Source organism: Equus quagga, chromosome 9 (assembly GCF_021613505.1).
Source record: "Equus quagga isolate Etosha38 chromosome 9, UCLA_HA_Equagga_1.0, whole genome shotgun sequence".
In the NCBI taxonomy this organism is placed as follows: domain Eukaryota; kingdom Metazoa; phylum Chordata; class Mammalia; order Perissodactyla; family Equidae; genus Equus; species Equus quagga.
In genome coordinates, this window is record NC_060275.1 from 19,968,210 (window position 1) to 20,040,298 (window position 72,089).

A 72,089-nucleotide genomic window follows, 5' to 3' on the forward strand; every position below is an offset into this window, starting at 1 on the left:
CCCTTCTCTTTTCGCGCTTCTTGGGTTTCATTTATCACACAAACTAATGACTTTCAAGTCGATAACTTTAGCCTTCTCCTTCTTCTTTAGCTCCAGATGCATCCTTCCTACTATTTACTGTGCACCTCACCTGGATGTCCTGTAGGCATCTTAACTAAGTAAACAGTCACAAGATTGAAACATCTGCATTAGCCTAGACTCCTTCCTCTGTCATTTCAAAAAATTGATCCAATTGGTCACTAAAGCCTGTGCTTTTTATCTTATAATTGTTTCTCAAATATATCATTTCCTCTTCATTTCCACTGCAGCTGCTTCCATAACTCAGTTCCCGGATCACCACAGTAACCTTCTAAACTGGTCTCAGTGCCTTCCAGCCTCCTCACTGCTACTGCAGGGGTTTTTCTAAAGACATGTGTAATAAAAAAATTGCCCTGCTTTCAGGTTAAAATACAAATTTCTTAGCTGGCTCTGATCTGACCTCCACCTTCCTCTTCAATTTCATCTCCCCAGCTAAATCTAAAAGCAAGTCATTTGATGTCATCTAGCCTAACATTTCAAAGACCACGCAGGTGTTAAGACTGCCTTAACTTGAATGCTGGCTTCACTTCCTACTAGGTGTATAAACTTGGGAAAATTGAACATATTTCATAGGGTTGTTGTAAGGATTACATGAGCTAATACACACATAAAGAACTTGTATCTTGTCTGGTACATAATTTGTTAAATATTAGCTATTATTACCAGCTCTTTCAACCCATGCATTTGCACTGCTGGTTCCTCTGCTTGGACTACCCGTCACCTCTCGCCATCTGGCAATCCCCTTTACCAAGATTCAGCTCAGGGGTCACATCTCCTAGCAAGATTACCCCGCCCCTCCTCCTATCTCATTGCAAATTTCTTTGTTCCTGTAGCTATTGCTTGCTCACTAGACTGTGAGCTTCCTAAAGGTAGGATAGTTTTTCATGTTTTCTGGTACAACTTAAAGACAGGTGCATAATATTTTCTAGACGACTGCACACAGAGCGCCCATGCGGAATGAAACCCGTAAATAAATGTTCCTAAAGTCTGTTTTGTCTAGCCCGACGACTTGCCCCGAATATGAGACAGGACTACCCTCAAACCACTTCCGGGAGGCCCTAAGACTTTAGGAAGTACCTATCCACCCCTGAGAAAACCAGGTTCGCTTTCCACTTTCCCACCCTTAGGCAACTCCTCGCTAAAAGCCTCGGGTCTTGGAATCGCGGAGGAATACACAAACTTCCGAGTCTCAGTCTGCGCCTGCGCGGGTGACCGCTACCCGGCTGCGCCTACGCCGCTTAGCCGGGGTGGGGGGGCTCCTCAGCTGAGGGTGGGGCCACGGTTCGCGTTTTAGGATTGGACGGTGGAAGCCAGAGCGGACGGAGCGGAAATGACGCAAAGGTGCGCAAGCGCCTGAGGCTCTGCCGCGCGGGGGCTGCTGGGTACCGCAGGGCTTTCCTTCCTCCGCCTGTCCCCTCCCCCGCGCCCCCGCCCCCTCGGCCGCTGTGCTCTCTGGCGTGACTCGGCACTGCGATCCCCGGGAGAAACGCCGCGGCCGCCGTCTCCTCGGTACAGGCCTCGGCTTTCCTCAGCCTCCCCGCTGCCTCTTCTGGGTCGTCTTCTCCTTCAGTTTCGAAGCCGGTGGCGTCGCGGCCGCCCTGCCGGGCTCTGTAAGAATGGTGGGGGTGAAGCCGGTCGGGAGCGACCCGGATTTCCAGCCGGAGCTGAGCGGCGCGGGCTCCAGACTCGCCGTGGTCAAGTTCACCATGCGAGGGTGAGCGGGCCCCGCTGTCCGCCCGTGCTTTCCCTTCACTCTTTCCCGGTCCCGCTGCCTTGCCGTCTCCTCCTGCTCCGGAATGTCCGGCGCTGGCCGCAGCCCCAGGCCGCTGCCCAGTTAGGCCTCAGCTCTTGGGTGTGCCCCCCCCCCCCCCATTTGTGCATCGGGGCGTCTCTGGCGGGCACGGAGGCCTGGCCAGTGGTGTTCCCCAGCCAGGGAGATCCCCGCCCGCCCCTTTTGAATCGTGAGACCGGCTCTGCTCTTGGGGGTGATACGCCTCTATTCCTCCTAGTCTGCGGGAGTGACCCTTCTTCCCGGGGAGCCAGCTGTCACTTGCATTTTAGAAACCCCGCAGTCTTAATTTACCGAACAGTTTGATTCTCTTCACCACCTGCATTTCTGTAAAGCCTCTGGGTGATTCAGATGGGGCTATCCGACTAATCCGCATAGTGCTTAGTCCTAAGGCTCAGCTAGTGCATTTTAAATTAAGTTAACCTTGGGGCAGGATGCTTTTTAATTTTTTTTTTTAACATTTTTGTTAGTTCTTTGGTTAGTAACTTTGTAACTTGGCTCCCCTATGTATGCGATTGCATCCGATTGCAGAAATTATAGTAGGTGTGTATACGATACAGGTGGACAGGTGTCCAGACGTCTGGGTTTGACCAAATAAACTCCATTTTTGACTTGGTGATTTATAAGGACAGGGATCTTGGAAGATATTAACTGTCTTTGGTTAATCTCAACATAATTTATAGGTCGTAGAGCAGGTGAATCTTCCATATTGGGTGTGCAGTGTTCCTGTGTGAGAGTGACGTATTGGACCTAGGCTTTCAGAACCGAGATTACAGCGAGTGCGTGTATTTACTGAGCTCCCTTGTGTATGTCAGCGCCTAGTCAGAAGGATTAGCGGTCTCCACCTGCTTTATCTTGACTCCCTGGCGTTGTTTACACTTAGACTAACTTGGAGAAATCTACAGGTATCGCTGTTCATGTAACATATTTTATTGTCCAAGTAACTTTATAAACGTAAGGCAATATTTTGAATTTCAAAGCAAAAAGTGTAGTTCCGGGTACATGATCAGTAAATGTTGAGTACATAAGTGGTGGCATTAGGATTAGGTAGTTTTAGGGGATGGAGGGATGCAGATAGCGATGAAGAAAAGCTAGGACTTTTTTTGCACCAGTTCTCTCTAGTACGGAATTGAAAAGGGGCAGTACATTGGATTTTATAGGGTGGAATAGAGTACTCATTTGACATAAACTTTCACATTTACTGAACTGAAGAGGATAAAGACTTCATGTATAAAGACGTGTCTAAAAGAAATGTCAAAATTCTAGTGCGTCTTCCCAGCTTTGCAATTTTGTAGTGTCTGTCTTATTATGGGAGAATATCTACGCATTTGTTAAGTGCTTATGCCAAAGTTGGAAAAGGGAAGAGATAATTTTAACAGTGAATCTCATTTTTAGTTCACTTTTCTAATTCTAGTCAGTGGGAGCATTTATACTTTTGTCTCCCAATGATAGATTCTTTTTTTCCCTTACCATAGTAGAGGGACAGATGACAAAGTAGTAAATAATTTATTAATCGAAGTGAGAAGAGTGGGGAAACATTGCTACTAAGGAAACACTTCCAGTAGTAATATGGTATCATTTAACCATAAACATAGCTACAGGCATTGATTGATAAGGCACTGTGTTATTTACTTTTAAAAAGGTATTTTGGTGGATGAAAATTTTTATTTTCTTTGTAAAAACTGAAAGCAAACAAAATGTTTGAATTTAGAAACTTTGAAGTTCAAAAGTATATTTAGGTAACATTCATAAGTCTCATAGGATTGTATTTGCCTTTAAAATTACCTTAACGTTTTGGACATTAAATACATTCCTGCAGGAACTTTATGCCGGTGTGACCCCAGATTTACATATATGGGCATCGGTATTAGACTCTCAAACAACTGTATCTGGTAAACTCATGTAAGAAACCTCTTAGATCAAAGTTAATGTCCCATTTTAGGCCAAGAACATAGTTTTCTCCAGCAACTATTTCTTCCTAACCCTACTTTAAGCTTTATTGTTTATTCTGTACTTCCATGCTTTATCCATTCTATTAATTTCACTAAAACACTATGCAGATTTTTGCTCTTCTGTTTTAAGAACCTTCAGTGGCTCTCCAGTATACTTTTTTCAATTTTTCAAATTGCTGTAAAATATATGTAACATGAAATTTACCATTTTAACCATTTTTAAATGTACAAGTCAGTGACGTTAAGTACATTCACCGTGTTGTACCACTATCACCACTATCTTTTTCCTGTACTTTTTCGTCATCTTGGACAGAGACTCTGTACCCATTAACAATAGCTCCTGAATCTCCCCTGACCCCACCAGTCCCTGGTTACCCCTCTCCACTGTCTGTCTCTATGGATTTGCTTATTCTTGATACCTCATATAAGTGGAATCATACAATATTTCTCCTTTTGTTTCTGGCTTATTTGATTTCCTTCCTTTTTAAAACTGAATAATACTCCCAATGTATGTGTATACCACATACTGTTTATTGATCTGTTGATAGACCTTTGGGTTATTTCTGCCTTTTGGCTATTGTGAATAATAGTGCTATGATCATTGGTGTGCAAGGATCTATTTGAATCCCTGCTTTCACTTCTTTTGGGTATATACCTAGGAGTGGAATTGGTGGATTATATGGTAATTCTATGCTTAACTTTTTGAGAAACCATCTAACTGTTTTCCACAGTGGCTGCACCATTTTGCATTCCAACTGGCAGTGAATGAGAGTTCCAATTTCTCTACATACTTACTACTCACCAACAATTTTTATATTTTAATAGCCAGCCTAACTGAGTGTGAAGTAGTATCTGGTGGTTTTGATTTGCATTTCCTTAATGACTAATGATGTTGAGCATCTTTTCATGTGCTTCTTGGCCATGGTTTATCTTTGGAGAAATGTCTGTTCAAGTCCTTTGCCCATTTTGAATTGGATTGTTTGTTTTTTTTGTTGTTGAGTTGTAAGAGTTTTTTATATATTTTGCGTATTAATCCCTTACTAGATAACATTTGCACATGTTTTCTCCCATTGGTTGCCTTTTCACTTTCTTTTTTTTTTAAAAAGATTTTATTTTTCCTTTTTCTCCCAAAGCCCCCCTGTACATAATTGTGTATTTTTAGTTGTGGGTTCTTCTAGTTGTGGCATGTAGGATGCCACCTCAGCGTGGCCTGATGAGCGGTGCCATGTCCGTGTCTAGAATTCGAACTAGCGAAACCCTGGGCCTCCAAAGCAGAGTGTGTGAACTTAACTACTGGGCCATGGGGCAGGCCCCTACCTTTTCACTTTCTTTCTTTTTTTTTGAGGGAGATTAGCCCTGAGCCAGCTACTACCAATCCTCCTCTTTTTTTGCTGAGGAAGACTGGCCCTGAGCTAACATCCATGCCCATCTTCCTCTACTTTATGCGTGGAACACCTACCACAGCATGGCTTTTGCCAAGCGGTACCATGTCCGCACCTGGGATCCGAACCAGCAAACCCTGGGCCACCAAGAAGTGGAACGTGCGAACTTAACCGCTGCGCCACTGGACCAGCCCCTCACTTTCTTGATAGTGTCCTTTGATGCACAAAGTTTGTAAATTTTGTTGTAGTCCAGTTTATATATGTTTTGTTTTGTCGTTTGTGCTTTTGGTGTTGTATCCCAGAAATCATTGCCAAATTGAATGTCATGAAGATTTTCCCCTATGTTTTCATCAAAGAATTTTATGGCTTTAGCTCTTAATTAGGTCTTTGATCCATTTTGAGTTAATTTTTGTATAAGGTGTAAAGTAGAGCTCCAACTTCTTTGTTTTGCATGTGGATATCCAGTTTTCCCAGCACCATTTGTTGAAAAAGCTGTCTTTTCCCCAGTGAATGGTCTTGGCACCCTTCTCCAGTATTTTTTTAAGCAATTAAAATAGTCAACATTTACATATTATTTAATCTGTGTAAGGGAGCTGTTTAAGCACTTATATTGACTCATTCAATCCTCAAAATAATCTTTGAAGTTATCCCCATTTTACAAATGAGAAAGTTGAGTCACAGAGAGGTTAAATAACTTGTTTAAGGGTCCCATTGCTGAATGCACTATTTGGATTGTTAGGTGCTATCCTTGCTCTCCCAGCCTAAGCAGAAAGGAAATGCAGGTTCATCTCTGTGTATTGCCTAGAGCCTGACATTTTTCAGTAACTGTTGCCTTGAATGATTTAGCTACAGCTCTGCCTGCAAATTAGTCTTATGACTGAGGATAATTCAGTCCGCTCTCTGATATTCTCTTCTCTACCTGTAAAATGGGAATGATAGCATGTAACCTAACCATGTAATTTAAAGAATGAAATAATATATGTGAATTATATGCTGTGGTAATGTATTTTTGTAACTGTTCTCTACAAACTGTTACTTCCTAAATATACCCAGATATGTTTTAGTGGTTAGAAGCAGTGTGTTTTGTCATCATCATTGGTGAGTAAGCTCCAAGGTTAAAAGAATATACATTTTCTCCTCCATAAAACTCAATATGAATGATTTTTGTCTTGAATTCATGAATGTATCACTTTTGTAGATATGTTTAGCGTATATCCAATTTTCTTAAAGGAGGTCTTTGTAGTTGGTGAGGTGTTATTGTTACTATCCAAGAAGAATGTCAGTGTATGTTAGGATGTTGACTTCTAAAGGTTATGGTAGCTTGTCCAAATAATATATTATATGTATATTGTATTCATTATATATTGCAAAATTGCTGCAGACTGAAGGTAGTTTACCATATTACAGAGTTAGCAGGCCCAGCAGTCTGTGAGGACCAGGCAGATAACAGTGAGTGAGGTAGGTAACTCTAAGTTAACTAGGGCACAATGAGGCCCTAGAGAAGATGTAGAGAATTTTTTTTAAGTACACTATTTTATTGAAATATAGCATGCATGTAAAAATGTACACAAGTCATTTAAGTGTATAATTTGATAAATTTTCAAAGTGGTTACACCTGTTTAAGCAATGCCAGCACTCCCGAATCACCTTCTCTCCCCCAACCTCCCGAAGGCTCCTTGTTGTCTCTCTTGAATTCTAACAGTACAGATTAATTTTGCCTGGATTTAAACTTTATAAAAATGGTATCCTGCAGTATGTAATCTGTCTGGATTCTTTTCAAGAGCATATAAATAGTTTTATTCTTGGCAGTTAATTTAGAAATAACAAAAAGGACTGTGTAGGCAGTGTTTTGGGGTTTGGGGAATAGCAGTTAAGAGTTGGGTTTTTTGATCAAATTCCAGCACTGTACTTCATTGTTCTTGTCTTTAAAATGAGGAATTGTAAAGCTTGAATGAATTTAAGGGTTTCGTAAATTGCATAACATATCCTAAGTGCTCAATGAATGCCAGTTATTTTGTGTTATTAATAGGACCAATTATGATTATGCCTGCCCATTAATAAGTATAATACATCTAGAAATTACCCATTTTAAAGTTATGCCCTGCAGAAAAATAAACTTTTGAAATATATCTTCAGAAAGCACATACATTTTCCTTACCCAGTTACCAGCTGAATGTGTTTGCACATTATTGCTCATTGGCTATTTCAGCAAATAGGAAAAAACATCAAGTTCATAAAATAGAATTTATTTATATTATGACTAAACAAAAACCTTACTTAAGAAGAAGAACCTAATGTGGTACATTCGAAGAAAGCTGATCTTGACTGGTTTTAGTAGTTAACTGTTCTAGCTGGAGCCCTGACATTAACTAGAATGTCTGATCTTGGGCAAGTCGTTTAACTTTTCTGGTTTTTTAGTTCTCACTTATGAATAATTGTTTAGGTTAGGTCAGTTTTACAGTTTTAGTTTTGTGGGTTTGGTTCTTTGTGTATTTATTGCAGAAAGGTAGAGGGTTGTCTCCTGTGTTCTCTTTCTCTCAAAAACCGTAACTCAGAATCCTTACGTATTCATTTTACATGTTGGACTTAACAGATAAGCTTTCTGTCAAAAAGAGGTTCAGAGGTAGAAAAAGAACTTTTTTTTTTTCTCTTTTGGAACTCTGGACTAGATGGGCTCTGGTCTCTTTTACAGCAAGTTCAAAGGTCCTGTGATTGTGTACTATCTAAGGGCTATGAATCAAGGTCTGTGCAAAAGAAAAAAAGAACAATCCCGAAATTTAGGCATACTTGGGGCCATAATATTTTAGAGATGAGAAAGGTCCTTGGAGAATCTAGTTTTTCTCATTTTATAGAGAAATCAGATAACTCGTTCATAAGCTCAGATAATAGTGGAAATTTGTTTGCTCTTAAGTGCTAATGTTAAGCCAGGCAAGCATTTTGCTTAAAATAACCAGTCAATTCATTTAAATGAGTATAGTGTGAAAGTATGCTGCTGTATATATTTGTGCTTCTGTGTTCTGTGACTTATTTTGACTTTTGACTGAAGTTCCAGCCTTTGATAGCTAACTGAAATTAAAGACTCTAGATAAGGTTAGATTTTCAAAGGGAACAGTTACTTGTGATGTAGCCATTATTTTTGTACTGTCTGTTTAGCTACAAAAAGTGTTTAACACCAGTTAGTGGACACCTGATTGGTGAATAGGGCCATGATGTCAGTATAATGTGGAAGTTGAGTTGGATCATATTCTATTTTTCCTAGGTATTGAAGAGCAGAATAGAAATAGAACCTTTAGCAGGAAGGAGAAAAGTCCTCAGCCGCACAGGCAGGCTCCCTTTCAGGTTTATTTTAAGAAAGTTAAAGTTGATAAAATTAAACATGTGTGTCTGCACCCAGTGCTTGTTCCCCAGAGGGGTTCATTCTCAGTGTTGCACTTCCTTCTAGCCTCATCTTAATGGCAGCCCCATGCCTCAGAGCTCCACTTCCATATGGATTGTCACAGCACCGCTAAGTGGGCACTTCTACTTGATTGTTCTTGTTCATTTTGAATATCCTCTGAGGTAACCTCTGGGTCTGAGCTACCTGCCTGGCTCTTCAGGTATTTCCTGAGTACTAGTTGTTGTTTTTCTTAGGGATATTTTTACAAAGTTGCGTAGGTTTAAATGGTTTGCCTCAATCTTGTTTTTCTTATAAGCCTTCTGTTTTTGAGTGCACGCTTTTGCAGAAGGAAGACTTTTCAGTAGTGATTATGCTGAGGTATAGCATTATAGCATTATGTTATAGTATAGCATAAATACCTGTGCTTCATTTGTGGCATCTGTTTAAATGCAGTTAATGTTAAATTTTCTATTCTCAATGTATTTAATATTTTAAAAGATAAACTCTTCATTATAAAAAAGTAAAGGATGCAGACGCATGAATAGTTTAAAAAGTCTCTCCTAGACTTTCTCTCTTCCTTTTCCAATCCTGCTTTGCAGAAATAATTAACTATTTATTGTGTGACCCACCTAACTTGTTAGTATGTATTTATATATATAAATACATCCTTTTAATGTGATCATACAGAACATTTTATCATGAGACTTAGTTTTCTTTTAAACAGTACAAATTATCCTTATCCCCTGGTGTGAATGTGTCATAACTTTTAAAACTTTTTCTCTCTTGATTGCCGTTTAGATTGCCATTCTAATTTTTTACTATTACAAACATTGCATTGAACTTCCATATTATTTTGAAATTGAGTGTTATGATAGAGTTGACATTTAGAAATTAGATTGCTTAATCTTGGTTGTATTCGTTTAAAATTGATAGATAGTGACCAAATGGCCCTTTCAAAAGGATCTACCAATTTGTATTCCTATTTACAATGTTTGACTTATTAATAGCTTGAAGTATTTTGCTAAACTAAACCTAGTTTTACTCAACTATAAATGTTTATTTCTTTATAATTTAGTCTCAGAGCCTATTTGAGGATTGTTAAATCCAAAAATCTGATTTCCGAAGCACCAAGTTTAATATTTAGGAACTTAATAGTTATTTTCTTAGCTTTTCGGTGAGAGGCTTAAGGATGGCATAGGATGAAAATGCTGATTAAATGTTAAGAATGAAGAGGGAGTCACATCTTGAGATTGAACATTTGTGAGTTTGAACATTTTGTGCTTTAAAATTTACTTTTCCTGTCTACTAAAGCCAAGATTTTTCTCATGTTTTTTGAGCTTTTATTAGCATATAATGTATGTAGTGCATAATTATAAATGTATAGCTTAATCAGTTTTCACAAACTGAACACATATTCCTGTCTAATCAGCTTCTGGACAAAGAGAACATTACTAGCCTCTTGAAATCTTTCTTATTCCTCTATTCTGTCACTAACTCTCACAAAGCTAACCATTGCTTTGATTTATAATACCATTGATTTGTTTTGCCTGTATTTGAACGGTGTATAAATGGAATCTTATAGTGTACTTCTTTCCTCAGTATTATTTGTGAGGTTAATTCATGTTTTTGCACGAGGATATACATCAGTCATTTCATTGTTGTATAGTATCTCTCTGTTTGAATAACTACAGTTAATTTTACTCATTCTCTTATTGATAGGAATTTGGGTAATCTCCAGTTTTTGGCTATTAGAAATATTACTACTATCAATATTTTTTCAAATACCATAAGGTAAACATATGGAGACATCTCTGTTGTTGGTATACCCCAGAAATGAGCATAAATCTTGCTTTAGCAGATATTGCCAGTTTCTTTTCTGCCCCTCTTAATGGTTATACCTGTTCGCACTTTCACTAACAGTTAAGTTGCTCCACATTCTTGACAATATTTCATTCTTTCTTATTTTAGCCATTTTGGTGGGAGTAGTTTTAATTTGCATTTCCCTGGTTTCCCTAGTGACTAATGAAGTAGGACACCTTTTCATATTTGACAGTTTGGATAAACTCATTTGTCAAGTATCATCAGTTCAAGGGTTACCCTTCTTTTTCTTTTGGGTGTCAGTATTGTTCTTATTGATTTGTAGAAGTTCTTTACATATTAGAGGTATAAGTCCTCTGTTTGATATGTTCACAGATAATTTTTACCAGTCTGTGGGTTGTCTTTTCACCCTCTAAGTGGTATCTTGATAAACAAAAGGTCTTAATCTTTTCCAGTTTATCAAGTATATTCCAATATGTCAATTCATTCCTCTTTTTTTTTTTTTAAGATTGGCACCTGAGCTAACAACTGTTGCCAAACTTTTTTTTTTCCCTACTTTTTCTCCCCAAATCCCCCCAGTCATAGTTGTATATTTTAGTTGTGGGTCCTTCTAGTTGTGACATGTGGGACGCTGCCTCAGCGTGGCCTGATGAGCAGTGCCATGTCCGCACCTAGGATCTGAACTGGTGAAACCCTGGGCTGCCAAAGCAGAGCGCTCAAACTTAACCACTTGGCCATGGGGCCGGCCTCCATTCCTTTTTTCTTTAGTGCTTTTTCTGTTTTAAGAAATCTTTGCTTGCTCTGAGGTTTTGAAAGTATCTGTATTTTTTCCTAAAACCTTATTGTTTTACCTTTCACATTTAGATCTGTAATCCACCTGGAATCAGTTTTTAGGTATGGTGTCAGGTATGGGTGGTTCATTTTTTTCCCCATGTGAATATCCAGTTGACTCAGCACTGTTTATTGAAAAGACTGTCCTTTCCCCACTGTACTGCTGTGGCAACTTTTTCATAAATCAGGTTACTGTTATGGATTGGGTCTGTTTCTGGACTCGGTTCTTTTTATATAGGTCAGTTTGTTTATCCTTGTATCAATACTGTACGCTCTTAATTTATAAAGCTTTGTGATAGTTCTCAATATCTGGTAATGTAATCTCTTTAGTTTTAACCCTCAAAATAACTTGAGCTATTCTTGGTATTTCCCTATAAATTTTAGAATTTAAATTTGTTAATTTCTCCAAGAAAACCTGCTGGGATTTTACATTGATTCTAAAGATCAAATTGAGGAGAATTTACTCCTTGACAATATTGAGTTTTGCAGTTCATAGGCATGGTATACTCCTCCATTTATTTAGATACTTAATTTCTTTCAGTGAGAACAAAGCTGGAAGACTTTAACACTATTGGACTTAAAATAAATCTGTAGTCATTAAGACAATGTGGTATTGATGCAAGTGTATCTAAATAGTCCAGTGGAACAGACTAGAAAGTATAAAGCCAGGTATCAGAGTTTGCTTTGTGTTTTAATTGGCAGGTTCTTTAGAGTATAAATTGATACAATCTTTGGTGTTATTTTAGCAAGCATCTCTTTTACCTTTCTCACAGGTGTGGACCATGTTTGAGGATTGCCCCAGCATTCAGTTCTATGAGTAATAAGTATCCACAGGCAGTTTTCTTGGAAGTAGATGTACATCAGTGTCAGGTAAGGGAAAAGAGTCTCCTTTCATTAAAAATTTATTTGCAAATTGATTTCAATTTCAACATTAATATCATCCTTCATTTATTTATGTTTTTATACACTTATTACTTATTCTTTTGAAGATAGGAAAATGTTATATTGACATGATTATTGCAAATGTCTTTATGGCTGCATTAGTTAAGAAGGGTAGTCCAACATTAATTGCTTCTGGGTTTGTTTATATTAATATCCTTCTGATATAAAACTAATGTTGTTAAACTAATAGGTCACCCAGCAGTTCTGTGTTTTACATCTTTGTTTATTTTTTGCAAGTCTAGAATTATATCTTTTGCTAATGAGGTATTGGCTGAGCAGAAAGCCATGGCAGAGAATTCTTGGTTATAGTTTGCTTTGAACTGATCAGTTTGTAATCTTAGCTCCAAAGATACCTACTCAGCAAAAACTTTAAAATGTTATTTACTGTTGATTGAGCCACAGTGTTGTGGGTAGATTGCCCTGATCACTTAGTTGGAATGGCTATGTGACAGTTCTACATTTGCATATGTAGAAATATGGGGGAGTCGTTTTGGAAAAAAATATTGAGGAAGGCTCTTTTGAACACTAAAAATACAGTCTTCAGCTCTGACTAAGGTACAGCTCTTTAGCAGTTTTGTCTTTGTTACCTTTCTGAGTGTGAGAAAACTTCAGAATGTTTATATAGTTTGCAGTTAGTAGTTTGGGGATTTGGTGTAAACCCTATATTGCGTGTTTATTGTCCAGCACTACTATGTCACATACTACTGAACTGTAGCACTGGCCCTTATTTTAAGTATTCATTACCTCTAATCTGGAAGTGCTGTCTTTTGGAGTGTGCTGTCCTGTATGGTAGCCATGGCTACCTGTGGTTATCGAGCACTTGAAATGTGGCAAGTTCAAATTGAGATGTGCTGTAAGTGTAAAATACACATAGGATTTTGAAGGCTTAGAATGAAATATAAAATATGTCATTAACTCTTTATGTTGATTATGTGTTGAAAATGCATATATTAGATTCACTGGAATGTGTTATTAAAATTTATTTCACTTGTTTCTCTTTACTTTTTTATTATGGATACTAGAAAATTTAAAATTACATATATAGCTCACATTGTGTCTTACATTATAGTTCTTTTGGACAGCACTATTCTAAAAGCTCAATCATATTTTTTTGGGTTTTTTTTGTTAGGGTTAGAGAAGATATCTCCATATAAACTATGCTTTTTTCCCCTAAACAATATAGTGTACCTCTTCCATAGTATTTGAATTGTAAGATGACATATTTGCTTTACTATTTACTGTATAATTCTCATGAAAAGTTTAAACCATGAATCAGTGGTTATTAGCTAATTTCTGTTCAGTAGTTAGTCTTATAATAGTGTGGAGTTGGAGCAGAATTTAAAAAGATAGCTGTTGCAGTGTGTTTGATGGGAGACCAGAAATCATTTCTATAAGAGTTGAATTGGGTGATTTCAGTGCAACGGATGTTACCTCCTTTTCACAGACAGATGGTCTACTGGTTTTCACGTGTGTGCTTTTTCCTACTACCAGTGGTTTGTGTTAACCTATCAATACCCTTCTTGATTACTTCATTTGGGAAACAGCATGTACTTACGAGAGAGCTATTTGGTGTTGTAAAGCACCATTTCTGTATTGGGAGCTAATTGTTCTACTGGATGAAATATTTAACACAAACTGACAAAAACGCAGGGTAGTTCTTCTTTGTGGATATAAAGCTAATATAATATAGTTGTGCCTCTTAGGAATAGATCTGCTTTTTCTTAAATAACAATTAGGAATAAATGATTTTATATGTTTTTAGTTTATGTTTGTGATATTTAACTTCCATAGAGATGTAGAATGAATATTCAAGTGCTTTAAAATTAGTTTTAATTTATAACGCTGTCTAACTTGCCAATTCTAGGGAACAGCTGCTACCAACAATATATCAGCAACACCAACATTTTTGTTTTTTCGAAACAAAGTGAGAATTGATCAGTATCAAGGAGCAGATGCTGTGGGATTAGAAGAAAAAATCAAGCAGCACTTAGAAAATGACCCTGGAAGCAATGAGGACACAGATATTCCAAAAGGCTATGTATGTAGACTCAGAAGTGAAATCATGATGTATCTTGCATTTGTCATTGTTTGGTTAAAATTAAATTGACTATATTTTATCTTCTACTAGTTCAGAATACTTTCAAATAACTTTAAAAGTAAATTCATTAGCTGACTATTGGGTTTTGGCTATTTGTGTATATTTTAACCTTAAGCCCCCATGATAAACTATTTTTCCTAAATTTCTGCTGCTAATTTTCTTTGCCACTTTTTAAAAAATCTGTTTTCTGAACTATTTAATAGCCTTTGTGTGTGTGTGTGTGAAGATTATTGGCCCTGAGCTAACGTCTGTTGCCAGTCTTCCTCTTTTTGCTTGAGAAAGATTGTTGCTGAGCTAATATCTGTCCCAGTCTTCCTCTGTTTTTCGTATGTCGGACACTGCCACAGCATGGCCTGATGAGTAGTGTGCAGGTCCGTGCTTGGGATCTGAACCCGTGAACCCCGGGCCATGGAAGAGGAGTGCACAAAACCAACCACCGTGCCACTGGGCCAGCCCCCCTTAATAACCATTTTTAAACATTTGTTTTATCCTTTTTTCCCCCCAAAAAAGTGAAGAAATGTGCGTTGGAAACATTTTCCAGTTTTTGACCATTGTGTAAAATGACTTGTAGATTTTAATGTATGACCAGTATATACGGAACTACATTTCCTGCCGTTTACTATAGTTTTCTCTCTTTAAATGTATCCCCTATTTTCTGACACTATTAAAAAAATCTAGTTACTGATTTTGTTTTAGAAGCAGATGTGACTTTGGTATTGCATATGTTTTTCTGAGTTTTGAGAGTAAGTTATTATTCTAAATAATAACTCAAAGACTTAAGAACTTAAAAGTTCTGAAAACTACGTAATATGAATAGTTATAATGTAATATCTTTATATTTGAGAGCTATTCAGGAAGGAAGTAAAATTCAGAAGTAGCACTTTGTGGTAGCCAATTTGTTTATGCAAATTGGAAAAGTGTGCATACCAAAATAAAAAAATATATATATTTCTTAATTTTTCTTGTTATTAAATTATTGTATTGGCAGATCAAAAAATGATTTTTTAGAGGCTGGCCCTGTGGCCTAGTGGTTAAGTTTGGTGCTCTCTGCTTCAGTGGCCCGAGTTCAATTCCCAGCCATGGACCTGCACCACTCGTTGGTGGCCATGTTGTGGTGGTGACCCACATACAAAATAGAGGAAGACTGGCACAGATGTTGGCTTAAGTGTTACTTCAAGTTAAAGCTAATATATGAAAAAGGATGTATCAAGTACATTAAAGCAGATCTGTGTTATGGGGCTACAAGTCATTTCTCTAAGCCCTTTAAATTCATGCTGAATAAGGAGAATCTATATTCAGGTAAGTATGAGAGATTCTTTTTGTGTGTGTTGGGGGTGACTTATGTCTTTAAAAAGTGTCTTTAACATGTGGTACTAATGTTAATTACTTTTAGTTAGGGAAGTGCAATTAGTATTTATTTAAAAAGGACTGTTAAATAGTAATTTGAAATTGTAATCTGTTAGAAAGTATGAACATGTAAGTCAGGGTTGTAACACCCTTTGGAAAATTTTGGAAATCGTTTGACTTGTATAACTGTTGTGTTTACGTCTTTGTATTTTTTTTTATTACTAAGAGTGTTTGCGTGAAAAAGTCTTATAAGTGCAACAGTCCCACCACTTATTATACATCAGTTAAGTGTGATATCAGTATTTTGGCCTCAGGTAGGAAATAAGCAGGAATAAATGAAATTTTAAGAAGTAAAAAAAATTTAATTTTCATGCAAATATTATGAATACAATGTGAAAAGCTATTTAAAACATTTTCATTTTTTTCATTAGGTGTCAATCAAGACATTAAAGTTTTGAACTATTAAGGTCTTAACAGGGTTATTAAATATTTAAAACTGGTCATGTGTTCCCAAGAAATGTCATTGTTCTCACACGAAAATAGAAACTTAGTGAGAGTCACTGTATGAAAACGTGTATCTTAAGTTGTAAGTATAAGCATTGCAAAAGTGTATTGACAGTTTTTAAATAAAACTTGACATTTCTTGAAATAAATACTTTTAGTCGTTATGTTTTAACATTAAGAGGCTATGCAATTATTTTTATACATCTGTAGTTTTGAAACTCCTAATTTGACTAGAGCCAGAGTAAGAGAGAGCGTGTATTCTCTTTTAGGGAGATTTGAGATATTACAAAAGATGTAAACATGATACTCAAAAGGCTAAGAATCATAATAGATTCTTATTCAGAAGTAAGAGAGTGTTTTTGTGAACTTGAAATGTTTATTGAAGTTGGGAAAGTTTAAAACATTATATCTCTCGTCTCCCATATTTGCTAAGAAAAGAACAGTATGGCTTCAAATAGCCCCTTATGCCCTCTAAATCCAGTCGTCCTCTCCAGAAGTTTGAATGCTAAACACTCTGAAATTGAACTTGCATTTGCATGTGTTCTGAATTTTGAGGCTTGTTGGTGTATTTTGGTATTCTGACCTCTGAACTCTAAGCTTTGGTCTATGAATTTATCGTCATTCATCAAAATGAAATCAACTGTTAAATGACCCTAATTTATGTAGTCAGTAGACAGATCTTTCTTTAACCCAAAGCTTGAAGTATGGAAAGGTTTTTCTAACTTCCTATGTGTCTCTTATTGGAGTTTTCCTCCCCCTCTACAAAAAAAAAGGTGAAACCTACTTTTTTAAAAAAAGCAGTTGGCAGAGTAGTACAGTAAAGACATATTCCTTTCATCTGTATTTGTCAGTTCTGAATATTTTGCTATTTTTGCTCTATCTAGATATCTGTCTGCTTTTATCCTCTGAGAATCATTTAAAAGTGAATTATAGACGTCATGATGGTTCATCTCTAAATATTTCAGCATGTGGCTCTTAAGAACAGGAACATTCTCCTATATAGCCATGATACCATTATCACTGCTAAGAAATTTAACATTCATACAGTATTTCTAATATGCAGCCTACATTCAGATTTCCTTAATTATCTCCAAAATATACTTTATAGCTATTTTCCCCCATCTCAGATGAAATCAAGGATCATGCATCGCATTAAATTGTCAGTTTTCTTTAGTGTTCTTTAGTCTAGACGCTTCTCTCTGCCTTTTTTTTCGTTCATGACTATCTTTTTTGAAACTTTTAACCAGCAACAGTCTAATACAGTAGCCCCTAGGCATATGTGGCTGTTGAGGATTTGTTATGTGACTAGTGCTACTGAGGAATTGAATTTTTAGTTTTATCTACTTTTAATTAAATTTTAAATTGCCACATGTGGCTAATGGCTATCTTGTTGTACAGCACAGGTCTATATAGAATGTCTTATAGAATGTCCGACAATCTGGATTTGTCTGATTGTTTTCTCCTGAGTTTTTCCTCATTTTTGGCAAGTTAATTACATAGGTAGTGATATTTATTTCCCATTGCATATTGTTGGAATATATCAGTTTGCAATTATGTCAAATATACAATATAATGCCACTTTGTTCCAGACAATATTGTATAACAAAGCACTTTAATGCAACTGTTTGAATCTGATACTTGTTTAGTGTGCCCCATGATAAATAAATCTAAAAACTATTTTTATTTTCATCATTAAGGTATTGGAAGTATGACTCCAGTGCTCATGCCTGGGGTCTTAATCTTAGATATAGTGTTGAAGAGGTATCTTGGTAGAATGGTAGACATAAACATTGAAAAGGTTTTGTCAAAACTACCTCTTCAAGGCAGATGTTCTTGAAGTTCAGATTAATTCTGCAACAGTGGAGCTTTGCTCTGTAGTGCTCCTTTTTTCCCCTCCTCCTTTCTCTGAATTGGCTGCTGTATGTTATTCTGAGTAATAGATTTGACATTTAATGTTATGCAGCATTTAAGATAACACAGTATCATTTTGGCTTTGGAAACATTTAGGCTACTCCATGAATAATTAGGAGTCTATTCTAATGGATTATTACCACATTGATAATTATTTGACATGTAAAAGCGTTTCCTTTAGTCTTTCAGAACTAGATACACATGCATTAGTATTCTGTGGATTGGATAAAAAATATAATAAGGGCACTTTGTGATAGAAAGGTGAACATGCAACTGATGATACTTTTAAACTTTGAAAGTTGTCCTTGTTTAGTAGATAAAACGGATACTTTTCTAGAAAAACACAGTTTATCAAAATCAACTCTACTAGAAGCACCTAAATAGAACAATCATCATAGAGGAAATAGAGAAAATAGTAAAAGTGGTCTTCCTCAACGGCCAAGATGACTTCACAGGGGAATTCTACCAAATCTTCAAGATCAATAGTTAGTGTTACTACAGCTACTTAAGACCATATTTTGTTTCTGCCATCTAGTCAATTCCGACTCCTAGTGACCCCAGGTACAGCAGAGAGAACCCTGCCCAGTCTTTTTGCGCCATCTTCTCGCCTTCTGACGCTGTATCAGACAATGCTCCGCTGCTATTCATAGGATTTTTGTGGCCAATTTTTTCAGAAGTAGGCGGCCAGGCCCATAAGACTATATAAAAAGAAAACTTCCAGATTTCTTTTTGAAGTAAGTATGACATGGATTCCAGAATCGGACCGCACCAAAAAAGAAAGCTACTAACCAGTTCCAATTAGGAATATTGGTATAAAAATCTTTGAATAAAATATTAGTAAACAAAATCCAGCAATCCAGAGGAGAAAAATCATAATCTCCTAATATGCAGAAAAGGCATTTGATGAAATTCAATTCCCATTTATTACTAAAGCATTCAATAAAATCTTAATGGGGAAGCACTAGAGGCATTCCCCCTAAAGTCAGAAACTAGACAAGGATAACCACTGTCCCCACAAATCTTTGGTGTTTTGTTGGAAGTGTGGAAGTATTAGCCAACACATATACAGGAGACAGGAATATGTTAAACGACACCACAGGGAAGCAGTCAGCAAAATTCAGAATGTAAGAAATCTACAGCCAAAATGACTAGATTAAAAGAGATTTAAGAGACAGATTTGTTTGTACTGTTTTGGATCCTTATTCTGATTCTAAAAATTCAACTGTAAAACATTTATGAGACAATTGATGAAATTTGAACACTGATGTTAGGTGATATTAAAGTGTTATTCATTGTTTTAGTTGTGATGATAATATTGAGGATTCTTTTTAAAGAGTCCTTATCTCTTAGAAATACACGCTGAAATGTTTGTTAGTGAAATAAAAGAATGTCTAAGATTTACTTGAAAATAATCGGGAATGGTTAGGGACTGGTTGTGGGATAAAGATAAAACAAGAGTGGCCATGAGTTAATGATTATTGTAGTTGGAAGTTGGGTTCATGGAGTTCACTGTAGTCTATTTATGTATGTTTGAAATTTTCCATAATAAAAAGTGTTTTAAGTCCTTATTTGCTATTAATCTTAAATCTAAGCTCTTCATGTATGTAGGTTTAAAGAGTCCATGGCTTCCAGAAGAAAGAAGTAAGCTTTTTTTTGATCTTGCAAACATTTTAATTTGTGTATTTTCCATTGCAAAACACTGTTAGTAAAAAAGTATAAGTCAACACTTGCTAGTCTTAGTATTAAAGACTTGGCTTCTGATATTTTATTGAGTGGGCTAAGCCTAGATTTGGCTTTAATAGTTAGTGGTAGATCTCAGTCAGAAATTCAAGTGAAAGGATTATTCTAAAAGTTTTAGTGACTATTTTAAGAGAGAAAAGTTTTCTTTAAAATTGCCTAATCTAGAGAGAATCACATATGTAAATTTCTTAAGATTTTTTTATACCAAATGGTTTGCCTAAAGTCTTGATTTAATTTGTTTCAGATGGATTTGATGCCTTTTATTAACAAAGCTGGCTGTGAGTGTCTTAATGAAAGCGATGAGCATGGATTTGACAATTGTTTACGAAAAGACCTGACCTTCTTAGAATCTGATTGTGATGAACAGGTAATTGAATGCTTAAGTTAAGGCTTGTAGAGATTGTCAATATTTATGCCCGCTCTTGTTTCTTTATCCTGTTTCCATCTTACGGTTTTATGTCTCTCCTTCCCGGATGACAACTTCTTCCTTCCTTTTTATAACTTTCAGTTTCTTTGACCCCTGTCCTTGGATGGTGCAGACCCACCTCCTTTCTCTGTTCTGTGCCAGCTGCACAAGGGAGAGCCGCAGAACTCTTGGATTGGCTCCTCTGCTGAGTGAGCCTTCACTGCTCTTAAGTCCTTTTGTTCATTCTTGACCCACTTTCAATACTTTTTACCCACCCAGATGAGTTTGTCTCTGAGAAGCAGAGACTAATTAAATGAGCACTCCTTACATGTCTAGTCCTCACTCCCAGATGTGAACCTGTATTGTACTTCTCTGTACTTCCCTGCATTGTTGTCACATTGGAAGTAGTGTGTTACTGCCTTGATCAAGCCATCGTTATCTTCATCTTGACTATTATTTTCCTTAATTTACTTTCTGTTTCACTGTCTCTGCTTTGTCCCCATTCCAGATCATCTTCTACATGTTCACAAAAATTATATTTCTAAAATATAAATCTGAGCATGCTTCTCTTTTTGAAAAAGTTCACTGGCTTCAGGAAGAGGGTGTCTGATTCTTGCTGACTTGATTTGTTTCTAGCCTTCCAGTCTCATCTCCTCTACACCTGTGGTTCAAATCCCTAAATATACCTTGCTTGATATTTTTTGACACACCATTGCAGGTCAAGTATAAAAAGCACTTATGTAACCAGGGGAAATAGTCTAGGTATTTTCTTAGGCAACCAGACCACAAAGAGTATGAAATTATAACTCCAAACTCCATATTTCTTTGCTCCAACCAGAGCTACCTTACTATGTAGGTTTGAGGGTATCCTTCACACTGTGTTCCTTGTAAATGGAGCCCTGAATGTAACCTGATGACACTTGTCAGCTGGACTGGCTACCCCTTCCCTGAAATCTTCCTCCTGGGGTGGAAGCATGGGTAGCTACATCAGACACGGTTTCAGCTAGAAAGAAGATTGAGCAAAGGAATCAGAGTTTCTGAGAAGTAGGCCTTCTGACAGTGTTTTGTATCCCAGTTCCCTTACGTCGCCTTCCAAATTTAGTTAGTTAGATAAGTGTAGGATAGAGGTTTAGAGGTTACCGTGGAGCTGTGAGAGTCCTGTTCTCTTGAGTTTTGGATCAGAGTTCATTTGAGGGCTAGTCTCTCCACGTAACCTGTGCATTGTTTCCAAGTTGTCCAGTGATGTGGGTAGGTGCTAACAAATAAACTATTCTGGAAAAAAAGCAGCTCATAGGCTAAGATATATAGCTTAAATAATTTGGGGATTTTATGGAAAGCAGATTACTTGTCAGTTTATAGGTCAGAAGACCTTAGGTTTTTATGTATAATTTTAATTTATTGTGTTAAATTTTGTTATCACTTCTGTATATGAATAATAGATGATTGTATTTCTCCAATGTCAATGTGGTCAAGTTACTTGCAACTTACTGATTTTCCTTATTACATTGGTTTGATTTTGTTAGATGAAATAAATTTTTTTTGCATCTGTTGTTTTACTTAGCTTTGTATGTATTCAAGGTGTTCAAGTGTCCTTCTAAAATGAAACTCTTTTCTTCACAGCTACTTATTACTGTAGCATTCAATCAACCTGTTAAGCTTTATTCAATGAAATTTCAAGGGCCAGATAATGGTGAGTAAGGAACAGCTTTTCTTTAAACTAACTTTCTGCTCTGTAGACCTGTTAGCACATGTTTAAAACTTTTTATTAAATAAAGGTAGATATTCCTTGTTTTGGGAAAGAGTAAAATTATTTTTGGAGCAAAGCAAGGATATGAATGAATGGACAAATAATATGAGATTATTAGGGACTGAAGGCAAAAAAATGGAAACTTTTATCTTAATTCTAAAGTTTTTTATTTTAGGATTTAAGTTCCCTCTTAATCTGAAAACTACTGAACCCTTTCCTGCAACTATTACTCTAAAACTCTAAGTTCAAAGCAGCCATTTTTTAGGATCAGAACTGGGAGACATTTATTTCAAACTCCTCTTTTAGATGATAAAACTGAGGCTCTAGATCTTCCTATTTATGCTCAATTAATAATTTCATCTTCTTTCTACATATTAGGATGCTGAAAACATGATTGTGCAGACCTGGCATTTCTTTTTTTTTTTTTTTACTAAATAAGAATATTTTTTATTCACCCCTCCCTTTTTTTAATGTGTCTGTTGAGGTTTTTTTGTTGAGGGGATGGGTGGGGGCGGACTAGAGTGTTTTTTTGTTTTTGTTTTTTTTTTAATTGATTGGGAGAAACAGCCAGCACCCTATTTATCAGATCCTTTCTCATTTGTTATTCTAAGTTTTCATGTATTCGTGATTTTTCATTTATAAAATTGTACCTTTATTCTGAAAATACAAAGTATTTGAAAAGAAAATGCTGTAGAGTGAGTATTTAAGCAATGTGATAATTTAAGATTCCTTAATCAGCCATAGAATAGGGACCTTAGACTATGCCATGAAGTTAAAGGACCTAAGACATTCTATAAAAGTGCTCTTACCACTGAGCACATCCTAATCCCTAAGATGAAATTTGGTAGTTTGTATAATTCATTTCCTTTTGGCTAAATGTTGTCACAGATAACGCTTTCCTCCTAACTAACAAACTGTACCAGTTGTTGGCACTTGCAAGACCCAGCTCAAATGTTACTTCATTTATGAAACTTTTGTTAACATCCATATACTGTCAGACTCCATTGCCTCCCTCCCTGTACCTCTTCACTAGTAGCGTTGCATTTATCATAGTATGTTTTTTGTAGTTGAAGCTGAGAACTCTGTATGTGTATGTACATGTATATGTATGTATGTGTTTTAGTCTAGTATTCCTAGTACTTAGTATAATGCTTTCAGGCCAAGGGGTATACCAGTAAATGTCTATTGAAAAAACCAAAACGGCTATAAAAATACTGACTTTCTTACAATTTCTAAAGATAGAGGTCTACAAAGGTGTATATATGCAGGTATGTGTGTATGTGTGTCTGTATAGTGTGAATGTAATGATAAAGGGAAGAAGTATTGTATGTTTGTAGTTTTTAGCATTTAATTTTATTCTACCGTTTTATAGGTCAGGGTCCTAAATACGTAAAAATTTTTATCAATCTACCTCGATCTATGGATTTTGAAGAGGCAGAAAGAAGTGAACCAACTCAAGCTCTGGAACTAACAGAGGATGATATTAAAGAAGATGGCATTGTCCCACTTCGTTATGTTAAGTTTCAGAATGTTAACAGTGTAACTGTAAGTAGCATTTTATCCAGATGTATTTCATGAGTTTGTGGGTTATAATTCATGGTGTAGGTGATTCTAAATGATCCTTTAAAGTAGTTATTTGTCCACTTGGTTTGAAATGAATAATAAGCTAATTAAATTTTCTTCTTTTTAATTATCTATATGCCCGAAAGAGACAGGACAAGTTAATTTTTAAAAATTTGTGGACTTAGCAGTTTATTTATTTTATATGTATTTGGCAACTTTTGTTAAAAGTTTATTCTAGAACTTTTATACTTACACTGAAGATATTCCTGCTTTATCCTTCATACCTGGTGATGAGTGATGATACATTGTAAAAATCCAATTAACTTTTCTAGAACATAGAGTTTTTAATAGTGCAATGGTCATGATCTCAGTAAAAATGACTTTTTAAAAAGATAATTTTACATCGTCTTAATTTATATTGTCAGCTTCTTCCTAGCAGTTATTAATTGCTTTTGTGAATTTTAGTATTGAAACCCAGCACATGCTCCCTGCCCCCGCCCCCCCCCCCAGCCCAGTCCTTCAGAGGGGGAGGCAGGAAGGTTAGAAGAGAATCATAGAACACCTAGAAAAAGAGTTAGGAGCCAGCACATTCACTGAGAAGAAGTCTTGCCAAACTAATGTGATTTCTTTGTTTTAATGGAATGATTCTGTTTTTGTAAATTAGAAGAATGCTGTAGCACGTGTCCTTAGGGGGTTTTCAGTGGAGTTTCACGGACTGTCGTTAGTAGTAAGATGAAGGGTTATAATTAAATTGAGTTTTCAGTATTTGAAATGTTCTACCCAAATGAAATTGAAGAAAATGGTTATATTAAACTAGAAGACTGGTTATAAAATATTTTCCTGACCATACTTGTATTTGTAACGTATCCTCACCTGTTTCTTAAGTGATGGGAGGAAGGCATTTATTTGTTGGAAAAAGCCCTTTCAACCCAGACATCCTGATGTAATCTCCTCTGTCATTGAGAATCTCTGAGTGCAGTTATCTTGTAATAGACTCAAGTCTCTACATCCTGTGTCCTGTCTCAATCAGAATTTTAGTCAATGACTTAAGACACAGAAAACATGGCTGTCACTTTTTTGTTGATAACGTTAAAATCGAAATGACAGTTTTGATCAGAAAGTCTAATCAAACTAAGTAGATGAATTTTTTTTTATTGAGGTCATAATAGTTTATAACATTGTGAAATTTCAGTTGTACATTATCATTTGTCAGTTACCATATAAATGTTCGCCTTCACCCTTTGTGTCCACCCCCCAATGCTGTTCCCTTTGGTAACCACTAAACTGTTCTCCTTGTCCGTGTCTTAGTTTATCTTCCACATGTGAGTGAAATCATATGGTATTTGTCTTTCTCTGGCTTATTTCACTTGACATTAATACTCTCAAGGTTCATCCATATTGTAACCAATAGGACAATTGTGTCTTTTTTATGGTTGAGTAGTATTCCATTGGATGTATATAACACATCTTCTTTATCCAGTGATCAGTTGACGGGCACTTGGGTTGCTTCCACTTCTTGGCTATAGTGAATAATGCTGCAGTGAACATAGGGGTGCTTAAGTCTCTTTGAATTGTTGATTTCAAGTTCTTTGGATAAATACCCAGTAGTAGGATAGCTGGGTTGTATGGTATTTCTATTTTTAATTTTTTGAGAACTCTCCATACTGTTTTCCATAGTGGCTGCACCAGTTTGCATTCCAGCTAGCAGTGTGTGAGGGTTCCCTTTTCTCCGCATCATCTCCAATATTTGTAATTTTTTTCTTGGTGATTATAGCCATTCTAATGGGTATAAGGTGATATCTTCATATAGTTTTGATTTGCATTTCCCTGATGATTAGTGGTGTCAAACATCTTTTCATGTACCTCTTGGCCATCTGTGTATCTTCTTTGGAAAAACGTCTGTTCGTATCCTCTGCCCATTTTTTAATTGGGTTGTTTTTATTGTTCAGTTGTGTGAGTTCTTTATATATTTTGGAGATTGATCCCTTGTTGGATATGTGATTTGCAAATGTTTTCTCCCAGTTGGTGGGTTGTCTTTTTGTTTTGATTCTGGTTTCCTTTGCCTTGCAGAAGCTCTTTAGTCTGATGAAGTCCCACTTGTTTATTTTTTCTTTTGTTTCCCTTGTCCGAGTAGACATGGTATTTGAAAAGATCCTGCTAAGACCAATGTCAAAAGAGTGTACTGCCTATATTTTCTTCTAGGACTTTTATGGTTTCGGGTCTTATCTTCAAGTCTTTGATCCATTTTGAGTTAAGTTTTGTGTATGGTGAAAGATAATGGTCTACTTTCATTCTTTTGCATGTGGCTGTCCAGTTTTCCCAACACCATTTTTTGTGTGTGTGTGCGTGTGTTTTCAGATTCTTTTAAATTGCGTTATTAGTTTACAACATTGTGAAATTTCTGTTGTACGTTATTACTTGTGTGCCACTATATATGTGCTCACCTTCATGCCCAGTGCCCTCCCCCCAGCTTCTTCCCCTGGTAACCACTGAACTGTTCCCTTTGTCCAAGTGTTTGTTTATCTTCCACATATGAGTGAAATCATCTGATGTTTGTCTTTGTCTATCTGGCTTACTTTGCTTAACATAATACCCTCCAGGTCCATCCATGTTCTTGCAAATGGGATGATTTTGTCTTCTTTTTTTTTTTTTTAGGGCTGAGTAGTGTTCTATTGTATATATATACACCACATCTTTATCCAGTCATCAGTCAGTGCGCACTTGGGTTGCTTCCATGTCTTGGCTATTGTGAATAATGCTGCAATGAATATGGGGTGCATAAGTCATTTTGAATTGTTGGTTTCAAGTTCTTTGGATACATACCCAGTAGTGGGATAGCTGGGTCATATGGTATTTCTGTTTCTAGTTCTTTTGAGAAATCTCCATACTGTTTTCCATAGTGGCTGCACCAGTTTGCATTGCCACAAGCAGTGAATGAGGGTTCCTTCTCTACAACCTCTCCAACATTTGTTATTTTCTGTCTTAGTGATTATAGCCATTTTATTGGGTGTAAGATGGTATCTTAGGGTAGTTTTGATTTGCATTTCCCAGATGATTAGTGATGTCGAACATCTTTTCATGTACTTATTGGCCATCTGCCTATCTTCTTTGGAGAAATGTCTGTTCATATTCTCTGCCCATTTTTTGATTGGGTGGTTTGTTGTTTTGTTGTTCAGTTGTGTGAGCTCTTTATGTATAATGGAGATTAACCCCTTGTCAGATATATGACTTGCAATTGTTTTCTACCAGTTGGTGGGTTGTCTTTTTGTTTTGATCTTGGTTTCCTTTGCCTTGCAGAAACTTCTTAGTCTGATGAAGTCCCACTTGTTTTTTTCTTTTATTTCCCTTGTCTGAGAAGACATGGTATTCAATAAGATCCTTTTAAGATCGATGTCAAAGAGTGTACTACCTATATTTTCTTCCAGAAGTTTTGTGGTTTCAGGTCTTACCTTCAGGTGTTTGATCCATTTTGAGTTAATTTTTGTGGTTGGCATAAGATAGTGGTGTACTTTCATTCTTTTGCATGTGGCTTCCCAGTTTTCTCAACACCATTTATTAAAGAGACTGTCTTTTCTCCATTGTATGTTCTTAGCCCCTTTGTTGAAGATTAGCTGTCCATAGACTTGTGGTTTTATTTCTGGGTTTTCACCTCTGTTCCATTGATCTGTGTGCTTGTTTCTGTACCAGTACTGTGCTGTTTTGATAACAATAGCTTTGTAGTATATTTTGAAGTCCGGAATTGTGATGCCTCCAGCTTTGTTCTTTTTTCTCAGGATTGCTTTAGCTATTCAGGGTCTTTTATTGTCCCATATGAATTTTGGGATGCTTTGTTCTATTTCTGTGAAGAATGTCATTGAGATTCTGAATGGGATTGCATTGAATCTATAGACTGCTTTAGGTAGTATGGACATTTTAACTCTGTTTATTCTTCCAATCCATGTGTGTGGAATATCCTTCCATTTCTTTATGTCATCATTGATTTCTTTCAATAGTGTCTTATAGTTTTCATTGTATAGGTTTTTAACCTCCTTGGTGAAATTTATTCCTAGATATTTTCTTTTTGTTGCCATTCTAAATGGGATTGTATTCTTGAGTTCTCTTTCTGTTAGTTCGTTATTAGAGTATAGAAATGCAACTGACTTTTTAAGTTATTTTGTACCCTGCAGTTTTGCTGTCGTTGTTGATTATTTCTAATAGTTTTCCTATGGATTCTTTAGGGTTTTCTATATATAAAATCATGTGGTCTGCAAACAGTGAGAGTTTCACTTCTTCATTGCCTCTTTGGACTCCTTTTATTTCTTTTTCTTGCCTAATTGCTCTGGCCAAAACCTCCAGTACTATGTTGAATAAGAGTGGCAAGAGTGGACACCCTTCTCTTGTTCCTGTTCCCAGAGGGATGGCTTTCAGTTTTTCCCCATTGAGTATGGTATTGGCTGTGGGTTGTCATATATGGCCTTTACTACATTGAGGTATTTTCCTTCTATACCCATTTTATTGAGCGTTTTTATCATAAATGGATGTTGGATCTTGTCAAATGCTTTTTCTGCATCTGTTGAGATGACCATATGGTTTTTATCTCTCATTTTGTCAATGTGGTGTATCACGTTGATTGATTTTGGATGTTGAACCATCCTTGTGTCCCTGATATAAATCCCACTTGGTCATGGTGTATGATCTTTTTAATGTATTATTGTATTTGGTTTGCCAATATTTTGTTGAAGATTTTTGCATCTGTGTTCACCAGCAATATTGACCTATAATTTTCCTTCTCTGTATTGTCCTTGTCTGGCTTTGGTATCAGGGTGATATTTGCCTCGTAGAATGTGTTAGGAAGTGTTCCTCTTCCTCAATTTTCTGGAATAGTTTGAGAAGGATAGGGATTAAATCTTTGAATGTTTGGTAGAATTCTCCAGAGAAGCCATCTGGTCCTGGGCTTTTTTGGGGGAGGTTTTTGATTACTATTTCGATCTCTTTACTTGTGATTGGTCTATTCAGATTCTCTATTTTTTCTTGGTTCAGTTTTGGGACATCGTATGAGGCTAAGAATTTATCCCCTTCTTCTAGATTGTCCAATTTGTTGGCATATAGGTTTTCATAGTATCCTCTTATAACCCTTTGTATTTCCATGGTATCATTGTAATTTCTCCTGTTTAATTTCTAATTTTATTTATTTGAGCCGTCTCTCTTTTTTTCCTTAGTGAGTCTTGCTAAACGTTTGTCAATTTTTATCTTCTCAAAGAACAGCTCTTTGTTTCATTGATCCTTTTTTGTTTGCTTCAGTTTTATTTATTTCTGCTCTTTCATTATTTCCCTCCTTCTGTGTATTTTTGGACTTTGTTTATTCTTCTTCTAATTCTGTTAGCTGTGGTTTAAGATTGCTTGTTTGAGATTTTTCTTGTTTGTTAAGGTGGGCCTGTATTGCTATGAATTTCCCTCTTAGGTCTGCTTTTGCTGCGTCCCATTTGAGTTGGTATGGTCTATTTTAATTCTTATTTGTCTCCAGATACTTTTTGATTTCTCCATGATCCATTGGTTGTTCATTAGCATGTTGTTTAGTCTCCACATGTTTGTCACTTTCCCAGCTTTTTTCTTGTAGTTGATTTCTTGTTTCATAGCATTATGGTCCAAAAAGCTGCTTGATATGATTTTAATCTTCTTAAATTTATTGAGGCTTGCCTTGTTTCTCAACGTATGGTCTGTCCTTGAGAATATTCCATGTGCACTTGAGAAGAATGTGTATTCTGTTGTTTTTGAGTGGAGTGTTCTATATATGTGTGTCTATTAAGTCCATGTGGTCTAGTTTTTCATTTAAATCCACTATTTCCTTGTTGACTTTCTATCTGGATGATCTATCCATTGATGTAAGTCTGGTATTAATGTCTCCTGATCTTACTGTGTTGTTGTTAATATCTCCTTTTAGGTTTGTTAGTAGTTGCTTTATGTACTTCAGTGCCCATATGTTGGGTGCATTGCATATATATTTATAAGTGTATGTCATCTTGGTGGAGTGTCCCTTTTATCGTTATATACTGTCCCCCTTTGTCTCTCACTACCTTTTTTGTTTTGAAGTTTACTTTGTCTGATAAAAGTTTGGCAACACCTGCTTTCTTTGTTTTCCATTACTTTGGAGTATTGTGTTCCCATCCCTTCACTCTGAGCCTGTATTTGTCTTTAGAGCTGAGATCTGTTTCCTGCAGACAGCACATTGTTGAGTCTTGTTTTCTAATTCATCCTGCCTCTCTGTCTTTTGATTGGAGAATTCAATCCATTTACATTTAGAGTGCTTATTGATATATGAGGGCTGAATGCTGCCATTTTTATTGCTTGTTTTCTGGTTCTTCTGCATTTTCTCTTTTTTCTCGTCTCATGTATTTCAGACTACCACTTCAGTTTGGTAGTTCTCTGTGATGGTTTTCTTAGTTTTGTCTTTATTTATCATTTGTGTCTCTGCTCTGGTTACTTGTTTAGTGGTTACCATGAGGTTTGTATAAAAAAATCTCCTAGATGAGATAGTCCATTTTCTCTTATCCTCTTATTTCCTTAGACTAAGCTGATTCTGTCCCTTTCTAAGTTATTATTGTCACAGCTTATTCAATTTTGTCTTGTGAGTTTGTGCTTAAAATGATAAAATTAGATTTATTTTTGGTGTTTTCTTTCCCTCTATCTTTAACGTTATAAAACTGTTTGCTATCCTGTTCTGATAGAGATCTGCAATTTTCTGATTTTTGTCTACCTATTTCTGTCCTTGCTCAAGGCTTCATAAACTGTTTCCTGTTTTTTTCAGGTATGAGGCCCATCTTGAGCATTTCTTGTAGGTGGTGGGGTTCTTGTTGTGATGAACTTCCTTAGCTTTTGTTTATCTGTGAAAGTTTTATTTCTCCATCATATCTGAAGGGTATTTTCACTGGATAGGGTATTCTTCACTGAAAGTTTTTGTCTTTCAGAAGTTTGTATATATCATTCCTCTCTCTCCTAGCCTGTAAGGTTTCTGCTGAGAAATCTGCTGAAAGCCTGATAGGGGTTCCTTTGTAAGTTTTTTTTTATGTCTTGCTGCCCTTCATATTTTTCCTTTGTTATTGACTTTTGCTAGCTTTACTACTATATGCTTTGGAGAAGGTCTTTTTACATTGATATAATTAGGAAATCTGTTAGCTTCCTTCACTTGTATTTGCAGGTCTTTCCCCATGTTTGGCAAGTTTTCAGCTGTTATTTCTTTCAACAAGCTTTCTGCTCCATTCTCCTCTTCTTCCCCTGGATTACCTATAATCCTTATGTTGCGTTTTCTAATTGAGTCAGATATTTCATGGAGAATTTTCTTCTTTTTACTCTTAGTTCTCTTTCCTCCTCCACCTGAAGCAGTTCTATATTTCTGTCTTCCCTACTGCTGAATCTCTCCTCCATAATAGTAGCTGTGTTATTCAGGGAGTCCAGATTTTTCTTTATCTCATCCTTTGTTTTTCATCTCCAACATTTCTGATTGATTTTTCCTTATAGTTTCAATCTATTTTGTGAAGTTCCTGATTTCATTGAACCGTCTATCTGTATTTTCTTGTAACTCATTAGTTTTTTTATCATAGCTATTTTGAATTCTCTGTCATTTAGATTATAAATTTCTGTGCCTTCAGGATTGATTTCTAGCTGTTTGTCATTTTCCTGCTAGTCTGGAGTGTTAATATATTTTTTCATACTGTTTGATGATGTGGATTTGTCCCTCTGCATTGTGATAGTATTTGGTTGCAGATTCCACCTGTTCCCACAGGGTAGGGGTCAAAAGCTATATATTCTGAGCCTGCCGCGACCCTAGCTCGCTCGATCACAGCTGCTGCTGCTTTTCTATCCTACATGCTGGCACTGTGGCCCACCGGCTGAGCTTGAGTGCCAGGTGGTGAGAGGGGCACTTTCTTTTGCCTGCATGATCCCAGGGCTCTTCTCGCTCTGCTCTCACTCTCTGCTGTCCTGGGGTACTGGCTTGATGAAGACACCCCTGCAATACATTAGCCACCTCTGTGTGGGACTTTCCCATGGGCTGTGAGGGAACTTGGAGAGTGAAGGTGTTCCTGCAGAGGGCCACCCCACCCCCAGTACATGAATTTCAAAAGTGTAAATATAACCTTTTGCTTAGATTTAGAGAGCATTACAAATAAATGAATGGAGAGCTTATTTAGTAGTCTACGTAAAGATTTGGAGTTTCTAATTGATAATCTCAGTTTGAGATGAATGTGTGGTTGCCTATAATAACAATAAAAATTCATGAATGCCATTTGAGAATGAAAGAAGTATGTTGTCCAAATCCAGAGAAGCAATGTTCTTAAGCAGACAGCATCTAAAGTATTGTGTTTTAAAAAATGGAGCAAATAAAATTAATTTCTATATATCGAAAAAGGATCTGTGAGTAAAACTTCTGTCTCCTAACATACCCAGGCTAGTTCTTAAATAGAAATAAAGAATCAAGCTTAGAAAAATATGCAGGCTGTAGTATCTTTTTAGCAGATGATTTCCAATACTTTTTCCCTCTTAATATCCTTGGAAATACAGTGAATGAGTGAGTATCAGAAAGAATATAACTACAGAAATTTTCCTCAGTGAAAAACTACAATCTTAATAAAATTTCAACACTGATCTGCGCATTGTAATCATGAATTTCATACTCTCTTAACATTCATTCTCTGTAAAGAATTTAATTATGACCCCTCCCACGACTACACTAAATTGTCAGGAACTTCTTGTATGTCTGGGTGTCTTGCCATGACATCCCTGGAGAGGGTGAGAATAGCAGAGCAAATAGTGGAATCAGTAGTTCTGTAGGAGTACCAAGTCTAAATGTAATTTGGATTCATCCTTAAAAAGATGGGAGGGCAGGGGCCGGTCCCATGGCTGAGTGAAGTTTGTGTGCTCTGCTTCGGCAGCCCAGAGTTTCGCTGGTTTGGATCCTGGGTGTGGACATGGCATCGCTCATCAGGTCATGCTGAGGTGGGGTCCCACATAGCACAAGCAGAAGGACCTACACCTAGAATATACAACTGTGTACTGGGGGGCTTTGGGGAGAAGAAAGGCAAAAAAAAGAAGATTGGCAACAGATGTCAGCTCAGGTGCCAATCTTTAAGGAAAAAAAAAGAATGGAGGGCATTTTTATTAATAATATAAGGAAATCAATCTTAAAACATGTTTGTGAAAAAAGAATTGTAATTGTTAATGTAAATTTTTTTTTTTTTGGTAGATATTTGTTCAGTCCAATCAAGGTGAAGAAGAAACAACAAGAATTTCATATTTTACTTTTATTGGTACTCCAGTCCAGGCAACAAATATGAATGACTTCAAACGAGTAAGTTTGTTTGAATGATGCTTAGAAGTAAAAATACAGTTTTAAAGAAATAATTTCGTAAAGACCAAAATGATATCGTGTCATGAAATTTTGAAAGTTAAACTAGGACAGTAAGTTCTCCTAATCACATTTTTAAATATCCAACTAAAAGAAATCTGTAATAAAAAATGGTAAGTCCTGCTGATAATAGTGTCTGTTAATGAATGGCATCCAAATAAGAGGGTAAGAATAATTGTTTGGTTACAGAAAGTAGTTAGGAATAATGGAAAAATAGAAGTAAGTTAAATCATTATTATTAGTCAGTTTTTAAGAACTTTGCTACATTAAGGTTATGATTATTCTGATGAAAGCATACTTAAAATGACTTGAATAATTTTGGTCAAAAAGAGTGGACTCAGTTTTACTACTCTGAAATGCTTTCAAACCATGTCTGTGTGCTGAAAGAACATTTCAGCAAACAAATTTTCAGTGAACAGTCAGGTTTTATTTTTATATATTTAATTTTTTTTTTTTTGAGGACACAGTCCTAAGGTTTGCAAAGAATTTGTAAGGTACATGGGAACTTTAGGAATGAGAACATTTTGTACATTCGTGGAACTACTTCTAATTGGTAACACTTTCTTAGGGTGACTCTTAAAATATACAACCACAGGTCATAGAAGTACCACTGAGAGCTTTATCAGCACAGAACCCAGTTGCTATACACAGATGAAACGTGCCGCAGCACAGGAGATGTAGGTATCACTGTGTTTCTGATAGCTGCCTGTAGCAGAATCTAGGACTTGAGGTTATTATGAGAGAGGAAGAGTTTCCCTAGGGCTGCTGGCACATGGAGGAAGAGGCACCCAGCTTAACAATTTAGACCCCAGTTTGGGGAGTTAGAGCAGTGGAACATCCTGAAAACTTACTTCTTTTAGTGGTATCTATAGATCTAATTTTAATTCAATTACAGAAGAATTCATAAAATTGCGTAATGGTGGATGAGCTTGTAAAATTGTATGCTGTTTTGACAAAATTGATAACCTGACAATAGATAGTTTAACTGGTCATTTTTCAACTACTGTCTTACTGTCTCATGGTATAATTCACTTTTGGGAGCTGTAGGAACAATTAGGTACTTAGATCAGTCATGTCAAGTGTTTGACATATGTATAATGACAGGTCAGAAGAAGCAGAGATTAAACATCTACGTTTTTATGATATGAAATATGCTGTGCTGGGAAAATGTGTGAGCAGCAGAGATGTTTTTGGCTGCCTGCTTTGTTAGTTTGCTCGTTTGAATTAAATGCCATTGGATTTTACTTTTCTTGTGCCTTGCATAGTTTGTTAGCTTAATCTTTTCATAAAATCTATTGCTCTAAATCCCATTATTTCCTCATAGATTAATTTGTCTCTAGTTTCTGTGTCTCATCTCAACTTATGCTATGTGATTTCTGTTTTCTTCTCTAAGTAATCACTACTCTCTCTTGTTCATCTTCTTACCAACCTGCCATTCGGTTATAGTTTTTCTAATGTGCATTAATATTGTCCATCTGAGAATCTGTCTTCACCTCTTTGTTTTTAACATCCTGCCTCCCACCCCGTTTTTCTCTTTTTTGACTACCAGACTACCTTTTTTGGACTGTCTTTGGTATAGCACAAGTGTTAGACCTTTCTTGCTTGAGAGTATTTGTGTTTGTTTTATATTTTGGCTATTTGTTCATTTAACTAAATAGTTTTTTACCTGATTTAAAATTACTGTAAAGCAATAGTTCTCAACTTTTTGGTCTCAGGACCCCTTTACAGTATTAAATATTATTAAAGGCCAAAAAAGAACTTTTATTTATGTGGGGTATATTTATCTAATGTTTTAACATTTAAGAAATTAAAAATAAATTTAAAAATATTTAAATTTATATTTACAAATAATAAGCTCATATGTTAACACAAATAATATTTTTAAATTAAAATACATATTTTCCAAGACAAAACCAATTTAGTGAGAAAAGGAGCATTGTTTTATACTTTTATCAATTTCTTTACTGTCTAGTTAATAGAATCATCTCATTCTCATATCTGCTTCTGCATTCACTCACTTTTGCTGTCACAGGTCATGTAGCCTGTGGAAAACTTTATTGTACACTTGTGAGACAATGAAAGTTAGAAAGGCAAATAACAATTGAGCATTATTATGAAAATAGTTTTGACCTTGAAGACTTCGTGAAAGAGTCTTAGGGACCCCCAGCCTGGACCACACTGAGAACTGCTGCGAGAATAATTTAATACTATAATGGACTCCCTTTTTGGTGTTCTGGATTTCTTAGTCGCTTGCTTTAGTGTTTGATAAATTTTAATTGGTTGAATTATTTTATTATGTACGTTAATATTACATTTCCTTTTAATAGTTTCTGAATGAGATTTGTTCTGCTTGTGTCATTCATTGCCCTGTAGGGTTATTCCTCAAAAGTAAGCTAATATTTCAGTGTTTTTTTTGTATTATGCTAAATCAGCAATTTCAATGTAGGAAAATTGCAAAAAAAAATTAGTTTATGTTTAACTGCAATTAGCTGGTTTGGTCCTTGTATGGATAGAGTCACTGGTTAGAAGTTATAAATGAGTTTGGTTTCTAGTGAAGGAAATAACAAATACATGTATGGGACTTGTCTCTATATTACTATTCTAGGTACAGTCATGATCCTTGTCTATATCGAGTTTATATTCTTGAAGTATAATGCAAAACATTTGGAAAGTTAATCAAAATTAATCAAAGCTTAGTTCAAGGTTCTCTTCCTCCACAGAGTATTCTCTCTCTTCTAGCTTCCCAGCCCAGTGATATTTCCTTCTTCCCCAAAATGGGTGAGAAAGCATGAGAATATTTTGTGGAGAAAGAGGGCCTTGAACTAAATTTTGAGAGTAGAAATGGATAGAGGAAAAGATAGCAGTGGGCACTCCAGGTGGAATGGAGAAATGGAATTTGGGTATGAAAGTGGGAAGGTGCCCGACTCATTCAAGGACAGGTCAAGTACAGCACTTCTTTCCCTTTATTTAGTCTGAATTTTAAAGGGAACCCATAGTAATTAGAATTTAAAATTTCAAAATAGATTTGGTATGTACTTTATCACGACAGGAAAGTTTTGATACCTTTTTGTGTAGTGAAGAGAGCCATATAAAATAGGTTAATGAATGATAAAATACAATTAGCATTTTCAGTTTACGTTTTTATGTTGTATGAGTTGTTTTTAGATAATTTTAGCTTTGAGAATGTCATTGACCTTCTCCTTATGTCGCTAAGATGGCAGAAGCTAAGGTAAAGCTGATGAATCTTGGATGTGGATAGAAATCTTAGACCACCTTGCATGCTATTACCATTTTATTAGGTTATACTTTTAAGATTTGATAGACTAGTACACACCTTCCACTTGTCTGGTTTTGGCTCGTATGGGCATTGTGCACAGATTATAATATACACTTAGGCTGTTTGTAGTTGTAAATGGATTCTTTGTGTTTCAGCATGAGAAGCTTGCCATCTGAATTGGAAGTAGATGTTTTCTTTGCTAAAATAGGCTCTTTACATGGGTTGCTTTATTTTAATACAAAAGTAATAAAATGTAAGTGTACAAAAATGAGCAAAATTGAAGGGACTTCTGCTTTTTAAGGAATGAGGTGCATGTGAAAAGCAGAGCAGATTTTCTATCACTGTAATAAAAATAGACTTCTAAACTGGCCGTTCACCGTATCAGCTATTTTTGTAACATTTCTGTCTGTTTATTTTTCAGCTTTTTTAATCCAACTCAAATGAACTAAAAACAGAAGATTTTTTAAAATGAAGTAATATAAAGATTGGCCTTATCTCACTCTACTCCCCTCCTTGCTTCTCTGCTCATCTAGCACCTGTCTGCTCTCACCCTTCCCATGTTCTCGCCATTGCTGGTGCAAGATTTCTACAGCTTCTGTCATCTGGATCAGCCTTGTTACCTAGATTTCCTCAACCATCTCTCTCTTCACATCACATTCTAGTCATGTTTCTCAATTGGCCTTTTGTTTTGTTTTGGTTTTGTTTTGGGCTTGCAACTAGGTGTGCTTTAATTTCATTACCATACCATGTTGCTCCCCCGACTTGTTATTTTTTTAACTTTCTCCGTCTCATATTAAATTTTGTACTACATTTTGAGAAATAATACTGCTACAAAACTTACGTTGTTGTAAATGCTTTCAGATTTAACTATTTGTTGGATAATGTTTTAATCCAATCTAAAGTTTAAATTTTGTTTTTTAGGAACTATAGAATCATTTTGGAAATCAATATGAACAGTTTCCTCAAGTTCTTTTTTACCAGTACTAGTATGATATATTGATTAGGCTGTAGTTGAGAGATGTGAGTTTTCTTTTCTCATTAGAACTGTTGGCCAGAAGCTTTTTTGCTGATTAATTGTGGGCGTGTCCTCTGCTTTGCCTACCCAAGTGAGCTAAAGGCCAGTTGAAAGTCTTATGGACTGAATGTTAGGCTGGGTTAAAATATTAACATAGAAGATCACTGGACTCTTTTTGGCATCTAATTTTGATGTACCTAGACTTTTGCTTGTCTGAGGTGTAATATAAAGCCTTAAAAATGAATAAAAGTGCTTTACCATTGGGGTGAGAAAAATCCATATTGGAATGCTGAATTTCTTCTTTTTTACAGAGAGTACACATTGGCAAGTTGAGAGTTATCAACCTGTGAAACAGTATGCAGATTTGTGTCTTCTGTATCACATCTGCTAAAATTTTAATTTTTAATATTAGTTGTTTTTGTTTTCTTTTGCTTAATCTAATAGCTCTGTGTTTTGCGTGTTCCCAAGTGATATAATGATGAATAATGCTTTCAGTGTTTATCTGCTTAAATTTATTTGTGATACAAATAATGCCACCTCCCCTTCTTTCTTAAGAAGGCTCCCCTTGGCTCTGAAAACCTAAATTTCTTATTTTCATCCACATACTCTTTTATGAAACTATCTCTTTCATCTTTCTGGCTTTTTGGACTTTCTAACACATGATTTCTTTCGATCAGAGAGGAGTTCTTTCAAAGTAATAAAAGTGGTTTTCCTCAAGGTGGGGAAAATAGTATTTCTAGCATCATGTAATTGGGAATTCAGTGGAAAAGGTTTCTATAATCTTCCCTCATGAATGACATTGACCCAGGCATGTTCTGATTTAGACCAGACATGTACTGAAGACCTTTATGAGTCTTGCTTTAGTCAGGCACACTGCTATTTAGAACAGAATCAATATAAAGTATGAAAATTACGTTTACAAATATACGTAGAAATCTTTTTGTATACAAATATATATTCAATAGCTTGTGAGTAGATTTCTTTAGAGGCATTTCTGCTATGAGAATACAGTATCTATTGATAACCTTTAGATTTGAAGTAAAGTATTCAATCAGAACATAGTTATAGAACACTCCTGCAGAAGCTTTATTTTCTAAATCTGTTGGTAGAAACCAAGTTTACTCTTTACATTTTTTTTGCCACATTTATAGCAAGTAGGATGTTTTTTAAGCCACTGCAGTAGAGAAATTTTCTAATCATTGACAGAAACAAGATTTATTCTTTATATTTTTTAATAGTACGTTTGTAGCAACCAGGGTGTTTTAAAAATAGAAACTAAGCAAAATTAATCATTTTTAATCTGTTTTCATTGCATGTCTACATACTGAGAGAAAAGTGTAGAAACCTGTCATCTTGGGCATGAAGACATAAGTTTAGCATAATCTTAATTCTAGATTATTTTGTGATTGACATTTGATTTCTAATTGCCTAAAAATAGGTATGCCCAATATGTTTTACTTATATAGCATCATTTTTTTATTAACTTCTCTAAACTGTTAACCTTGTTTTGAAAAATTGTATTACTTTTTCTTAAAACAGTGTGGGAAACCAGAAATAGCTTGCATGTGTTTTATTTTTAATTTCTTGAGGCTGGGAGGGGAGGGAGGGACACAGTTTGCTTCAACAATGAAAATACACTGCATGCCAAAGAAATGCAGAGATGAAAATTAATACCAGGTTTTAAAGATGATTACCAATTAGTAATATTATTTTGAAAATATCCCATATTTCTACATCAATAAGATTATATAAAAGTTATTTTTGTTTTTCTAGGTAGTTGGCAAAAAAGGTGAAAGCCACTAAGGTACAAAAGACACTGGAAGACCATGTTGCAATCAGATCTACAGCTCCTGGATAATTGCTTGATTCTCGCCAGAGACTGTCAATATTCCATTCATTGCCATTACCAATAAATCATTGCTTTTGTTCAGATGATATCACTAGTGTTTCTATTGTAATCTTGATACATGCAATTGTAAATAAAAGTCACTACTTTTGCCAAGCTCAATTTTTGTCATTCTAAATAAGTGTGTTCTCTTTCCATTTATTTGAAAATTGGCCAACTTTTGACCTTAGAAGAGACTTAAGTGTCTGGTAGCATATTGATCAAAAGCCAGTTTCTCTCCTTAGAGGAGCAAAACTCTTTTAGGGAATTAAGGAGTGTGTGTGTGTTCATATGCACACACACACACACACACAGAGCAAGTGATTTTGATAAATGGGCTTGGAACAGGTAACTGTGTTCAAATGAGTACTAACTCATATGTTTATTAAACAGCATTTGGGTATCTGGGCAATAGAAATTACTCAAATTATAAACTACCAGAAATAAACACAAGTTAAATGAAATTTAACTGTTTTCACCTAAACTGTTAGTTAATGGGACCACAGATTTTAATCTTTCTGGAAAGACCTTAAAAATTCAAGTCAGCCATTTTCTGTACTAGTGGAGGTATGTTGAAATCTGACGGTAGGGGAAAATATGGTACTATGAATTCATGAAGCAACAGGAATTAGTATCTTTTAATCAAGTATGTATTATCTTAACTTCAAAAATAATCAATGTAAATACACAGAATATGATTTAAGGTTGACAATGAATTGACCAAATGTATATGTTTAAAAGGTCTTTCACAAAAGGCTGGCAAAGCAAAAGATCTGTTTCTTACTACTTTTTCTTTGATCTCAAAACTGTAATCTGGAAAGTATTGGTAAAATTTTAATTATTTAATTTCTCTTTTTAAAATTAAAATTTAATTTTTAAATTTCTGAGTATTTTAAAAATTGTGTTTGAAAAGAGTACATAAGACTATTAATTTTGATTCAGTTATTTAAATAATACATTTGAGGGCATTTTTGTCTAAGAACATGGTTGAGATACTGTTTACCTTTGGGAGACCAATGTATTTATACACATTTATGGAAAAATTGTGGAGAAGTTTTTGTGTTAAAAATAGTCGCTTTCTGAAACCCTAGAGTCATTAGATAATATTTAGTTCCTTTGTATGTAAGCACATAACTGCCTGTGGTGATGTCTATATCATGTATTTCAGTTATGTTGCCTTGGGTCAACTGGAGGCAGAAGGGCAAGAAATAAAAGTTTGTAACTCTCCTTAATATAGACCATCTCAGATTAACCATGTCTGAAATTAAGGATAAAATTAATATCTTCTGTTTTTTGTTTGTTTTGCTCAGGAAGATTGGCCCTGAGCTAACATCTGTTGCCAATCTTCCTCTTTTTGCTTGAGGAAGATTGTCACTAAGCTAACATCTGTGTGAATCTTCTTTTACTTTGTACGTGGGACGCTGCCACAGCATGGCCTGGTGAGCAGTGTGTAGGTCTGTGCCCGGGATCCGAACCCGTGAACCCCAGGCCGATGAAGTGGAACCGCTGAACCCAACCACTACACCACCTGGCTGGCCCCAAGATTAATATCTTAAGAGTTTTGTTTTACGTTTTTGTAAACTAACAGCCTTTTTGTTTTACATTTTGTAAACTAAAATTGTTAAAGTGCCTCATCTTAAGTATTGCTGACCTCATCCTATTTATACTTGACAGTTTGAAAACCAAGTGAAAGTAAGTTCATATTTGTAAAGGATAAGGCATCAGATTTATATTGTTTGTGTGACTTTTCTATAACCCAGTTGGTTCCAGCATTATACAACCATTCCATAATTATTCAAATTGTAAATAGTGAAAAATGAATGTTTATAGGTAACTGTAACATGTTTCACTATGGGAAGTTTTACAAATAAACATGTATAGTTGACATTATTTAAAATACCAAGCTGAAATTCTAGTGTTTTCTCCTAAAACTGTGTGTATATATGTACACACACATATATATACATATATATATAACATATTTATATATAACCCTGAATTTTCCAGATGAGTAAGAAGAGCATTTGAAAAATGTAACCCTGGTTATTTTAACCAAAGCCATCCATTAGATAGTGTTTTCTAGAAAACTCATATTAGGTTTATTGTTTGTTTTGTCAGACATAGCAAAAACAAAAAAGTTTCCCTTGATTTTGCATATTTTGTTATATTTCACGTCAGGATGCATTTTCTGATGTGAAACAACCATGAAAAATACCTTGTCCGTAATGGAAACAGAAGTATTTCAGTACAAAATCCTTGTCAGCATAAGGCCAAGGGCAAGAGTAGTGCACACAGGCTCCCACACTCTTGTGCCCATGGCAGGCCTTCCTGATCCATTTTGGCCAAATTGTCTCCCAATCTTGTGTTAGAGGTGGCCACTTAATCTTTTGGATTTGACATATGAGTTGGAACCTGTCTGCCATCTTTGTCTCAAGGCTTGAGGATGTATAGTGTATTTCTTGTAGTGTTTGCAGCTGTGTTGTTACTGTACATTTGGCCTCTGCATTTTATTTATGGCTGCCATTAATACGCTTGATATGAGGGGGCTTTTTTTGCCTAAAGCAGTTAAGATCTTCCTGAGTTCTTAATGTCTCAAATAAATCTGTAATACTATAATAAGAATAAAGCATTGGAGTTGTAAATTAGTCAACTTAAACCCTCTCCTTTGTAAGCTTTAAAGAATGAAAGAAATAATAGGGCTCACCTATGTTGCTTTTAAGTAGTATTTATAAAGTTCAATTTGGTCAGTTAAGTTTTGTGTTAGGTATATGTCTTCTCTGGAATTGATCATTTCAAACCTTAGTTTTTTGGGGTTTTTTTAGAAAAGTAACTTAGAATAAGAAATCCATTCACTGAATGCTAAAGGAAAACTTTGGAGGAATATTGTGTTCACTTAGCTTTAACACCTCATTACTAGAGGTGTTACTCTGAATTTTACAAAGTTTTCCAAACATGTTTTATAATATACATATAGCATGTTTCTTAGAGAAATGAATTTAAAAATAGTGAATATTTTATTCCCTAATTAAATCTGTATTGCTTAAGGAAGACTATTGATGTCATCTTAAGCATATTTTCACTTCAAGTTGTTTTTAGGTCAATACATTTTTTAATATGTTCAGCACTGTAAGAGTAAGTAGGCAGAGTGAAGATTTTACAGGCTAATAAGATTACCTTTAAACTTTGTGCCCCATGCAAGATTATTAATTGGAGAATGTGTAACTAAATTATTCCCATAAGATAACTTTAGAATTTGAATATGCTAGTAAAATTGTACACAGCTTGGAATAATATTAAAATCTTACGATGTGAAACCCAAAACCTGCTGGAGTATTTCTCCTTTCTCTACACTTACTATGCTTCTCTATGGAAGAGGAAGTTTATTTAGGACTTAATTCTGGTAAGTCGAGCAGGCCAGAATTAGTTATGAAAACATGGTTTGTTGATTTATACCTGGACATGCATTTGAGATATTGACACATTTATGCTACTTAGGAGCAAGTTTGAAGTTTGAATCTCCTGCTACTTGTAAGCTGTGTGGTCTTGAGCAAGTAACATCCTTAGGAGCTTGAATTTTCTCTTGTGAGAAAATAGGAACGTTACCTCTTAGGCTTGTTATGAAGGTTAAATGCATGTTACTTTGTATCTGGAACAAGGATAAGTAGTAATCTTCTGCACCCTGCTCTCCCATCTGGCTACTGCTGCTTTTCTGCTTTTTAAAGGCCATCATTTCTTGCTAGGCATAATGCAGTAGCCTCGTAATTGTTTCCTTGCCTCTGATCTGGCCTCTGTAATGTGTCCTCCACATGGCTGCTAGTGATGTTTCTTTTTCGAGGTCTTTATAATGTGATCCCTCCCTCTGCAGCCTTATCCCCCTACCCCATTCCCCTGTGTGCTGCACCCTACTAGCAGTTACCAGAGTGTACCCTGATAGCTAATACCTTCCTCTGGCCTAACTTGTCCACTTGACAAATTCCTCCTTGTCCAGAAGGTTCAGCCGAAGCAAAACTGATAGAGGTAACACATGATGATTGCATATGCTTCCTCTGCTGCCATAGCACCCTGTGGTCATTTCATCCTTGTCCTTACCAAACTACATTGTAATTATTTGTAGTCTTATTTGTTCTACTAGCTTACAAGCAGTAATGTGAGGATTCGTCCCCAGTACCAAACCAAAGTTACTTTGAGCTCTATTATCAATAAACATAATATTGAACAAATTTTGAGGTTCCAGAGGAGACCCTTGAGGTAAAGCTGAGAGATTGTAGGAGTTTGTAATTCAGCAAGGTAAGAAAGAGAATTAGCAGAAGTAAAGCAAGTGCATGGTGTATACATAGAATGAGGTTCAAATAAAAGATGTTTTAGGGAAATGAGGAAGGAGATGAAGCTGGAAGAGCAAGTAGAAACCATAACATGGAACTCCTTGCCATGTGAAGAGATAAGGCTACCCTTAGTTTATGGGAGGAGGGAGATAGAGGAGTCCACGATGACGCATAAGTCTCACTTTTACAATTGGATGCAGAAATGTTGGCTCTTAGGAAAAGCAAGTTTGGAGGGGAAGGTGAATATCGTTTTGGATTCATTGCCTAGATTAATGTGTCTGAAATGCCTTTTTGGCTTTCAGGTCTAATAGGTACACAGGAATGGGATTTTACAGCTTAGGGCTAGAAATAGGAATCTAGGAGTCACTCAGGTGATGGGAGTTGAACTAGGTTCATTAATGGGATCATCTAGACAATATAAAGGGAGAGGAGGAAACTAAAGAATAAATACTAGGGAATACTAATAAATATTAAGGAATTTGCAGAGGAACCTAGAAAGCAGAAGTATTCAGGAATGTAGAAGGAAAAACGAGGAGTTGGTAAAGTGTTAGACGAATTCAAGAGTCATTATCAAATGTAGACAAATTGAAATTAGTAGGGATATCCAACTGTCAATTCCATTAAGTTGTAGAAAAAAATTTTTTTTCTTTTTTTTTGAGGAAGATCAGCCCTGAGCTAACATCTGCTGCCAATCCTCTTTTTGCTGAGAAAAACTGGCCCTGAGCTAACATCTGTGCCCATCTTCCTCTACTTTATACGTAGGACGCCTACCACAGCATGGCTTGCCAAGCGGTGCCATGTCCGCACCCGGGATCCGAGCCAGAGAACCCCGAGCTGCCAAAGCGGAACATGCGCATTTAACCGCTGCACCACCAGGCCAGCCCCAGAAAAAAATTGTTTGTAGTGCTTAATTATAAGAATCATTGATTATATTAATAATCTTTTGGTTGAAGGGGACATCAGCAGACAGAACTATTCTGAAACCCTTCTTGCAAAGAAATTTAGGTTTCATAGTCTACCATTGAATAGTTTTACGAGACAATTAGCAAGGTGTGGAGATTCATGGCAACATCCCATAAGGGAGAATATGAAACTCTTTGAAGTTGTCATTAAGGGCTTTAGTCTTTTCTTATAATCAAGTGCTTTTCCTCTGGTATTTTTTGTAATCATAAATTTTGTCCTGTCATTCTAGAACATTCTTTCACAACTGCTTTTATTCTCCTAAAAGTTTCTAATTTCACAAAAATAATTCCTCTGAGCCCTGGATGGGTCATTTAGGTTGCTCAGTAATAAAATTTCTAATTTTATAGGGTAGTAGTAAACAGGTAAGTTATTAAAACCTGCTCTCCTGGGGTTTGGAGTAATAGGGACCTCCTTTATCAGAGCCCTGTAATCTCCCTGTGACCAAGGATAGTAAAAATAGTGGCGCAGTTCATTTCCCTGGACACGTAGTTCTCTCAAAGGCGTGAGCACATTGACAGCTTTAGGATGGCTTCTGCATGGGTTTAGTCTTGGCTGCAGGTGACTTTTAAGTTTAAAAATGTGTATTTAACTCCAAAAGGACAACGGCAGGGAGTCTGGGTGTAAGTGCATAGGCCAACTCAAACCACGGGGATAGGCTTGTACAGAAGCAAATAGGTGTCACTTCATCTGAGTTTTCATTTGACTCTAGCAACTGCAAGGGGAAGCTATTTGGGTGTTCACATTTTGGTTTGAGTTTAAAAAAATTTTTTTTTCTGGCAATTTGAAAATTCTTAACCCACAAAGCTTCCTCTTACCAATCAAAATATGGAATCCATTGAATTTGGGAAAAGCTAAAAACTTTGGTCCAGCATACTTGCTTTTCAGAGTGCCCTAATGCGGTTGGTATCAGGACTCTAATGTAGGTATGCCATTTCAGGAATTAGCTGTATTTGTGAATACATAACTTTATCACCTTTGCCGAAAATAATGACCTGTATAAGCCTAATTCTGGGCTCTCTATTCTGTTCCATAGATCTGTCTACTTTTATGTGAATAGCATGCTGTCTTGATTAGTTGAGCTTCATAGGTATGCCTTGAAGTCAGGTAGTGTAATTCCTCCAATTTTCTTAGATTTTTTTTCAGTATTCTAGGTCTTTTGCATTTTTCCTTTAGAATCAGCTCATCAATTTCTAAAGAAAGCTTTATGGATGGATTGCCTTGAATATGACATCTTAACAATACTGTCTTCCAGTCTCTGAACATGGTTGATATATACAATCTCTACTTACTCAGATCGTCTTTAGTTTCTCAAGGCAATGTTTTATAGTTTTCAACATGGAGGCCCTTCTTTCATTAGACTTTCTCCTAGCTATTTGATGTTTGTTGGCATTATTGCAAACGGAATTTTAAACATTTCATTTTCCGATTGTTTGCTGCTAGTATATAGTAATACAGTTATTTTTATTTTTTATTTTTTTGTGAGAACATTGGCCCTGAACTTGTTGCCAATCCTCTTCTTTTTGCTTGTGGATGATAGTCACTGAGGTAACATCTGTACCAATCTTCCTCTATTTTATGCGGGATGCCACCATAGAGTGGCTTAACAAGCAGTGCTAGGTCCATGCCTGGGATCTGACCTGTAAACCCCCAGCTGCCTAAGCAGAGTGCGTGAACTTCACCACTATACCACCAGGCTGGCCTCACAGTTAATTTTTTAATGTTGACCTTGTCGTCTATCAGCTTCATGAACTCCTTTATTAGTTCTAGTGATTTTTTTATAGACTCGTTATTATTTTCGATGTAAATAACCATATGCAAATACAGTCACTTTTAATTATTCCTTTCTAGAACTTTGTAGCTTTTATTTCGTTTTCTTGTCTTGTTGCAGTGCCTAGGAATTCCAGAACAATATTGAATAGAAGTAGTGAGAGTAAACATCCTTGCTGTGTTCTTGATCTTAGGAGGATAGCTCAAGTGATGTTAGTTGCAGGTTTTTGAAAGCTGTCCTTTATCAAATTGACAAAGTTTGTTTCTATTTCTAATTTGCTAGAATTTAAAAAATTGTGAGTTGGGGATAAATTTTACCAAGTGCTTTTTCTGCATCTTTTGAGATGATTATGTGTATTTCCTTCTTTATTCTGTTAATATGGTGAATAATGTAAATAGATTTTCAAATGTTAAAGCAACCTTGCTTTCTCTGGATTAACTGCAGTTGGTCTTGCTGTATTTTTATTTCCATATATTGCTGGATTAAATTAGCTAAATTAGTTTACTAATGATTTTTTGTGTCTATGCTCATGAAGGATATTGTTCTATACTTTTCTTATATTGTAATTCCTTTGCCAGATTTTGATATCAGGGATGTGCTGGTTACTCTTTAAATGTTTGATAGAACTCACCAGTTTTTTGGTGGGAAGATTTTAAAATACATATTTGTTATATGTGATAGATATTAGAGTCATTGAGATTCTCTATATCATCCTGTGTGCACTTTGGTGAGTTTTATTTTCCAAGGAATTTGTCTTTCATTTAAGTTGTCAAAATTTATTTACATAAAGTTTTTCACAATATTCCCTTGTTAACTTGTAATGTCTGAAAGATCTGTCTGGCCTTTTTTGATTACTATTATTGATAAATTTTTCTCTCTTTTTGTGAATCATTCTTGCAAAGGAGTTATAAATTTTATTAATCTTATCGAAATTGAATTTCTGGTTTTGTTATTTTTCTAGTTTATTAATTTATACACTTCTTTTTATTATTGTTTCTACTTAAGTTGTGTTTAATTTGCTCTTTCTTCTATCTTATTAATATAAAAACTTTGATCATAATAGAAATCTTTCTTCTAATATAAGCATTTAAAATTATAAACTTCCTGATGAGCTATGCAAGTGCATACCAAAATTTTTGATGTGTTATTTTTTATTGTCATTCAATTAAAAATATTTTCAAGTTCTGTTATAATTTATTTTTTGATTCCTGGGTAATTTAGAAATATATTGCTGGATTTCCAAATATTTGGGGATGTTCTAGATATCTTATTTTTATTGATTTTTAATTTGTTTCTATTTCTGTAAGAGAACATACTCTAAGACTTGAATCTTTTGGAACTATTTGAGACTTGTTTTATGTCCCAGCATAATAGTCTATCTAGATGAATGTTCCATGTGCACTTCAAAAGAATGTATATTCTGCAGTTGGATTCTTTTCAAAAGATTCCAAATCTCTGGTGACATTCTCGAGTCTTTTCATTCATTTACAAAAAATTTCCATTTGTTTCCTTCAACATAGCAATTGTACTTATTTTAAAGTCCTTTTCTGCTAACTCCAATATCTGAATCACTTGTGAATTTGTTTCTATTGTCTATTTTTCCTCTTGGATTTCAGTCATTTGGTACTCTCTCTTGGTACACTTGATAATGTTTTATTAATATGTATTTAATATCTATTCCATGCTAGACACTGCGTATGAACAGTTAGTAAAGGCTCTGGATGATATTGTCTTCCTTCAGAGTGAGTTTACAATTTCCTCTGCTAGGCAGACTTTGTGGGGCAGATTACTTTATCTGATGAGTCTATCCAATAAGCTGAAGGTAGGCAGCCTAATGTATTTACTGAGGTCCCTCCCCTTGGAAAATTTGAACGTTTATTCTTATCTCCTTAATACTGTGAGAGTGATGAACACTGCTTTCAGAATTCCTCTAATTTCTTATCTCTAGTCCCACGCAGCTTCATAATTTGGCAAATATCTTGCAAGAATTATCAGCTATGTGTCAGGATTTGTTCTCTAGTCCTCTGTTCTCACTGGAATCCTGGATTCTCAAATCTCCAATTTTTGTCTGTCCAGTTCTGGGGGATGGCCAAAAGCTATTCTGGTTTCTCTGCTTCCCAGTGGTAAGCTTTTGCTTGTAACTTTGTGCAGACTTTCAGCCTTACGCAATGAGAGAAAATGTGGCTGCAGAATGTTGACTCATCTTTCAATAGCTCCTCCCTCTGTGATCTTAGCCCTTCAAGTCTTGGTTGCCTCAAGAACTTTCCGATGTGGATGCAATCACATTTTATCTGTTTTTTCAGTTGTTGTCATTGGAGCATTGGTTTTGCCACGAATTGCTCCGTCATGGAGCTGGAGTCTATACTGGTAAAGTCTTATAGATAAAGAAGTCTAACTATAGGTTAAAGTTCGTGTCTGTTAATTCAATTATTTGAGTTATTGTGAGTCTGTTTCTATGGACCATTGTTTCTTTTCATTTTTATTCACGTTTTTGTTCTTTTTAATGGTCTTTTAAATAATGTTAGGTATAATTGACACATAAATTATACATTGTCTATAATTTGATACATTTTAGTGTATGTATACACCTGTGAATCCACGACCACAATGAAGAGAGTGAACATATCCATCACACTCAACATTGTCTTTGTGCCCTTCATAACCCTTGCTACCCTCCCCCTCAGCCATCAACTGATCAACTTTCTGTCACTATAGATTAGTTTGCTTTTTTTAGAATTTCATGTAAATAAAATTATACAATATGACATCTTTTTTTCTTATTTTATTCAACCTAATTATTTTTAGACTCATCCATGTTGTTGGGTATATTTATAGTTTATTCTTTTTTAATGCTGTGTAGTATTCTATTGTATACACCAAAATTTACTTGTTTATTCACCTGTTGATCAAAATTTGAGTTGTTCTTAATCAGTCTCATTAAAGATTTATCAGTTTTATTAGATGTTTTAATGAAACAACTTTGGTTTTATTGAATCTCTGTATTTTCTGTTTTTTCTGCTCTGTTAATCTATGTTTTTATCTTTGTTGTTTCCCTTATTATAGATTTCTTTACATTTCTTTTACTTTTTTTTCTACTTCTTGTAGTGGAGACTTACCTCATTAATTTTCAGCTTTATTTTTAAAATATATGCTTTAAAGCTATGTATTTCTAAGAACTGGTTTAACTGCATCCCACAAGATGTGGTCTTGTCTAGACCAAAATACTTTCTAATTTTTTCTTTGACCTATGAACTACGTAGAAGTATATCTATTAATTTCCAAACAAATGGAGATTTTCTAGATATGTTTGTTTTTGAGTTCTAGCTTATTTACACTGAGGTCAGAAAACATATTCTATATGATTTAACTGTTGAAATCAGTTGAAACTTAACTTATGGCCCTATGTATGTATTATAATACATAAATTTTAATATAATATAATCAATTTCTTATCATTATAATAATACAATTTTGTAAATGTTTTTATAAATGTGGGTTTTGAAAATATGCTTGAAAAGAATGTGTATCTTTAATTGTTGGATACATTTTTTATGTCAGATCAAGTTTGTGTGTGTGTATGTTTCTCCTTGACATTCTGTCAGTTTTTAATTCCTGGTTTTGATATCATGTTATTAGATACAAATGGATTTAGAACTGCTATATCTTTATAGTAAGTCAAACCTTTATATTTAAGAAGTGAATTTAATTTCTAGTCGTGATTTTGCCTTAAAGTCTAGTTTGCCTGTCTTTAATGTAGTATATTAGCATTCTTTTGGGTAGGAAAGAAATTCACACTACCCCCATTACCCCTCCCGCAAGCCTGGACAGCCCAGCGTGGAGAGACACCCCCTTCCTATGGGAGAAGGAGAGTGAAGTGAGCACCGTGGACCCCAGAGCCAGACTGCTCCAGCACCAGGCCAGCTCCTGGGGCCATGGGTGGCTCCCTGTGGGCTCCTGCACACACAGGCCCTGATCCCCCCATTGTCTGCTGGCTCCCGTGGCCCCAGGCACCTCCTGCAAACCAAGGCTCCCAGCTAACCCTGGCGCTGGCTGGCTCCTGTGGCACCAGGCTCCACCGATCCCAGGCTCCAGGCCGGCACTGGTGAACCCAGGCTCTCAGTTGGGCCCACCGTCAGGCTGACTACCACGGACCCAGGCTTTTAACCCTCTCCAGCACCAGGCCTGCTCCCCCGCCCCCAGATCCCCAGCCCATGTCAGGTCAGCCCCTCGGACCTAGAGTATAGACTATCTCCCACAGAACTAGGATTCTGGCTTTCCACAGCACCAGGCTGGCCCCAGAGCCCCAGCTTCGAGGCCAGCTCCCATGGACCCAGGCCCCCAGGCCACCCCAGTGCCAGACCATCCCCTGAGGCCCCAGGTTTCAGGCCACGGCCCCAGGACCCAGGACCCAGGCTTCTGACATGCCCCAGCACCAGGTGGGCCCCTATGGTGCCAGCCTTCAGGATAGCTCCCATGAATTCAGGATCCAGGCCCATTTCAGTACTGGACTGGTGCCCACACACCTAGAAGCTGGGCCTGTCCCAATGGTCCCTCATGGCTGGTTGGCTCCTGTGGGCTCAGATCCAGGTCCAACCACACACACCCACGTCCATGCCCATCACCAGAGACTCAAATGCCAGGCCTGACCCAGTAAACCCAGGCTGTAGGCCTGCTCCTGTGGACCCAGGCACCGGACCTGCCCACCCAAGGACTCTAGCAACAAGCCCACCCTTGGACAATATCAGATAGGCTACCCAGAATCTCTAGACAAGCTGACTGGTGAAGAGCTTTGCCTTTGAATTAGATATACATATTATATTTAATTTAAAAAATATATTAAATATATATATTTAAATTCAACAAAAAGCAGAACAAATCAATAAAGCCTGTTTGATTTTGAGGTAGTGATTGGATATATGTTTTCATAATTGCTTTCCTGTTTACCAGAAACAAGAAGTGAGCAAACTCAGTTGGAATTTTGCCTGTATTACCAGGGTGAGGATATATTTCCATAGGTAGGGAGCCACGGTCCTGATACCGATCATGCTAGCGTCAAAGCCTCAGTCTGCCAGTGTGTTGGTGCTGGCACGACCCGTCCCCCATGCCCGGGAAGCCCGTGCTGAGCGGGGATTAGAATGCCAGCATCTGATGCACAGGGTTGCTTCCTGCTCCCCCTTGGAGTCCTGACAAGAAATGACCTTGTTCAATCCTGCTGAGCTTCCTAGATTTACTGGGCTTATAGCAACACATGGGAAGGAGATTATGTTTATTTTTAAAACATTAAAAAAAAAAAAAAGCAACCTTCTCAAGGCCTTTGTGGTGTCTGTGTGCAACAACACAAATACACACACACATGCCATGTATGTATAATCGCTTCTAATTAACTTCAGCTCTTCCTGCAAAACTAAGTGTGAAGTCTTAAAGACTTGTCAGCTTCTCTGCCTGTGAAATTTATCTACTTCTAATTGTGAATAACAATACATTCAAGGTTAGCTATAAATGACTCAGATTTCACAGGAATCCAGTCTTACAACCACATTTGAAGATGAACGTATTTATGCAAACATTTTTGTAGTGTGCTTCCAGATCAAAATACGGTTATTTATGCCTACCCAAAATGCCTTTTTTTCTAAAGGAGGATGGTGTGTTTCTCTGACATCTGTGAAAAAATAGATTTGATTGATTTCAAAGTAAGCCCAGATATAAAACATATAAAGCAGTAAAGATGCCTAAAATAAAGATGAGTATATCATTATAGTGGATTTAAAAGTGAATTCAATTTACAGTTTCACAAAATAAATATTCAAAGAGCAAATATTAAACAAGATTAAGCTTTTTTTTCCCACCTTCTCGGTAGCTTTTAGAGCAGTGCAAGCTCTTCCAGACTTCACCACTAGATGTCACGAAGAGCCCAGAGAAATATAGTCTTACCGTGTGCAGTCTGTTACAAGAACCTTTCAAAGTTTTTTCTCAATTTGTCATTAATTTGGATAGGAAGCAATTTCCTTTAGGGTTTTGTATCAAAATAGTCATTGTGGATTAATTTTAAGTAAGATATTAGAAACTATTAGAAGATGTTATCAGTTATCAAACGTGGAAAAAGAACCTGTTAAAGCATTAGGCATGTCTCCAGGGAGCATGTCACCTGCCTCGCGGAGTGTCCGAGCTGAACTAAGGTCTACTCTGTACTAGCTTAGCTTAGGATCCCTCACCTTTCCTTGCCTTTTGAAAGAGCCGTGGGCTTGTCAGATGTGCAGTCACCAAGACTTCATAGGCTTTTTCATAAAACTAGGCCAGTGAAAGGAACAATAAAGAGGACCACCTTGAGCATCAGGTGACAATGTTTGAGTTTAGACTTTGAGATCCACTAATCAAAGTAATTCTGGGAGACTGGAAACGATAGGTTTAAGTTTAGAGAGAGAGAATTTGATTCAATATAAGGAAGAACTTCCTAAAGAATTAAATAGCCCATCATTTAAGCACAGCACCTTATGAAGCAGTGGGGTCCTTGTCACTGGAAAGATCTAAGCACAAACAGAGTGGCCCTCAGTGGGCCAAAGCGAAGCTCCATTTGGCGTGGAAATCTGCATTTAGTGACCTGTAGGAGTCTCAGAGCCACGATCAATGATGTCAATCATTCAACAATCAAGAAGGCAGCACGAAAAGAGTTGAGAGGGTATGCTTAGGTAAATATGAATAAATATTTGAGTTTAATTAACCAAGGAAAATTGAGCACTGGGAGCCACACAGGGCTGGTTTGTGGGACTCCTCTGCCTCTAGTAAGAAGGGGCCATTCAACTTTGGTGCTTCCAGGCCCTGGTTCCTAAATCCTCTGCATCCCAGGGGCGCATCTCTTCTCTCGCAAGAGCATGTGGTCTACTCGCTCCTCCTGTTCTAACCAAAAGTTCACCCTGACTCAATCTTTCTCAATCTTTCAAAAGTAAATCTGGGGGTGACTTAGGTGACAATCTTCTCAACGTGTGGTGTTTTGTTAGGGAACAATGCCTTAAGGCTTGACTAAAGGAATAAAAGTCAGGCTGGGAATGGAAGTTCTGGGCTGGCCTGAGGAGAGGAAATGGGCCCTTATTTGACCTTCTAACAGTTGGCTTTTCTGCCAAAAGAACAAGCGCCGGAGTGTGGCTGGCCCTTAAGTATGACATGAGCGCCAGAGACTGATAAAAAACAAAACAAAATATTTCCACATATTCTTTGCTCTTAAAAAACAGAGAAGAAGAAGAACTATGGCAGAGATATGGCTTAAGCCCACCGCAGAGCTTGAGGTATGGGGTATGACCCCAATATATAGCAGGAGCATGACTTGATCATCTATCCAAATATATTCAGTAAAAGGCAGGTTTTATAACATCTTTCTAAACTCAGAGTTTGGTAAAACATTACATGGTTAGCCTGTAAGATGGATTTAAAATTTCCTTCTTATGCCCAGAGTGAAAAAGATTTACACATGCTCACATTTTCCGGGTGTGCAAAAGAGTTAAATGCCGGACTGCTTACCTGGATTCTTGACCGGATGTTAAACGAGATCCTTTCTCCTTCATTCCCCATGGATGAAAACCCTCCACCATATCATAGATGCTTAGAGCTGGGCTGGACCACAAGGATCGTTTAGCCCAATCTCTTAATTCCACAGATGAGGAGATGGAGGCCCTGGGTGACTTGTACTGACTAGCAGCTCACTGTCCCTTTAGCGCACTGTGTCCTTCCCAAAGGCTGTGTGCTGGAAGTGAAGAGAAGCATTTGTGCTGACCCAGGCACACACCTTCAACTTCCCCTCCAGAAAATCAAGAACAGAGGTGCCCAGGTAGGAGTGGAAAAAGGATCTATTGCCATCATCTACCTGAATGGTTCTCACTATTTTACCATTCAGGAATCAATGTATTCATTGGCCCCCACAGTGGGCCTCGTGCTTTGAAAAATTAAGTCTACAAAACAAACCTCATTTGTTAAGTGTTCATTTATCTTCCTACTAAAAAAAAACCCCTATAGACAGGCATTGCTATCAACCCAAACTTCTGATCAGTGTAGAAAGCCAGGGTGATGCAAGCCCAGCTCACTGCAAAGAAACCTGGTGTTTTAGCCTGAGTAAACTTTCCCATGATTTCCTTTAGGAGGATTGAAACGTAGGACCCAGTTGAGGACCTCCAGAGTTCTGGAAGCTCAGGTTGATAATACCGGCCCAAAGGCTACGTGGAGGATTCCTTTGCCTTGACCTCATTAGCACCACTCTCTGAGTTACCTGTGGTTCATCATAGAATAGGTGTGAGGTGAGGGCACAACCCAAGCCGCCATCATCTCTCCCTTGGATTATTGCAGTAGCTCCTCACTGTCTCCCTGCTTCCACCTGCCCCGTCCCCCTTGAGTCTATGCTCACCGGAGCAGCTGTTAATGTCATTTAACACTCCACTGCTCCACACTCTGCACAGGCTCCGCATTTTCCCAGAGCAAAAGCCAAGCCCTGACAGCGATTCATGCCTCCGCCTGCAATCTGGCTCCTGCCCCGGCCGCCCCCATATTCCTCTGACTTCGTCTCCCACTCCTTTCTTCAACTCACTCAGCTCTCTGGGTTGAGTCACAACAGCGGACCTGCTGTTTCTCAATCATTCCAAGAACAGTCCCTACTCTGGGCCTTTGTGCTTGCTCTTGCTATTCCCTAGAACTCTCTTCTCCCAGATATTTCAAAGCACAGCTCCCTCACCTCCCCAGTCTTTACTCAGGCACCACCTTCTCACTGCCCTCTTCCTGGCCATCCCACCTAAAATTGCAACACCCCTCCTCCCACCACCAATTCCCCCAATTTCCACCCCTCTTCTCTGCTTTATTTTTCTTCTTATCAATATCAGTTTAGGTTCTCCTAAGAACTCAAATATTTTACCTGTGCATTGTCTTTCTCCCTCAGCAGAATGTAAACTTCAGGAGGATAGAAATCATTGTCTCCTTGGTTTACTGTGGTGTTTAGTGCCTATAAGAATGCTTGGCATATAGTTAGCACCCAATGCATATTTATTGAGGGAACACACGACTGAACATAAACCATCTCACTCTGTTCCACACAATATCAGGCTATGGTCTTAAGGGTTTGCCGGAAAAGTGATGAAATACTGCAAGAAGCTCTAGGTGCAACATGTTAGTGGAAGTCACACAGAACTGTGGATGAGAACTGGGCTGTCATCCCGGCTCTGCTCTATTCTCACTGTGTGACTTGAGACAAATTGTGTAACTTCTCTGTGCCTTACTGTTCCTGCTTTATAAATGAGGTGTTATTTAATCCTCACTACACCATGAGAGGCTTAGAGAGGTTACAGAATTCGATGGAGTTCACACATCTAGTGCCTGGGGTGTCAAATCTGTCCACTTTCCTCCCTGGAACTCTGCTTTCCACTCATTCTCAGCCAAGCGAGAGAACAATGCTGAATCTGATTCTAGCTACAAAATCCAGAATTTTTATAGGGTTAAACTCTCCTGTTCTTTCTTACAATCAGCATCTCACAATGTAGCACACAGTCAAATGCCATCTTTCATCGTTCTTCAGTATTTGCATTTGTGTTAATGTTGTCTCTTTAAATACCTCTGAATTTCCCATAGTACCTAACATAGTTTGGGGCATGCAATCGTCCTCAACCAATTGTTTGGTTGAATAGGTTCAGTTTTCTGAATGCTGCTAAACTACTATATGACCATTTCTGGGAGACTAGAATTTTAAGTCTGCTCAACCCCCTGCCCCCACCCCTCCAAAAGGAAACGAATATTAGATTGGAGAAGTCAGTGAGGAAGAGAAAGTTCCATTTAAGGATTTTTACAAGAGTAAGTTGATGGTGGTGATCTTGACTCTTATTTGTACATCTAACTACACTCAGTAAACTTAAACATTTTAACCCCAAACACATTGAGGTATCAATTCATTTTTGCACACTTTTCAGCTTAGAAAAGGGAAGTTATTCATTTTCCAAAATATGAACAATATATAAAAAAAGGAATTGATCTAATTTTCCACCCAATTGTATAATTTTGGGATATTCATGGTTTAAGGCACCTAACGTGCTCTTGAGCCCTGGAAAAAGAGAAGGGGAATTCCAGAGGACTGACGTGTTTTCTTTCCCTCTGCAGGATTGCATTCGGAAACCACCACAGACTATTATAGTCTAAACTACTGCTTCACCTAAAGGCCTTTTAACTGTCTTAGAAAATGATTGCCCACAACTTGGCATTGAGAAGCCTGAAACCACAGTGGACATAGCTAGAATAAAAGAGGAAAACAAACGTAATGAAGATGTTTATATTAGTTCAAAAGTCTACATGTGTATTTAAACAGAAGTTATAGCCAAGCCTGCCTTTCAAGTTCCTTAGGAAGTTTTCTGTTGAAGGGAGAGGAGCAGGGAGAGGCTATATTCTTCTAAATCCAAAAACTTGTGGTGTGCTCTCTGACTCTATGAGAGACAAAAAATTGATTTAGATGTATTTTATACCAAAGGGTATACTATAGACATTGAAGATTAATGTCACATTTCTTCTTCATTTTTTTCACTGTACATAATGGAAACAACATGTTTTTTATTTTTCTACAGGTGGAGAGGTAAGGAGGCAGTCTATATTTACACACTCTCTTTCTCTCTCTCTCTGTAACCTCCTAATAATGTGGATGTTTAGAGACATCGGTAACACCCATGTTGAAGACCAGTTGGATTTCAGTAACTGTTTTCTCTACTTAGGCCTTATAGTACATAAGTTGACTCGTATATTTCCTATGTGGTAATAGGTTCCAATTGGTATAAATTTATAAAAGCTCAGGTTTTTAGATGGTCAATGTTGCACCATCCTCCTAAACAACATCTATGATGTCTGAAAGAAAAATAAAATCACTAGCAAGCTGGGTGGAATAGAAGAAAAAAAAGCAAAAGACATTTCTTATTGACTCTAATTAAAGAATTTTTGCGAATTGTTGTTTACACCTTGGGCTGTACACTGTGCAATCCACACAGGCTTTTAATTTGCTTTCAAGTGCAGTTCAAGGTGTGGATATTGATCTGTAACCCCCCGATGTTTGATCCCTGGGTACCGAGCTGCATCTCTTTGTGTACCGTTGTGACAGCTGAGGTCAATTAGAGTGCAGTCCTCCTATCTAAACACGCTGAAAAGCTGTCCTTGATGAGGTACCCCTAGCTCATGTGTCTCCTTTCCTGGATGACTTGGGTCAGAAAGAATTACAAAGCAAGTCCATTTAGCCACAATCTCCATTCCACCTACCCACCTTTTCCTAGGTCATCTTACCTTCTCAGATTTGGGTACTAACCCTTTCTTTAAAAGCTTAATTTATTTGATTCTGGGCATCACGAATAGCTCTTGAGAGGTCTATCTTCCTGTGTCCATGGAATACGCAGTGTCGATATCAGAGTGTCCACCAACCAGCAGCATTACTGGGGAATTTGTTAAATTATGCACATTCTTGGGTCCCATCCCACACCTACTGAATGAGTAACTCTCAGGATGGGGCCGGTTATTTTAACAAGCCCTCCACATGATGCTGATACAAGCTCAAGTTTAAGAACCGCTGATATACACACAATGATTTCAGGAATACAAGAACTCCCCTCTCCCTCACTCCACACCATTCAAATCTCCCTGCACCTGTTGCACACCTGAACTTTCATCAAACTAACGTCTTCTCTATAGTTTAAAGCTTTGGATATTTCGAGACACAAATGCCTATGAACACTTTAAGCTGTCATCAGTTATTTATGTCTTAGTATGAACAGTTTCACATTTTTGTTTTTACTTGAAAATGGACTCAAGACACTGACCTTCAGGTCGGGGGTGGGGGGATCTCTCTGCCTTTTGAGAGGAAAACAGTGCAACCAGGAGGGAGCAGGGCACTGAGTAAAAACTTCCTTTGAGTTACAGTTTTACTCAGGGCAAGCTTTATGTCTTGTTTATCTGAGAGAATTTGCAGAGGGAATGTCAAGAAGCTAAAAACTCCGGTGCAAACAGCAAAATATTGAAGGGTGCAACACATTAAACCTGGAAGATTCTGCTTAGAGTTGAAAAAGTGAAGATTCGTCAGAATGTTCCCCAAATGTTAATAACGAGGAAGAGGGCTTAACGTGGAAAATGCAGTGGGACAAAAGTAAGACGGAATTATTGTTTGTTCAAAAGTTTACTAAAGATTATTTAAAGGCTTTATCTCCACCATAGAAAGAAAAAAGGAAAAGGTTGTAATCAAATTCCAGCCAAAATCGCTATAACTCGCACCTGCTATGGAGACACAGGGGAACTGATATTTTCCGCATTGGATCTCACTGGGGAGCTGAGCAATTGTCCTAGACAGAGATGGCTCGCCTGGTGGGCTGAGCATAGATGTCAGAGAGAGAGAACCTGGCATTCCTCATCCTGACTCCACCGTCAGTTCAGCCAAGCCCGGAGCGAGTCTCTTAACTTCTCTGTGGCTGTTTCTTCCCTGTAAACTAGGAATAAAAACATTCACCTGCCCCTCAGGGGAACTCTGGGGGACTGACTGGCAGATGACAGGACTGCCCTTTATGTTTTCAATGTGCCACATAAAAGCTGTTTTGCTTGTTGGAACACTCTTTTGTCTGGTTTCTCACAGAGCAACCTTTAATGACGCTTTAGAAAATCAATTCCGTTTGTAAACTCTATCAAGTAATCACATGGAACTTGAAGCTTTTACTTCTGGAACTGAAGTTTGCACAATAGGAAATTGCCAAACGTGGATATTATTGGAATTTGAACATGCCGAACGCGGCCTTGCGTTGGATAATAATGGTATTGAGGAATGCGCAGCTGCCTGTATCGGAGTGAGCAGTCTCAGTCCTCGGAGAGCGAGGAATGGCAGCGACTGCCTCTAACTATTGTAATCTACAAGATTATCCCATTCATCATATTTGTCTCTGGGAGCACCTTCCTTCTGACTCCAAGTGTTGTTTTTCCCTTGATGCGTCGCATGCAAGAAAGCTTCTAATTGGAAACATTACAGGGACAAATTTCAAAATGTTCTTAAAGACAAGATGAGTTTTAGCTGCCAATAAAAGACAAGTGAACTGCACACATCGAAACCTGCTCTGACTACATTTTTTGTTTTTTCTGTTTCGTTTTGTTTTTGTTTTTTAAACCTGTAAAGTGTTATCACTTGTTATGATCTGGAACACTCTAATCTTTTCCTGAGGTAGCTCTCCTGCCTGCATTCTTAACCAGACAAAATGACTAAGTGTTCCAGGCCTGTGGGCGAGTGAGGGAGGGACCCGTCTCTTCTCTTTCTGCCCAGAATTCAGCAAGAACTGGGAAATGCAGATTAGTCTGGGGACAAAAATTAAAAGCACATTTTAAAAATGAGATTCAGATGCACAAGGATAGGATGATGGATGCTTATTAATGACATAATATCGTGGACATTAGCCCAGATGCAGCAATGTTTCAAGGCCCAGGCTGCTTCCTCTTCAGCAGCTGATATGACTTTTTGTGCTGCTTCTGGAGCTTTTCCCCACTAAGAAGCTGTACAAATTTTAGAGTATGTGCATTTACCTCAATGGCTGTATAAGAATATGGTGCTATACTGATCCCAGGAATCAAAAATATGCTGTATGTATTTGCATGTGTCTCAGTAATGAACATAGCTGTATGTGTTCACACACACACACACACGTACCATTTAATATAGATCAGGGCTAAAGACCAAAGGCTGACAGCAAGGGAGAAGAAATAATAAATTGATTTGTTAGCCTACACTTAAAGCGAAGGAGATAGCTTTTTGTTTATCTAACAAGTTCTGCATTGATTACAGACCAAAAGTAACCACTATTGCATAAAAACACTTTAGTAATTGGGAAGAATATTTGATTTCTTGAGTCATATACAACTGGGCAGCCTGGCGCAGCTGGTACTTTCAAACTAGAACTATATTAGGAGAAAATACAGAGTAGAATATAAGTACACTGTGTGTGAAACCGAACTATAAAAACAGAAGTAGGTAGTTACTCCATGGGCTTGTTCACTCTTTTTCTTGTTGTCAACATTACCTAATGGTCAAGCCTCAGCCAACGTATCTATATACTAATTCTACTCTATGTGGCCTGTGTTTAATGAATTTATTCATTTAACAAATATTTATTGAGTGTCAATGATGTGTCAAGCATGGAGGGGACAGCTCTTACTGAGGATCAAACAAATGTGAAATGTTCTCTTTTTCTACCTTTCTCTACTATTTTCTCTATCTCTACCCCCAAACTCCTAAGGATTTGAAAAAGTATAATTGCTCTCGTAATTGAATATGTGTATACATAATGTGCATCTTCTGTTTTGGAAACCACGGCCTTTTAAGGTTTCTTCCTTTAAAATGGTTCCCTAAGGCTCATGCCTTCTAGTTCTGCTGGCAGTTGGACACTCCACACGGATCAAAGTGGGAAAGCAGGGTTCCAGTCCAGACTATCTCTTACTCGCTATGTGACCTTTGGCAGTTCCCTTCATAGCCTCAAAGCTCCTGGCTTTTCAGTCAGCGAGAGAGCAAGAGCCATCCGTGCCTTGTAAGCTGTAAAGTGCTGTAAAGAGTGGCGAGGACTCTGACCCAAAGCAGGCGGCAGAGGCAGCGAGGTCCTGATGCTGTCCCCCGAGGTATGAGGCCCGTTTGTCCAGATCGATCCACTTCCTCGTGCCACAGTCTAAAATAGGATGTCAACATCTGCAGCCCCTGTGGGAGATGTGGGACTGTTGGGTGAGGGGCCACAAGGGGGCCAATGGGCTGAAAGAAGCACTGTAACCACATGGTGGCCATAAGGGGAACTGAGCCCTATCAGAAGGTGTTCCAAATGAGATCAGACTGTCTGAGTCGAGTTACCCTGCTTCTCTAAGGCACGCGTAGTGCAAGGTCATGGGCTGGAAACAAGCACTGGGCCCACTCTCTGGTCTTGGCCTGTGAGATTCAACTGTTTGCTTTTAGGAGTGGAAGGAGAAGAACGATCGAATAGTGAGGGACAGGGTGTCCCCGGGCCCTCCTTCCCCCCCGTGGAAGTCCCTCTGGGTGACACTGTCCCAAGCCACCTCTTTTCTGTCCAAATATCATGAAAGGGGTTAAGGATATGCAAAAAGCCAGAAAAAAAAGGACGGAAATTGATGGGCTGGCTCATTCCTTTTTTTTAAATTGAGATATAATTGACATATAACATTAATTAGTTTCAGGTATACACCATAACGTATATATTGTGAAATGATCACCACAATAAGTGTAGTTAACATCTATCACCATACATAGTTACAAAAGTTTTTTGATGGGCTGGCTAATTCTAGTCACTGTTTTCCATCTCAGTAATCACCTCCTTCTGGAAGCCTTCCTCAGTCCCTAAGTCCCCCCTACCCCCTTTGGCACTTAGATTTGTTACTGTTATCACCTGCTTACTCATCTCTAACCAGAACTAGATTGTAAGCCCCAGGAGGGTAAGGCCTGGACCGATTTTATTGATCCCAGGATCCTGGACTAACATGGATGAATGACCCCGGTGCTTGGGTGGCTAGGGTGCAGTATAAACACACAGAGAAAGGCCTTCTCAGCTTTGCTCTCCTGGTCCCTTGAGGGGAGGCAGTTTCACTGTTTCTCTGCTGAGCCTGAGTCTGGCGAGTCTCTGGAGCCAGGGCTCTGAGGCTGGTTCCCTTGGTCCTTGTGCCCAGAGTGCTCCCTGAAGCCATTGTTCGCTGGGGTTCTGCCTGGGGCATTGTGTGCAGTGGGTCCCTGCTCTCACCAACCCCACAAAACTTTGCAGTCTAGAGGGAAGCTTGGAAACCTCCCTTTCTCCCTAGGATTCTCTTCCTTGGGATGGGCCAGGGAAACTGAGATACTTAGAAACAATTTGTTTTTTCAGATGTGGTTGCTGGAGTAGCTGCAGCAGCAGCATGAGGGATCATGCGTAACAGCAGAAAGCAGAGGGCATGAGGTTATAAGCCTTTACAAGAAAGGCAATGGGTCCTAGGGATTGAGAGTTTTGTATAAGTTCCTCTAAAAGCGCAGTGCTTAAGTCGTCCTCCTTAGCAGGCAGCCCAGGGACCCCAGGAGAAGGCCCAAGCATGCACAGTGGGAGAAATGGTGTGAGGTGAGCGACTGGGCTTTGCCAAGAGGGATCAGGACTCACTATTCAACCCACAAGTACATAGTTTTATGTAGAGAATCTTGCAACTTGTTGTTCAGTTTCACATAGCTAGGTACAATGTAGCTATGGTTGTATCCTTGTTGTGTAATTCAATTAAAGCCCAATGTAAGAACTGTAACTGGTTATCGTTTGGAGCAGAAATGCTCAGAACTGGGTAATAGCTGATAATTGTAGCTAACATGGATTGAATTTCTATAAGTCAATTCCTATTCTAAGTGCATTCTGCACATTAACTGAAAAAAATCATCTCAACTGCATGCAGTAGGCAATATTATTATCTTCACTCCATATCTGAGGAAACTGAGGCAATTTGTCTAAAGTCGTACAGTTTTAAGTGGCAGAGCTGAGTTTTGGAGGTGGGAGCCTGTGATCAACTACTTTGCACAGAAGGACCCTACGGTCACTCCTGGCATGCTCTAAGGAGGTAGAGAAGGGTCTGCTCTCTTCCCACTAATTAGACAAGCAGGCAGGAGGGTCCTTACTGAGGCTGTGTGCTGTCACTCTGTTCGTCTCTCCGCTCATTTTCCCAGATGGCACTGGACTTACCTTCCAGGTTACCCTGCTTCCTTCTTTCTCCAGTTTCCATTGTGGTGACCGCTATTTAAGGTACATCATAAATGATCGGTGGCAGATTAGAAAATTCTAATTGCAGCCTTCTAGAATCGCAACTTGTTGTTTGACTCTTTTTTTAATTGCCGTGGTGGCATTTATAAGAGAAAGAATACCAGTTTTTCCTCCCTACTGCCCCAAATCTTTCTATAAACCTCCTCTTTTTAATCTAAATAACTTTTTTAGAGACTTCTGATTTAAAACTTTTCTTCAGTCATCTACTATATGATTTGTATGGTTCTACTCACAGTTTTGAGAATTGGTTCTCTCTCCCTTTTTTAAAAATACTTAAAAGTGACTGCCTTCTTGGGCTGGGCAATAAGCCTGTCTCAGCAATGTATGATAAAATGATAACTGTCTCTCTAACAGTAGTAAGCTTTTATTGCAGGTTGGGTAGAAGATGTGAGAGTCAGGTCACATGACTGAATTCTAGGTCGGGCTCTGCTACCACCCCACTCTGCAAGTCACTGTATTTTTCTGGTCCCCGGTTTCCTCATCTCTTAAGTGAGAGAGATGGACTATTTGAAAATTTTGTTTCTTCCAGCTGTGAAAAGCTTCTATGAAATTGCAGGGCAGTGTTGAAACTGCCTCAAACTTTTCTGTTGAAATTTCTAGTTTTTTCTCCTTTTCCAGCCTCTAAATTTCATCCTCTTCTTTTTCTCCTTGATCTGTGTACCCAACCGGGACACCTCAGCGTCTCCTCTGTCACTATCCCCAGGAATATTCCCCATGATTTTCACTGATTCTCTGCTATGAATATATGGTCTCTCCTGCCACATGGAGTCTGTACTCTGTGTCTTCAGATTGCACAGAATGTTCTGGAAACATTAATTGTCAAACTATTTAACCATAATAACAGTGCCTTCATGTACTTTGAGTGCTTTCACATACATTTTATAGAATCTCTGCCGCCAACTAACACAGAACTTTGTTCTTAGTAAGTACGGAGTAAATAATCAGTAAAAATGAAATATGTAAAATGAACTCTGATTTTACAGCTAAAGAGGCTAAGGCGGAAAAGCAAGCTAACTTTTCACAGCTCCAGCAGACTGGTGGTGGAATAGGGACTGCTCCCAGGTGAGCGCTCATTCCACTAATCCAGACTGCCCCTTGTGTCCCAGCTGCTGGCATCCATTGTCCCATTTTCTAGTTTTGGTGTAGAGAGCTTCCTGCCCAAACTGGCATCCATGGACGACTCCGTGGTCCTCTGCTCTTCTTTAGCTGGTGAGGTATATCTCAGACTAGTTGGGTTTGGAAGCTGCCGTGTGATAGTAGCACACTGTCTGGCTCAATATGTTTGCTCAATAAATAATGATGGAGTTGAATGAATGAATGGTCAGTACATCCACAGATGTAAAGTGGAGTCTAGTTACCAGTCAGGAGCACATCTGTAGAATTACTAGTTTAAATCAGTTCACTCAGCTGCACTTCCCACTCACCAACATTTTTGACTGTCAATGTGTTTTCTAATAGCTGCCATGTTTTGGAACTGATTTATAGTCTGCCTTAAAGAGGCGGCATTAAACCAACACCTGTCTAGTGGACTTTGCTGACGTAGGAGGCCCTGGAATTGATCCTGATGTCTCAGTTACCACTTTGCAACACAGGGTCTGGGCTGACGGGGTCAAGAGCAGCATGGGTACCTAAATTCTCTAACCATCTGCAAATCCTTGTATATTTAGAACTTTCAACTCCTTTTTTGTTTTCCTCTTAAATATTTTCTCACAACAGCTAACAAGAAGCAACAGTGATCAATGTGGTTTTCAGTTTCTTTCTTTTCCCTCTTTCTGCTGTGCTGCGAAGGAGTACCGTAGTTAAAGCAGAGGCTGCAGGTGGGAAAGAGACAGAAGTAAAGAGACACCCACAGACTGGATTCTTAGCCTGTGTGTGACCCTGGAATCGAGAAGTTCCTTCGCTCTCCTGGCTGCTCCTTAACCCGGGCCCCTTAGCAGATTTCTGTATTCTAGTCACTGCCCTGGGCAAGTGCAAACCTCTAGTGCCTTTCAAGTGGATCCAGAAGCTATTTTTGAACATTTTCTACGTTTAGCCAATTTACCCAAGCACAAGGTATGAAATACAAGAAGCTGTGAATTTTGCTTGCACCGGAGCACTGAGGGATGTAATATATACATTATATATAATTAATAAATGAGGAAAATGCACATGTAGTGTATGAATACTTGTTTTAACAAGCCCTCTCTCTGCTTGCTCACGCACACACCCTGCTTTGCACGTGAGTCGTCTTAGCAAGCATGCCAGCCACCTTGCCAACGTCCCAGTACAGGGAAACTCAATTATGCCTGCACACATTTCATGCAGGTGAGCTGAGGCCGGGGGAGCTGGACTGCCTTCCATGGTGCTCTGCTGTGGACCGCGGTTCCTGTGATAGGACCACTGGAGATGCACACGAGAAAAGAAGCATGTGGCTGTTGACAAATAACCCTGCACCTTTTAATTTATCCCACGTTCACTGATGGGTAACCCAAGCTTCAGGAGTGTGCCCAAGGTCATGGAGTTAACTGTATCAGAGGCAGAAAGGGCCCTGGGGTTCTGACTTCCAATTCCTGGCTGGGTCCTTCCCTCTCTGAAAATAAATTGCATTAATAACATATCTGGATGCTTTTCTCTCTGTCTTGTTTGACGGCACCTACCATTTTTCTATCATGATGGGGCATAAACAAAATATACCTACACCACTCAGTCACTCCCAATATGCCTCAGTATCTTGTATCCACTTGGATTTGTGCTTTTTCATACAACAGCTGCTTTTCCCACACACACGACCCTCTGCTTCAATTGGTGGATGTGGTGCCAAAGGACTGTGGGCAATCAGCTTTTCTAAGTTGACTATCTTCTCCCTGAATTACATTCTCTGATATTATTCTTATTTCTGATTGGACTTTAATAATCACTTTCTTTTTATTGTAGTCAAACGTAGATCACCTTTGTTATTAATTTTCCTAGACATGTCCCCACTCCAAGCCTCTCTCTGTTAAGTAATTACAATTTATCAGGGCTCATTAAATGGCCATTAGATCATATTCTTTATAATGGAGGCGCAGAGCAGTGCAATGGGCATGCAAATGGGATTTGGAGGCAGATAAGACCTGAGTTTGAATCCTGGCTTTTCCCAGAATACTTGGGTCACCTCATGCAAGGTAATTAATCGCTCTGTAAAATTAGGATAATAATCCTCTCAGGGTCGTTGAGGTGAACATGAGATAACGTACAAACCCCTGGAACCGTGTCTGACACAGAATCAGTGCTCATAAGCTTTAGATATCATTGCCAAGTCTGTGCGCTAAGCTCTTGAGGACAAAAAGGAAAGCACGGTCCTTCCACCAAGTCACATGGGGTGACAGACATGTAGACAAACAGTTATAAAATGGTACGAAACATGCCATAACAGAAGACTCAAGGTATACCAGAGCCTGGGGATTCATACAGTAGAGTCATATTTAATTTTCACAAGTCAAACCATGAGTGGTCTGCTTTCTGTCTCTTAAGTGTGCTGGAAAACTGCATTTTCAGATGTGTTCTATCATATACCGTATTTTATTATATATATTATAAATTTATACCCTTATGTTATAAAAGTGGGTTTTACTTACAAAACCGTGTGTACTGAGCGTCATGGGAGATCTGGGGGATTTTGAAGGGTGATTTTAACTAATCGTGATTCTAGCCTTAAGGATCTAACTCTTCCCTCCTCCCAGATGCCATTCACCTATACCTAGGTGCGCTTTGAGGAGCCAGCCGGGAAAGGCCTGCAGCACGGATTCATTGATCTAGTGCGTTCATTTAGCCAACAGGTACTGAGCCCGTGCCCCAGCCGCACATGGTGCTGGGAGGGAGACTGCAAAGTGACTCAACCCAAACGCCCAGGCCTTGTCTTCAAGGGGCTTCTATTTAAACGGGGGAGACAGATAAGCAAGCTGTGCTCAACATGTCACTAGAGGTTTGAAGCGGGCACTGAGAGGGTGATTAATTCTGCTGGTTCAGTGTGGGGCTGCGGAGGGTCAGGAAGGCTGGACCTCACAGGGTCGGGGAGCAACCAGTGCCAGTTAGAGTCAGGAAATCTTTTTCTTTTTCTGAGGAAAGCAGGGAAGGTAACAGCCCAGAAGCAGCAGGCCTGAGAGATTAAGTCAGACAAATACATTCCCAAGTTTCATTTTAAGGGACTTGAAAAGAAGGTGCTGGTCTCCGTGGCAGGGCTTCCTCACAGATTCCTTGACAACAGCGGGCTTCCAGGGGTCTTCTGTGTAGTGGGCAAAACTCATACTTCCAAAGTGACTTTAAGAAGAAATTAATGAGAGAGAAGTGGTATGAAACATGCTTTAGGAATATTCTTTTCATGTTTATTTAAAATAGAAAATATAAATGAATTTAATTATAAATGATCGAATAATATACATACATTTATTAGAAAAAATGGAAAAAAAAAACTGTGATTTTTATCCTCCTAGAAATAACTACTGTTGGCATCCTAATGACCAACCTTCCAGATTTTATAATGTGCCAAACACAATGAATAGGCCGTCAAATGATGCACATTATTTTGTAAACTCTTTTCACTCGGCACTATAGTATGAATATCTTATGTCAAGATATATGCAGTTTATTTTAAAAATATTTTAATATACATGTTTACAAAGCAAAATAATTGTCTTATAACTTTAGGAAGTAAAAGGTAGCAATAATAGAGAAATGCTACAATGACCAGTATCTATAACTTTGGAGTATCTGCTAGAGCCTGTAAACCCATTTAGAAAACAAACAAACAAAAACACCCAAAAAATGGAAGAGGGAATGAAAAGCTAATTGTTCTATAATTACTATTCTACAAAAGTGACGAGGATTTTCACATAAGACACTCACTTCCTGGGCATGAACAAACATGTACATGGACAATCAAGATGGACTTTCTCTGGGTCTAACCACCATGACCCCAAGAGAATCATAACCTTGTTGCGCCCCAAGTCTCCTTATCTTTAGAAAAAGAGTGTTACAAGAGATCTTCTCTAGTATGTGTTTTGGCTCTTTCAATCTATGACACTGCCTTTTGGAAAAATGACTTATTTTAGAAGCATAGAGTAACAGAGTTGGAAGAAACCTTACTTGGGAAGAGGTTGTAACATGCATTGGGGTTAGAGTTCTGAGTGGAGAGCCTCACATTCTAATTCAATTGTAAAATGACACTTAGGAGCTCTTCTCTACTAAGAGCGGGTAATAACGTGGTGCAACAGCCTGGGCTGACTGCTGGGAAGCCACATAAAAAGTACAGCCCTGGTCCAAGGACCCAAGATAGGGCCAGGGAAGCACAGGGCGGAGGTGGGCTGGGGGGTGAAGGAGGTGGGCTCAGCTGCCCTTGCTGCCCAGCTTTGTGCTGGCAGCTACTGCACCATGTTCTCTGGAAGCTCAAGGTCCTCTATGATTCATTGCCTGTGTCTCCAGGGAGATGAGATGGCCCAAAGACAGTCCATGTGGGCCCCCAGTGGTCCCTTCTTCCACCTACTCAACGGGTTAAGAAACATGGATTTTGTAAGGGAGACAGTCTGGCAAAAATGCCCTGGAGGGACTGGAACTGACAGAGGCTAAAGGGACAAATGCCAGGGAGGACTCTAAACATCACCACCACCACCAGAATAATTAGAATTTACTGGATCCTTTCTCTGTATCAGATACTGTGATCCACACTTGTTTATAATGATCCTAGGAGGTAGATTCTGTTATTTTCTTCACTTGATAGATAAGGAAATGGAGACTTGGGAAGGTCATGTAACTTGACCAAGGTCACACAGTGGCTGGAGTCTGAACTCGTGAAATTTGACTGCAGAATCCACGTTATTAGATACTGCAGCACTTCCCTTGGAGGCAAAGAGGAGAGGGGGCAGAAACCAGGGGACTGTGGTGGGAGAGGTGGCAGGGGCCAGAGTCAGGAATAGATGTAAATAAAGAACTGACAGAAATGGGGAAGTCCAGAAGGGAATCAGTTTTGATATATTATGAATATTCTATGCATTTATTTATAGTCTGCCTATTTCTCAAATGGGTTTGAAGTGCTTTAGATTTGATATCTTAATTTCTTGAAACTTTTCTTATGGTTAAAGACTGAATGTCACTAATTTTTACAACCTGGCACATTTATGAATTGCATCCCCGTACATGTGACTCTTTATTTTTACATATGACTATTTTTAAGGCTAGCCAGCCCTGGTGGTGAAGTGGTTAAGATTTGGCGCTCTCACCACTGTGGCCTGGGTTTGTTTCCCAGTCAGGGAACCACAGCACCCGTCTGTCAGTTGTCATACTGTGGTGGCTGCGTGTTGCTGTGATGCTGAAGGCTAAGCCACTGGTACTTCAAATACCAGCAGGGTCACATGGTGGACAGGTTTCAGCAGAGCTTTCAGACTAAGACAGACTAGGAAGAAGGACCTGACCACCCACTTCTGAAAAAACTGGCCATGAAAACCCTATGAATAGCAGTGGAACACTGTCTGATACAGCCCCGGAAGGTGAGAGAATGGCACAAAATAGCCTGGCAGGGTTCCGCTCTGCTGTCCACAGGGTCACTAGGAGTCGGAATTGACTTGTTGGCACTAACAACAAAATTTTTAAGGCTAATTGTTTGAGAATCTATTTCATTACTTGGCCGTAGGTACACTGAAGAGTAATTATAGCTCCTGACTATATTTCAATTTCACAAATTTTGCATTTGTGCTAAAACTTTTGAGGTAGGAGCCTTAATTAAGCAAAAGGGTACTAATAAGAGCAGAAGTAAACAGAAGTCTGGTTAAGAATAACTAGAAAACATATAATCTGCTTGGACATCGATTGGTTTTAGCATTAAAATATATGAACCAAAAATATGGCTTTGTCCGGAAAGTTCAAAGACCTACAGTTATTATTTTCATCAGCAGTTTTACTAGGAACCTATACTTGAACTTTATTTTTATGCTCTTGCATATAAAGATGGCCCTTAGGTTTGAGTCTCCAGCTGAGAAATCATAAATTTAATAAAAGTCAAAGAATGGCTTTAGGTACAACTTCCACTTATAAGATAAATAAGTCCTATGGATGTAACGCACAGCATGGTGACTAAAGTTAACAATACTGTATTGTGTATTTGCCAGTTGCTAAAAGAGCAGCTCTTAAAAGTTCTCATCACATAAAAAAAATTGCAACTATGTATAGTGATGCATGTTAACTAAACTTACAGCGTAATCATTTTGCAATCTACACACATATCAAATCATTATGTTGCACACATAAAACTGATACGATGTTATATGTCAATTATATCCCAATTTAAAAAAAAAGAATGGCTTCAGGAATGCTGCCTGAGGTTGTGCTCTTTGCCCTTAGGCCATTCTTGTGAGATAGAGAAAGTAGAATCCTAATTTTAAAGTTGAGCAGAGCAGAGCAAGGAGAAGGTGATGCTCAGCCAACCTTGCAGAACCACAACTGACCTGGACCGAATGACCCCTGAGCCAGTGCTCTTTCCAGGAGACTAATTTTCCTCCCTTTTTTCATTGTAATCAAATTTGAGGACTCCTGTGAAAGAGAGATATTTGAATGGCCAGAGCACACCACCCAAGACACAATCTCTGGAAGCATTCTGAATGCTGTACAGGAACAGTAGGATCATGGGGAGCATCCACTCCTGAGGTCAGGAGACCAGACTCTTGTCTCAGCCTGGTCACTAACCAGCTGGGTGACTCCAGGCGTCTAGTATTTCATGACTACAGGAATAACTAGCTTTCTGGTAATTATAAAAGCACTCTGCGAGTATGAAGTAGAGGAATTGTTTTGTTTTCGTTTTTTGAAGGGAAAATTCTCCCCTCAGTGGTGAATTTTCCTCTATTGGCATAGAAGATTTTGGGCTTGCTGGTGGCTTCTCTCCGGGTCTGAAGGTGTATTTTTCTTTGAACTAATCAGCTACTCAGTTCAGCCAGGTCCCCTGTATGGGAACCAAGTTTTCAGTCTGGAGACTCAGCAGATTATCCAGGCCTGTGGCCACAGTGCCTTCTTCTCTCTTTCCTGTTCTTTGCTTCTCGGTGCCATCTCTTCCTCACGGCCTGAAAGGGCTAAGAGTAGAGGAAAAAACCAATGTCAGTCAGTTTGGCTTCTCCTAGGAGTGATGATTTTTTTTGCCTGAGAGGAGGTTAAAACTGACAGATAGGTGAGGTGGGTTGGTGGGTCTTATTTGTTCAGCCTCTTTCTGTTACTAATTACCTGAAATTACAGCAAGGTTGGCTGAACTTTCTGAAGGATTTATGATGTTTTTAAGGAAAGTGAAGAGAAAATTAATTTGGTAAAAATTTCCTTTGTTCTTGAGGATTCATTTTGCTTTGTCTTTTTTTTTTTTTTAATTTCAGGGTTTTAGGGGAAACACAAACCGAAACTACAATTTTAATATGTTGTAACAAATCATAGGGCACACATGGATATTTTGCAGCTCACTTCTATGGAAAGACAGTTGCTATTAGTCTTCAAATGATGAAGATTTGGATTAAAGTTATGAAGTGCATGATTAAAAACTAGCATCTGAGATGAATAATAGGGAATTAAGGCATTTTGTCATAATTTAATTTTTATTCATTTCTAGAAAAAAATTGCTCAACATTAACATAAGCTGGGCCCACTCAAATGGGGGGCATGCATATGTTACCCGTTCTGCCAGGCTTACAACCAATTGGAGTGTTAGCTATTTATAAATTCAAGGTTGACTGAAACCATCTCGCCACCACGCAGAGCTCCCTCCTTAATAAAAGAAGATCCACTGGTAGGTGTTGGGAGCAAATGTTTAACAAGCGTTTTCCGGCCCTGAAATATGGAGGAGGAGAGGAAACGTATGGCAGTAGCAACTGAGGCCGTAGACTGCAGTATGGAGAGCCTGCAGAGGAAGATGGTGTTAGAGTCAGTGTGTCCATATGGAGACCTTCATTGACTGGGAAACCGCAGGGGGAGGGATGCGCTAAAGAAACGAGAGGAGGAAAGAATGAGAAACGTGCCTACCACTTCCAAGATGATCAAGAGAAAAGCAGGTGGTTCTTTTTGAGTCTAGATGGACTTGCTTCCAACGTGACCTAAAGGTGCTCGCTCGGGAAGGGGAGTTGGAGCCATTTGGCAAGCTGTTTCTGCGTGTTGCTCTATTGCTGGGAAGAAGAGAAGACAAAAAGAAAAACTCCTTTTCTTTCCCCGCAGAAGAACTTCAAATTGGGAAC

General features: G+C 37.9%; 1 protein-coding gene across 1 annotated transcript; it reads left to right on the plus strand.

Annotated features, from left to right (window-relative positions):
* Positions 1 to 1,493: 1,493 nt before the first annotated feature.
* TXNL1 (thioredoxin like 1) lies at positions 1,494 to 39,163 on the plus strand. Its single transcript, XM_046671783.1, has 8 exons — positions 1,494 to 1,792; positions 12,000 to 12,096; positions 14,033 to 14,206; positions 20,013 to 20,135; positions 21,795 to 21,864; positions 23,294 to 23,466; positions 32,702 to 32,806; positions 38,929 to 39,163. Exons 1-8 carry the CDS (start codon positions 1,695 to 1,697, stop codon positions 38,956 to 38,958), a joined length of 870 nt encoding a protein of 289 aa, XP_046527739.1. The 5' UTR covers positions 1,494 to 1,694; the 3' UTR covers positions 38,959 to 39,163.
* Positions 39,164 to 72,089: the final 32,926 nt, after the last annotated feature.

Bases quoted from the DNA above. Each gene is read 5' to 3' on its own strand.
- TXNL1 (XM_046671783.1), top strand. From the start codon at position 1,695: ATGGTGGGGGTGAAGCCGGTCGGGAGCGACCCGGATTTCCAGCCGGAG. The intron at 21,865-23,293 runs GTGAGTAAGGAA...ACCGTTTTATAG, and splicing joins ATTTCAAGGGCCAGATAATG to GTCAGGGTCCTAAATACGTA. The intron at 32,807-38,928 runs GTAAGTTTGTTT...TTGTTTTTCTAG, and splicing joins ATATGAATGACTTCAAACGA to GTAGTTGGCAAAAAAGGTGA.